The following is a 72,089-nucleotide window of genomic DNA, read 5'->3' as shown; positions in this document are numbered from 1 at the left end:
GTTGGATGGGAGCATCACCCTTGAATCATATACCTATGATGTTCGCATGGGTGTACGTTCCGATAGTGATGTCGTTTCTTCTTCTCTTTACTAGCCTATCCTGCTTCTTTGGTTTGTGATTGTATTTTTGACAGGGGATATTTTTTTTTCTGTAAATCTTCTGCCTGTTTGTTCTTGGTTATTTATAATTTAGCTTATGATATCTTTAGGTTATGATTTTGATTTACATTTGTACTATTTTTGCTAGATTGCTTGTTTTTTTTGCTTCAGCGGTCTCTCATATAACCTCAATTGTGTTGGAAGAGACCTAAAGCAACAAACAAAAAATCAGATGTTTAAATTGATTAACTGATCCTAATAGTTGATTTAAATAATTGTAATTTAGTAGTAAATAAGTGCAACGTGACCCCATAGTATAGAGGGTTATGTTTCATTTGGAGTTTTGCACTTTTGATTTTGATGTTTATGATTTATTTATTTTTTACGATTTTGATACATTTTGCTTTAGTCTGTCAATCAATATATTAATTTGATCTGTATAGATGTTAGTTATTATTATTAAATGGCAGGCTTGCTTAAATGTCAGTGTGAAAACAACACAATTTATCTATGGTATTTGTGCTTTCTTTACCAAACTACAGGAATTTGGAAGGAATGCTTCAACATGAAATGGAAACATCCTCCCTGCTTAGGGCAGAAATAGAGGAATTAAAATTGAAAAACAATGCAGAGCATGAAGCGGATCAGTCCAAGATTCAAGCTTTGCAGAAGTAAGTTTTGTGACTGTGAAACCAAATGTCAATGAAATACATTGATTTATTGACATAATATATACAATATGCCTTGATGACACCTTTGGGACAGTGAAAATATAAATAAAGAGTCTTTCCTTGTAGCTTATGGCCATGATGCGCAACAGGGGTTTGAATTTGGAGATTTGTTTGAAAGGTCAACTTAAGCCAGACTTGTTACTACCACATCTCGGACATCACACAACCAAGAGAGTTTTGTTAGCAATTTTTTAAAAGTTGTCTGCAATGTGGCCATCTGTATACAAGGTCCTGCAATAAGCTCCATTTCTGAAAAAAAGTAAAAGAGATGGATAAAACTGGGCTTTTTATTATGGATTTCCTGTTTTATATTGAGTGTAATCAGTTTGTGAAAATTATTGTTTTAGTATAGGATAAATCACAATGAATCACAATATATGCCATTGAATCAGTCAAGTGTAAACAAATCCTAAAACCATTTTTTTTTTAAAGGATAAGATATATTTGCATATTTGAATTAAAATTAATTTTTTAATTTTTTAAATTTTTTGTTTCCTGCCTTTATTTTCAGGGAAAATGAACTTTTAAAACACCAGCTAAAGAAATATGTGAATGCAGTTCAAATGCTCCGTACTGAAGGAATCAACAAAGGAGGTATTTTCCACGATTTATTTTGTTCTATTCATTTCCAAAAAAATAGGTCTGTATTGAAATATGAAACATAATGATTGTAATTCAAATTAATTTGCAAAGATACAGTGTTTTTATATTGGATAAATTTTTATTCAAGGCAATCTACATCTATTGCATAAAAATTTTCTATCTTGATTTCAAATTTTAGAAAACCTTGGCATCCGCCTTGAGGAACCCCAACCCAGCATCCCTCCACCCAAGCCCATGATTGACTATTGTCATGAAGCATCCGAATACGAAAAGAAGCTTATTCAGGTAAGTAGGATGGAGGCAGATCATGAATGACAGTTTTCTGGTTTAACAATATTTTGAAGTATGAAATGACAAGTTTCAGTTTTTAGGTCACTGCTTGACAATTATCCATAATTGGTAATTTCACAATAAAAGAAAATAATGATGTATTTGTTGTTGAATTTGATATTGTAAATTGCGTGAAATACTTTGAATAATGAGTATCCAATAGTATTGATTTAAGAGTTTGATCAAACGGGAGATTACTTTGATGTAGTAATTTGCAAAGCATGCCATTTTAATTTACTTTTTTGCCCATTTTTTCTTTCAAATGTCACTGTAATTATAACACAGGGTGTCCAGGGAAGTCGGAAAGTTGGAAATTGGTCGGAAATTTCATACTTGGTCGGAAATGTTGGAAATAATGGGATTGAGGGTGAAATTTCCTTTAAAATTAGAAAAATCAGGAATTTCTTGCTTAAAATGTGATATAAAAAATGTACAAAGGACAACTGCTGTGCACACAATTTTATTAGTTTACTACAACTTTCACCACATCATCACCCGTGTCACCATCACTATTACAAACTACTACATCATCATCCCTACCACCAACACCACTCACAAATGCAACCACCACCACATCATCATCCCCATCACCACCACTACCACATCCCATACAATCACTACAACTACTACCACATCATCATACCCACCATGATGGTTGGATGGGAGCATCACCCTTGAATCATATACCTATGATGTTCGCATGGGTGTACGATCCGATAGTGATGTCGTTTCTTCTCTTTACTAGCCTATCCTGCTTCTTTGGTTTGTGATTGTATTTTTGACAGGGGATATTTTTTTCCTGTAAATCCTCTGCCTGTTTGTTCTTGGTTATTTATAATTTAGCTTATGATATCTTTAGGTTATGCTTTTGATTGACATTTGTACTATTTTTGTTGGATTGCTTGTTTTTTTGTTTCAGCGGTCTCTCATATAACCTCAATTGTGTTGGAAGAGACCTAAAGCAACAAACAAACAAAAAAATACCCACCACCACAAGTACTCCAACCACCACTACATCATCATCCTTATCACCACTGCTACTGCAACTACTACCACATCATCATCACTACCACCACTACTGCAACCACTACCACCACATCATCATCACCATCACCACTACTGCAACCACTACCACATCATCATCACTACCACCACTACTGCAACCACTACCACATCATCATCACTACCACCACTATCACATTATCATCACTACCACCACTACTGCAACCACTACATCATCATCACTACCACCACTACTGCAACCACTACATCATCATCACTACCACCACTACTGCAACCACTACATCATCATCACTACCACCACTACTGCAACCACTATCACATCATCATCACTACCACCAGTACTGCAACCACTACATCATCATCACTACCACCACTACATCAGCATCACTACCACCACTACTGCAACCACTACCACATCATCACTACCACCACTACTGCAACCACTACATCATCATCACTACCACCACTACTGCAACCACTACCACCACTACTGCAACCACTACCACATCATCATCACTACCACCACTACTGCAACCACTACCACATCTCACTACCACCACTACTGCAACTACTCCATCATCATCACTACCACCACTACTGCAACCACTACCACATCATCATCACTACCACCACTACTGCAACCACTACCACATCATCATCACTACCACCACTACTGCATCCACTACATCATCATCACTACCACCACTACTGCAACCACTACATCATCATCACCACCACCACTACCGCTGCATTATCATCATCCCTACCACCACCACACCGCCATTGCTACAACTACTACTACATCACCATCTATACCACCCTCATCAATACTACAACCACCACTATATCATCATCCTTATCACCTCCACGACTATAACCACCACCACATTCATCACCATGCCTACCACTACTACAACCACCACATCACTATCCCTAACACCGCCACTATTACTACAACCAACATATCATCATCATCACGACTACAATCGCTGCCACATCATTATCCCTACCATCATTACTACAACCATTATAAACAACTACCACTGCACTATCATCTATACCACTAGTACCAATACTTACTGCCAAATCATACCTGCAAACAAATCATACGAGTATTTTTAAAAGTGAAAATGGGGATGGGTGGTGGCTTTTGACATTGTATAATCACGTGGTACCATTCTCTAAGTAGATAAGATTTTATATGTTGCTATCAGTTTTTAAACTTTTGAATTTCCTCCGAATGTTGTCAAAAATTGCTGCGAGACACATTTTGGGTTGCATCTCAGTAAATTTTAATGAAATTCAAATTTATAGATTATAGTCGCATGGATGGGTCATGATCTGTGCTCTGAGAAATTTCCTCCTTTTTGACCAGTCATTTTCACCTTTGCTCTTACTTTAAAATATGGATTGTGTTGAGTTAAAACCTATTTTAAGTAGGATTGTCTTTTTTAAGCATATAGAACACTGTGGGGATGGCAAGAATTGGTAAAATACCTGGTAGGAAATTTCACTTCTAGGTAGGAAATTTTAAGGCTGAATTTCCCTGGACACCCTATAACAACTTAAAGCCAAATTTCGCATTGTAATTGAAAAACAGTCTACATTTTAAATGTGTAAGAGAGGATAAAATAAATATTAACAAGGTCACAACACAGTCCACACAGAATAAAAATGGGAAAGCATTCCTTTTTATTGCAGTCACTTATTACAGATAACTGATTTATTTTACAAGTGGTTTATCCTTTTAGCAGCCCTGATGTTAAAATAAACATTGATCAACCATTAAGATAAAATAGACAATCCTGAAAGTTAAGTCTCGTTAGTTTTGTCGAAGTGAAGCTTTTTAGTTTCTTTATTAACTTCCTAAACATTCCTGATAAAAGTTTAAAGTCATCTGAGTGGTCAAGAAATTAATATTAATTCATAGATAGGAAGAAGTTAAAAGTAATTGTTATTGTTTGTTTTTTTTGTTTTTTAATTTTCAGGTTGCAGAGATGCACGGAGAGTTAATGGAGTTCAATGAACAGCTCCACAGAGTTGTCTTGGCAAAGGAAAACAGTATACGCCAGCTAAAAGATGAACTTGTTCTCCTTAGGGGGCCTGTAAGTCTGCACTTATTGTTTTACTTATTTTCTGTCGATGTCTGGCAAAATTATGACCAATAAATAAAACTTTGAGGAGAGAGTTTACTTTTGTTTTTTATGTTTTAATAATTTTCTATTGACACGTTATTTTTTTACAGCATGACTTAAATTACTAATCTCCCTGATCTTAGGGTAAATTCTGTAATTTGCTCAAAATTTATCTGATGTGAATGTGTGTGTGGTTTTTTGTTGTTTTTTTGTTGTTTTTTTTTTTGAGGTTCGGCGGTTCGTTTTTGTGTGTGTGTGTGTGGGGGGGGGGGGGGGGGGGGGGGTAATTAATTTTATGTGCATCTTTTCAAATATATTATCGAATAGTTTAATGAAAAGTTAGGAAACCATTTTAATTATTATAGATTTTTAGGTCAAGTTAACTGGTACCAAATACTGAAAGTCATTTTAAGATTTACTACAAGATATGAAGTGAATAGAAAAGTGCCAGAAGACAATAGAGAATAAAAATTTTTCGCGGCGGTGGTGGGGTTTGAACCTGCGACCTTATTGGTACGACAACTCCGCCTGGCAGGTGAGAGCGTGGCTCTACCGTGTGAGCTATCCACGAACACAAAAATATTCGTTTCAAACTCAAAGTCATTACTAGATCCCTCTCTCACCCACTTCTTGAGACCGCCGATTCGTTCGTACACCACCATCGCGAATAATTTTGACCAGCAGTTAAGCTTAATAGCCAATATTCTCAACACAAACATATAACATAGAAACGATTGAGACATTGAGTATGCTCCGGTGTATGGGGTGAATTTTTAATTCAGAAAAGTGAGTGGAGCAGGCACTTATGTTGGTAACAACAAGATATGAAGTGAATAGAAAAGTGCCAGAAGACAATAGAGAATAAAAATTTTTCGCGGCGGTGGTGGGGTTTGAACCTGCGACCTTATTGGTACGACAACTCCGCCTGGCAGGTGAGAGCGTGGCTCTACCGTGTGAGCTATCCACGAACACAAAAATATTCGTTTCAAACTCAAAGTCATTACTAGATCCCTCTCTCACCCACTTCTTGAGACCGCCGATTCGTTCGTACACCACCATCGCGAATAATTTTGACCAGCATTTAAGCTTAATAGCCAATATTCTCAACACAAACATATAACATAGAAACGATTGAGACATTGAGTATGCTCCGGTGTATGGGGTGAATTTTTAATTCAGAAAAGTGAGTGGAGCAGGCACTTATGTTGGTAACAACAAGATATGAAGTGAATAGAAAAGTGCCAGAAGACAATAGAGAATAAAAAATTTTCGCGGCGGTGGTGGGGTTTGAACCTGCGACCTTATTGGTACGACAACTCCGCCTGGCAGGTGAGAGCGTGGCTCTACCGTGTGAGCTACCCACGAACACAAAAATATTCGTTTCAAACTCAAAGTCATTACTAGATCCCTCTCTCACCCACTTCTTGAGACCGCCGATTCGTTCGTACACCACCATCGCGAATAATTTTGACCAGCAGTTAAGCTTAATAGCCAATATTCTCAACACAAACATATAACATAGAAACGATTGAGACATTGAGTATGCTCCGGTGTATGGGGTGAATTTTTAATTCAGAAAAGTGAGTGGAGCAGGCACTTATGTTGGTAACAACAAGATATGAAGTGAATAGAAAAGTGCCAGAAGACAATAGAGAATAAAAATTTTTCGCGGCGGTGGTGGGGTTTGAACCTGCGACCTTATTGGTACGACAACTCCGCCTGGCAGGTGAGAGCGTGGCTCTACCGTGTGAGCTATCCACGAACACAAAAATATTCGTTTCAAACTCAAAGTCATTACTAGATCCCTCTCTCACCCACTTCTTGAGACCGCCGATTCGTTCGTACACCACCATCGCGAATAATTTTGACCAGCAGTTAAGCTTAATAGCCAATATTCTCATCACAAACATATAACATAGAAACGATTGAGACATTGAGTATGCTCCGGTGTATGGGGTGAATTTTTAATTCAGAATTCTTCTGGCACTTTTCTACTCACTTCATATCTTGTTGTTACCAACATAAGTGCCTGCTCCACTCACTTTTCTGAATTAAAAATTCACCCCATGCACCGGAGCATACTCAATGTCTCAATCGTTTCTATGTTATATGTTTGTGTTGAGAATATTGGCTATTAAGCTTAACTGCTGGTCAAAATTATTCGCGATGGTGGTGTACGAACGAATCGGCGGTCTCAAGAAGTGGGTGAGAGAGGGATCTAGTAATGACTTTGAGTTTGAAACGAATATTTTTGTGTTCGTGGATAGCTCACACGGTAGAGCCACGCTCTCACCTGCCAGGCGGAGTTGTCGTACCAATAAGGTCGCAGGTTCAAAGCCCACCACCGCCGCGAAAAATTTTTATTCTCTATTGTCTTCTGGCACTTTTCTATTCACTTCATATCTTGTTGTTACCAACATAAGTGCCTGCTCCACTCACTTTTCTGATTTAAGATTTATTGTAGCTTTCATTGCAACCAGTTTTTTAATGCATGATGTTCCATTATTTTCTCATCATTGATTGCAGCTGCCATACAACTCCCAAGCCTCTCTCGACTCTTCTCAGGAAACTGACTCGTATGTATCAAATAAAGAGATTACGATTATATAGAGCTTTACTTTAAAACCCCAAAGTGCTTAACAAACACATTTGGTCTATCGCAAAACTATTTTCAAGGCCACACGCACTCACAAATCAACTCAATGAAAACCATGTATGGCAACATTTTGTGAACCACAATAAAGCATTACCAAACAGCAATTTGGACATAGTAATTTTAGATCTTAAAATGAGTATTCGATTGTATAAAAATTTGCAGTTGTCCTCACATATTTTTTTCTCTCCACCCTCTGGTTTATTAATCGTCTTGCATTTTTATCATTTATTATTGTTGAAAATCTTACTTTTTTTATTTGGAGAGGTAAAGAAATAGATTTAAACTTTAGAAAAATAATTGGGGTTTTTACAATCAAATTTTAGATATAAAAGATTGCTTTCATGTTAGGAATATAAATTAGGTTATTGTTATTTATTGAGATTCCGTTAGTTTTGCTAAGCTTTTTGTTGGTTTACTTCTATGTCATCATATTTCAATTTCATTATTAATCATATTTAGAAATTCATTAGTATATGATAATACCCAGTGTAAATTTCTAGAAGTGGATAAGTAAAGTTCATCTTATCTTATCTTATTGAACATCAAGAACCATTGACACTTTTACGTCATCTCAATTTTCAGTTTTCTACAACGGCCTCTAATCAATATCTGGATTCCGTCTGCATTTTTGAGAGGATCTTCCAATAATACTCATCATGTATATCAGGTATTGGTCACAGTCAAACAGACGTACACCCACCTATTTCCATGGCAGGAAAATATATTCAATTTTAGTAGATTTGCTTCTGACAAATTTTTAGAGTGTCATACACTTGAGCAATTATTTTTTGTGGAACTATTTTTTATGTATAAGATAATCACAGCAATACATCTCAGTAAATGTATGATAGCTTTTGACAATGTGTTTCTCATCGGTTAATGGCAGATGATATGATAATAATAAGTCTTTCAACCATTTTGAATAGTGCAATACAGTCACAAAACAATTTTTTTTATTATGCTGACTAACTTTACTTCAAATATAGATGGATTCAGATGATCCCTTACTTGACATAATTCTGAAACCTGAAATTTCTAAGATGTTTCTGTAAACGTAAAGATATTGGTTCTTGAAAGGGACATCTGTATCTGTATCTGTGATCGTTCTTTCAATGTTAGACCCAAACTCTAGAATACCCCAGCCCATTAGAGAAGTCGAGATTATCTCAAACTTCAAATCCACTTTTTCAAAATTCATTTTACACCATGCGGATTGTAATGTTTGTATAATATTATTAATGCCAAGCATTGTTGGATACATGGTTTATCTCACATTTTACTTCTTTTTAAAAATCTACAGGTTTTTGTTCGTATTCGCGATGAAGAGTGGAATGTATATCGGAGATACAGTCAGTTTTTGGATGTTCACACCAGATTGAAGAAAGTTTATCCACTTGTTGGAAAATTTGAATTTCCTCCAAAGAAAGCTATCGGCAAAAAGGTTGGACTAATTTTATAAAGAATGGTTGAATTCAGTTTTTAGAGCATTTGGAGGTTTTCTAAAATTTGAAACTCATCAGTTTGTAGGAATTTTCTCTCTTTTCTAGGTCTGAGTTATCAGTCTTACTATCAATATATACACTTCCTCCCAGCAGTAGTCCAGCATCTGCCTTTATAAAGAATGCACTACCTTTCCTTGTCATCAGCTTACCTTTATGATATAAAAGCTTCTAATTCATTTACTGCAAAAACCTATTCTATAGTCCGTTCCACAACCCGTGCACATGCATTGACATGATATCATCACAACCACATGATGGATTTAATGATAATTGGCTCAAACACTAAAATTGTTAGTGACATTAAGCTGATTTTTTTTTTCATTAATTTCAGTACAATACTTGAGATTCTTTTGGGATGAGTGAACTGTTGGATTTTTTACATTAACAAAATTATACACAGTAAATTACGTTGTGATTAGGATCACTGAACTTGCCACAGGCTTGACCAGGGGTTTACTTTTCACGAGATTCATGTGCACTACTCACTATCATTGCCACCCTGAGTTCAAAACGACACATCAAATTGTACACTTTGTACACACTTGATATAAACAATTGTTACAGTTAATAGTTGAAAGCCAGAGGTATAGTTTGCTGTTATGATTACTAGATTCATATTAACTGATAACAATATGGATTAAACTTGCAAATTTGTCGCAATGAGGGAAATTTACAAGTATTTCTCCAGTAAGGCGAAGCATTGAATTCCTTTTCATGGCATGTGGCAAATAGCAATATGGCACACAACAAGGAATTCAGAGGGGAGAGGTCAAATTAATAATTATGCCACTTGTATTTGAAAACTGTGGTTCCTTTGAAAGGTTATACTGTACAACACTTACATGGAATCTGGTGTTAAAGAAGTTTAGATATTTCACATTATTACATTCAAAGCCCCCCCCCCCCCCCCCCCCCTTCCAGTGGACATAATTCAAGAATGGCAAATGGTTTTCATGACATGTCTAGTGTGACCTTTATGAGATTTCTTGCTCAACAGTTGGTCGGGGATTATGTTTTTGTGAGAGGCATTTCTCCTTGTCCTATGGGAGGCAGGTGTAAAAATTTGGAGGATCCCCCTTATTTCATTGTCTTTGTCAAAAAATATATAAGCACTTCACAGGCTGCTTAGGTCGTCCGATATATTACATGTCCGTTGTCCAGGGAAGGATAACAGAAACGCTGTGAGCCTGTTTTCAACGCTGTTAAGTACTATTTAAATAGTATCTATTATTACATTATTTGAAACAACCCAAAATTATTTGCCAAGCACCAAATCAACACACCATTACTGTAAACATTTTAAAGTTTTGAGTCATATTTTATAGCAAATGATGAAAAGATCAAAGGAATTGGGCATTGTGAGAAAACTGTTTGGTCTATCACTATTGGTATTCAAAATTCATAACGCCACTTAAAATACAAGCCCATATGAAAAAAATCACGGCACCAAATTTCGTAACTTTGGAGAAATTTGCAATACGGGACTTGGAATGGACTTTAGAGTCATGACATTGTTAATTCATTCTTTTTTTCTATTGATTAATAAAATGTCATTATATGTCAAATAGTCATAATATTTAAAAATTCATGTAAATTAATCTTTCTTTTTTTTTCTTTTTTTAAAAACCTGTCTGCAGGATGCTAAATTGGTTGAAAGTCGCAGGCACTCATTCCAGAGTTATCTTCGAAATGTCATCAATTTGATGCTTGAGAAAGACCAAGCTTTAGCAGCCAATGCTAGCAAGGAAAAGCTTATCTCCTACCTTCCATTCTTTAAGTAAGTATTAAATCATAATGCTCTGTTCCTTTATAATTATTGGATTGAGAGTGAGTAACCTGGATGGAATGATAATGCAGCAGGACAAAATTATCAAAAGACTGACATATAGAATATGATTTCTTAGACTGTTCACAAATCTGCTTTTATCTTGAGGAATAATAATTAATAGCTATTTACAAGCCACACAGACCAGATAGGCAGAGTTGCCAACTCCCATTTTTTCTTGAGATTATCCCAGTTTGTTTTTTTTCTTTGATTTTATCTCTTCAATGTTTAATGATGTATGTCCAGGTAGATTGACTAATCTGAGTCATTGAATGTTGTTAAAGTCATATTTCAATAGTGATTAAGAGAAAGAGGGGAGGGACGTTTGGGAGAAAAAAAACAAACAAACAAAATCTCAACCTTTTATTTGTCAGGGAAATATATCAGGTTTTTTTTTTTAATTTAGAAAAATATTCTCTCCATTCCAGTGATAAAGCTGAAGAAAGCAAAGGCAACAAAGGGAAGCGTAACTCGACCTCCAATACTGTTCCTGCTCCAGTACCAGAAAGTGTTCCAGAAACTGAAGGATGAGCTACTCAGTAATGAGAATTGAAGTGCCATTTTGGGAAATAACACATAGGCGTGATTGAATTTCATGAAATGTGAATTTATTTTCAATATGGTTTTTATCCTTTATATTATTTTCTTCCTCGTCCTCCTCCTCTTTTTCTTCTTCTTCTTCTTCTTCTTCTTCTTCTTCTTCTTCTTCTTCTTCTTCTTCTTCTTCTTCTTCTTCTTCTTCTTCTTCTTCTTCTTCTTCTATTTCTTCTTATTATTTTTATTATTATTCTCCTTCCTCTTCTCCTTCTTCCTCTTCTCCTTCCCTTCCTTCTCCGCTTCTTCCACTTCTTGTAATAAATTGACTAATTCAGTCAGACTGAGTATTGATGTCGAAATTGCTTATTCAAAAGATGTTGTCATTAATTTTATTTGATATGAAAGGTTGATGCAAGTAGAGAAAATCCAGGGGGGAAAAAGCAGACAATGAATGTAAGCAATTTACAGATGAATATATTTTCATTTATGAATAATTGATGAGATTTATTAAAATGCATAACTACTTTTTTTATTTATAAAAAATTAAAGTTTGCTATTTTACTTTTTATCATCTGTTATTTAATGATGAGAAAGTTCAAAAGCCATTTAGATTCGTCTGTATTTTGTGTGCTGAAAGTTCGTTTGTATTTTTCCTATGACTACATCACCTCAAGATTTCAGTGCTATAAATTGTAAATTGTTTGTCATAGACAAGTGGGGACCATAATGATTCATAGCCCATTTTATGATTTTTAATCTTTATTGCCAGGATTTCATTGTAGCAATTGGAGTTGTGGATTCGATTTTTATGCATTTTAACGGCACTATATCCTAAAACCGGAATAACACAATAAAGGTTACTTGTCATCATAAGACCAGCAATTTTGGGTGCAATGAAAATATTTTCGACATAGGTACCATATTAAAGCTTACTTTTTGCAAGTAAACTTTTATTTCCGTACCTTGATACAATGTAATTTTAAATACTTCCGCTACAGAAAAAATGTTTATCAAGATCTGTTGTACTCGTATGTGGGAATGTTGCAATTTTTTACAGTATGGCTGGACTACCTCTGATCATTTCATAAAATTTTGGCTTAGCATATAAAAAAAAATAGTAAACATGGACCACACCCAAATAAAGATAAAATTGCTTGAAATATACATGAAAATTTTCAGTTTGATTATTTTATTTTATTGTCGACATCTTTTATAAACTTAGTATAAAATGTTTGTAAGCAAAGATCTACTCTCTCTCTCTCTCTCTCTCTCTCTCTCTCTCTCTCTCTCTCTCTCTCTCTCTCTCTCCCTTCTCCCCCCTCCCTCTCTGTATTTATTCTCTTCAATATCTCCCTCCACTTCTTCATATTTTATTCATTTTGTACAGTAACCGAGGCCATTATGAATACACACAATTGAAAGGTAATAAGTAGCCATACTATTTTTTTGTTATCACAGGTCATTCCAGCTTAGCCTAACAAGACGTATTTTTTAAACCTTATTTTGTTAGATCCTAGTTACTTACTCAATGGTACTTTTTTTCTTAACAACCTTTCGCCAAATACCATGTGAATTATTTAGGAGATTAATTGAAATGGAAAGGAAGCAGCTGGAATGATCGGCGGTAAAATATGGAACGACCACCTTTCCTTCCTATTTGTCTGAACTCTCATTGGCCCCATTATGGTACATAATGAATAAAAGAAAGAAGTGGGTGAAGATAAGGAAGAGAATAAGCATAGAGGGGAAGGGGGGGGGGGGGGGAAGAAAGAGAGAGGGGGGGGGGGGAGAATGATAATAGGAGAAAAAGAGAAAGAAAGAGACATGCACTACTGACATAAAATGTGAGTCTTTGTAAAAGATAAGTCACATGATTTAACAGTTTTCATATATTGTTATGTGAATTAAACCCATCTCAGACCTGCCTACTGTTATGAACAGTTTGTGGAATTACGAAATCTTGGCTCCAATTTCAGAACTTCATGAGTATCTCTATGTCATTAAACTTATTAAAAATGAAAGTTGATGCCAGACTACACAATTGTAAGGACTTTGAAGAGTTTTGTAACCCTTGTAAGGGTAAATTTTTGTTTTCCTAAGTTCACTACAGCGACTACAACTTTTACCTCCTAAAATTTACGAATTTTTAAATTTTCCAGTAAGCAGGTCTGCCATTGTGGGATATGAATAGTTTTTATTGTTAGCAAATTTATGGATACTATGATCGATGAAAGGAGCACAGTAATATGATGAAAGTGAAAAAAGAAATGACGAATCTGCTAGCCAAACAATGCTCAACACTAAACGAAAACACTGATCAAAGGGGTAAAATATGCTAAATTATAATACAGCCAAATCAGGTTCAGATTATTATTTTTATTTTAATATTGAGCTGACCAGACAGAGGATAATTCAATTAGATCAAACCCTGATCATATTTTTCAATAGAAATACTTTGTGTTCATTTTGTCTTTTGCTCAACTGTAATTCGATTTTATTGATGAATCATTAAATTTTTTAAACATGGGTGTGGATGATGAGGAATCTTCGTTACACAAAGTCCAGTTAGTTGAAAAAATATACAGGATTCTTAAAAGGTTGCTCGAAGGATTTAGAGGAAATTACCTTTAAAGATTATTTAAATCTTTAGTAGTAGTAGGGATGAAAATTGATGTTTTGGGTTTCCCCTTTTTAAAAAAATCAAAATGTAAACAGTATTTTTATTTCTTCATTTTTGTCTATGTCTTAATGTAAAATTGTTTGTCTTTTGAAAAAGGGAAAACTCAAAACATCAAGTTTTATTTGTGTTTTTTTTTTTTTAGGCTTTTTTATTAGCTTCATTTCTTTCAGTAGCCTAAAGAGCAAACTAGCATGTTGTAAGCATTTGATAATAGATTTTACATACCAAAATAACATGTTTCATTATAATGAATTAAAAAAACAAAATAAAGCTCTTATTTTGTGGTTGTTATAAAAATGGGTTGTAATTGAATTGATTGCTATAATTTCATATATAAGCCATAAATGTTAACATTTTTTTTTTGGATCCATAAAGAAATGTATGACATGTCATGAATACAAATGCATTTGTTATACTTGTAGATATATGATTATGCGTATATGCAGACTTGCCTACCACTACAAAAAATTCGTAGAATTACGAAGTTTTTGATCCCATTTCTAAGCTTCATAAGCATTTCTAAGTCATTAAAACTTATTAGAAATGAAAGGTAATGCCTTACTACTTAATGTATAGGATTTTGTAGTGTAATTAATTCCTTGTTGGGGAAAATTGTTGATTTTAAAGTTAACTACAGGGCGTACAATTCGTTTCTCCTAAAAGTTACGAATTTTTATGTTTTCAAGTAGGCGGGTCTGGTATATACGTCAAGAAAAATGTTTACACCATGAATAGATTTCTTGTTTCATAATAGAACATAAAATTTCATCAATCTGTATGTGATTAAGCAAGAGAGATGTGGCCTTATATTGTTCATATGTGATTGTGATTCATAACTTTAATTATCCATTGAATTGCGAGGTCAAATTCTTACCCCCCTCCCCCTCTCCCCTCTCTAATCTCTCTCTCTCTCTCTCTCTCTCTCTAATATCTCTCTCTCTCTCCCTCCCTCTCTCTCTCTCCCTATCTCTCTCTCTCTCTCTCTCACTCCCTCACTCTTTCTTTCTCCCCTTTCCATATCACCCGTGTTACAAATCCCATTCTTAACACCAACTAAATAAATGACAACTGGTCATGATGGGGATCAGATGAGAGGTTTTTTTTATTACGACAATCAAGTAATATCTTCTTCTGTGATTCCTCTCAAAAGCTGTAGATATTGTAAATGTATCCTTTAGAACAAGATGCACCTCTAACTACATTGCCATAACAGAACATTGCCACTCCCATCCCCTTTCCTTTTTTGATAAACGAAAAATTCGAATGAGAATTCTTTTTTTTTTTGGAGTGAAAACTTATTGAAGCAAGTTTTAAATCATGAGAATTCATGAGTCGTTGTATGAAAGTTAAGCTCTTCTACTAATAATCAGCTTTATCACAGTCAACCTCCATAAATGATATTGAAAACATGAAAGCTGATTATTAGACTTTCGTTTCTGAATTGAGGCAATGCATTTGGTGTCTTTTTTTTAATGGGATTATTTTTTTAAAAAGCAAAAACAAATTGTTTATCACAATCAACTTATAAACATGTCTTTCACAATATAGCACTGGATCTATTCGACAACACAAACTTAAAGACTCTTAGATATCATGATTTCAAAATGATGATGATGATGACCAATGAACACATTGTTTTGGAAGTCTTTCCAATCACAACATTCCCGGTTGAATTTGTAGATTTTGTATTTTGTTTAAAAAAGAAAAGAAAAGATTTCAGAGTACTGAGTGTTCAAAGATTGCATTGGGAAATTATGATTCGTCTATTTCAATTTTGCAAGTGTTGTCGCATAATGAAACAGCGTTATTTTGTTCAATGGATTATAAAATATGATTTTATTATATTGCATGATTTGGAACAGAACAGCTGGTTTTTTGTTTTTTTAAAGTATTTCTTCATTGCATATTGTTTTCGCCCATTTTTCATTTTTAACAAATCTATGGTGATAATATATTGCATTTTTTTAGCGTTTCTACGATTCATTTTATTCTTGTCATTTCTGTTTTACGCAGTTTGTTGCATTGAGTTAATTGAAATGATATTTCTATGAGGCGTTGGATTCACAATTTTAGTCATGAAAAGAATTGTCCTGCTTTTAATGGGTTTTTTATTTTCTTTGTGATTAATTTCTTTAATATTTAATCCAAATATAAAAACCTTTACAATTAATTCAGAGATAGATAATTTGAAGAGAAATCAAAATTTTACATTTTAATCATTGTACCAAAATAAATTCATTATTTTAAAACTTTAAAACAACAAAAACCACTTTAATTTGATTTTATGACTTTTTGTCTTCATTATCTTCTTGATTTTGTCACTATTATCTTCATTATTTTCTTGATTTGTGACTTTGCATCTTCTTTATATTGAACGTTTTCTGACTTTATTTTCAATATTTTCATTTTAAATTTAGTAAATTGCTGGTAGAAGCCATCGCCTTTACCTAGCTATTTCTCCTATTCGGGACAGGGAACATGTCCAGAAAGGCCCTTTCTATATAATCCCTAGTATTTTCAATTTGACTTTCTGTCTTTTTCACATGTGACACTGTATAGCATTGCTCTGGTCCTGGATGGGATCCCTCTACAAATGAGAGACAGTGAAATGAATACAATTTTCTCTCTGTTAAGATGATTTATGTTTCTTGTAAATCAACTTGTAGTTACTATGTGTTAGCATTCTTCTGAATGACTCCCTCTCAGGAATCTTGTCATTGACGAGTGATGGAAGTGGTGATTGACCCTAACTATCTGGGTGGGGTTCCCTACCTCCCATAGTAGGCAGGGAGGTACATACCGTGTCTTCTAACCCCCATATATCTGTTTTCCAACTTGCTTTCTGTCTTTATCTTGGAATGAGATTATTTGGTTTTGTCCTTTTCCTGGCCGGATACCCTGGCTGGGAGGGAAACAGTCAAAATTATTAGTTAGTTTTGGGAGATGATATATTTTTTCCCTTGTAAAACATCTCTCCATTACGCACTGTATTATATGTTTACATACTATATATGATTTGTAAACATTTGATTGTGTTCCTCTTAGTGGGAACCTGTGCTTGTGTCTGGATGAGACTTTTAGGTATCTCAAACTAAGTTGATCTCAAACTATGTACTTTGATAGTGTGTTCTTGGAATTTACATCTGTTTCCTATTTGAACCAATTCCCCTTTGTAATTCTAGAAGATTTTACTATCCCATTTTCTTTCTTTTTACTGGCACTGATATGACCTTATTGTGTTGCAAGCGCCGTAAAACAATTAAAAACAAAAAACAGACCCTAACTATAAACATACTTTAATTGTCTTACTGTCATCTTTCATTTCCTTGGCACTGACTGTACCTAAACTAAACATTTCTTATTATTTTATTTAAGAGCATCTAAACTTTGCAACTATAATCTTTTGACTATTCTCCATTTTACTGGCACTGACTTGTTTAAAAGTGTACATGCGGGTGGTTGGATGGGAGCATCACCCTTGAATCATATACCTATGATGTTCGCATGGGTGTACGATCCGATAGTGATGTCGTTTCTTCTTCTCTTTACTAGCCTATCCTGCTTCTTTGGTTTGTGATTGTATTTTTGACAGGGGATATTTTTTTTCCTGTAAATCCTCTGCCTGTTTGTTCTTGGTTATTTATAATTTAGCTTATGATATCTTTAGGTTATGATTTTGATTGACATTTGTACTATTTTTGTTAGATTGCTTGTTTTTTTGTTTCAGCGGTCTCTCATATAACCTCAATTGTGTTGGAAGAGACCTAAAGCAACAAACAAACAAAAAAAAAAAAAAGTGTACATAGTAAGAAGAGCCAAAAGACCATATAAACAGACTACAAAACAAAGACTATGCTCTACAAAGACTATACTCTGTTTCAATAGTCTAGGTAATATGTGCTATAGAATTAAGCAAATTGGGTTGTTTGTTTTGTTTTCAATTTGCAGCAAACATTTTTTAATATTTAACTTCAAATAAGGTGAATGGAGAATAAATGAAATTGTCAAAATCTCTGAATCACATTTTGCTGAATTAAAATGATATCAAAGATACATTTTTCTACTATCGTCAACTCTTTCTTTGGTTTGATATTTGATGACATTCTAATATATTAATTTATTCTCGCATAAAGAGACGCAATTTTATATTTTATCAAACAAAATAAGGGAAAACTGAAGACACGCTCCTTGTGATTTAGTTTGGGTTATAAAAATTGATACACATTACATTCAAACACTGTGTATGGGTTAGTTTATGTTCAGGTCTTGTGACCTATGATGGATATATTTTTGTGTTTCAATTTTTTTATTTAAAAGATTTTTACATTCAATGTCTTTGTTATTTGTTATGAAACACCAAGCTTCATGACTACACTTTCAGATGCTGTCAATAATGTAATATTTTTAAAAAATATTTTACCCAATATCATTTCTACAGAGACACCTCATTATTTACTCATTCTTTGCCCAAATGTTTTTATACATTGCTGCCATTATAACTATAATATTGGATTGTTTGAAGATTTAAGATCACACATCTCATTTCTACATTTATCATATGATGTAAGTGAGGACATAGTTGCAAAAGAAAGTTCACAGGTCATGTCTCCATCATTTTTTTTCAACCAATCAGGATGAGACAAAAGCTAAAGTTTACTCAACAATTATTTTAGAAATAAAAATAAATCAATCTTTCTATCAATGTTCGCATTCTTTTTAAAGCTGAATGTGCGCTTAAACGTTAGGTGTTTTTACGAAATTGACCTAAGTACTTTCAGCTCAAGGATGTTTGATTGCTATTCATGCCTTATCGTTTACATTGTCATTTACAAAAGACTCATACTTATATTTGAGTCAAAGACTTTTGAGTATTTGAAATACCATCCCACTGGGTGGGGTTCCTGACCTCCCTTAGTGGGCAGGGAGGTACTTGCTATGCCTTCTATCCCCTTGTATCTGTTTTCCAATTGCTTCTGTCTTTGTCTTGGAATGAGATTACTTGGTTTTGTCCTGACCCTGGCCGGAGTCCTTGGCTGTGAGAGAAACAGTCGAATGTATAGTTATAGTTTTGGGAGATGATATTTTTTTTCCTTGTAAATCATCTCTCTGTTATGTACTGTTATTTTTTTTATTCTTAACATATAATTTGTAAACATTTGAGTGTATTCCTCTTAGTGGGGACTTGTGCTGGTGTCTGGATGAGACTTTAGGTGATCTCAAACTAAGTACACTGATAGTGTGCTCTTAGAATCTACATCTGTTCCCTATTTGAATAATTTCCCCTTGTCTTACTTTTTTTTCAAGTCCTTTTAATTTGTATATCTAGAATGTTTTTTACTGTCCAATTTTCTTCCTTTTTACTGGCGCTGATATGACCTTAATGTGTTGCAAGCGCCGTAAAACCCTTAAAAACAAACAAACAATTAACATCCCATAAGAGTTCGGAGACTCCAGTATAACAATTTATATTCTAATGACATAGTCTGAATGTTTGCTTCATGACCTTCCTATGTATGTAGCTCTACCTATTTGATAATATTGATATTATGTTGTTAAACTCAATTGACATAAAATACTTATCAGTCTGACTTTTGTCTCCTAAATGCGGCCTGTTTTTCTTTTTTCTATTTTTTTTTTTGTGTGTGGTTTTTTTTTTTTTTTGTCTTGTGTTTTAAATGACAACAGATTTGGCATGTATGTCTAATTTTGCAGGCTGCTGTAATGTATACAATATTCTCATTTGCTTTTATTAACGTATAGCATTTTTTGTTTCCATCGATAACAATCTGTTTTTCATCATCACAAATCACAAAATTCGTACAATTTTTTCGTATCTTAAATCAATTGACCCATTGATTGATGTTTGAAGTTTAGTGTTGAGTGTAATGATATTGAGTTCTATTCCATTTTTGTTATAATGTTTGAAATGCTTGGCAAAAATATTATTATTCATATTCTAATCCTTTCTATTCAACCATTCATATGTTATGTTAAGTTTGGTTTGAGATTTCTATTTTGTTTTCACATTACTCCGTTGTGTCATCAACTCAGGAGGAAATGGATTAGAGAGACACCGAAGTGCAATAGCTATTTTCAACTATTTTTATCATTATGTTTGTAACTCTTGATGTGAAATGGTACCAATGTGCTATTCTTGCCTCAGTCCTTGTGTACAATGAAATGGGTTTCAAATTGTGTTAAATTTTGATGTCATCAGTTTTGTTGTTTATAATTGTTTTTCTGGTTTTCCTCCCTCTTTCCTGCTTACACCTGCCAAAGCATTCACTGTTTTTGTCACTTCAGCTGACACACCAGATAGTCTATAAATTTCGAAATGCTGGGTGAGGTTCCTGACCTCCCGTAGTGGGAAGGGAGGTACTTACGGTGTCTTCTATCCTCTATATCTGTGTTCCAACATGCTTTCTGTCTTTGTCTTGGGAAAAGATTACTTGGTTTTGTCCTGGCCCTGACCGGATACCATAGCTGGGAGGGAAACAGTCAAATGCATAGTTAGAGTTTTGGGAGATGATATTTTTTGTCTTGTAAATCATCTCTCTGTTATGCACTGTATTGTTTTGTTAAAATATTATATATAATGTGTAAACATTTGGGCGTAGGTATTCCTCTAAATGGGGACCTGTGCTTGCGTCTGGATGAGACTTTTAGGTGATCTCAAACTAAGTACTTTGATAGTGTGCTCTAGGAATCTACATCTGTTTTCTATTTGAACCAATTCCCCTTTGTCTTACCTTTCCTTGGGTGCTTTAATTGTAATTCTAGAACTTTTTACAATCCCATTTTCTTCCTTTTTACTTGCGCTGATATGACCTTAATGTGTTGCACGTGCCTAAAACCCTTAAAAACAAAACAAAACAAATTTGAAAATTATTTATGATACACAGATAGATGTTTCTCCTCTTGCGAAAAAGCTAATTTCATTGCAGCTTAAAGGGAAAGTTTCATTTGATAATTTAATTCAATTCAATGAGCATTTTATTAAATTGATATTAAGAGGTGAACTGTGCAATTCGATATTTGTCAATCAACTGGCAAAACAGACCCCAAATATTTTTTCTTTCTCCTTCATTGTTGGAGGCCCCTTTACTTATTATATACTATTTCTTCAAGGACTTTATGACTTTCTATCTTTGGCTTCAGATGTTAACTCTGGCTGTTTCTTTTATTTCCCCATGACTTTAGTCCTTGTAGCTTTGGCTTTGTCCTTGACTGAGACAATGTCCTTTTACATCTGTCTTCTGCTCCTGAAGACAATCATAGACAGATGAATTCTAGTGGAATTAAAATAACTACATATTCCCCTATCTTTTCTTTCCCTATTGCTGAAATGATTTAAAAGTGTTGCTCTATGTACTCCTAAAAATAAAATCAATGTACCCAAAAACAAAACGTTCTTGATTTGTAGAGAGTTAAGCTTGACTGTCTTTCAATATTGCTCTTATGTCAAAATTGAGCGTCAGGGTCCTTCAATATTCCGTGATGGGCTGGAAGGTCTCACTGTGCATGTTTTCCCTTTCCATGTAACTTTCTTTCCTTGTTCCGGAATGAAATCAGTTTGTTTGTTTTTTGTTTTTGTTTTTGTTTTTTTGTTGTTTTTTTTTGGGGGGGGGGGGGGGTTGGTTCAAGTGATCTAATTCTAGAACAAAGAGTATTAAAAATACAGAGTGTATGTCATCCTTTGGATAGGATAAGCATTTTAAGATACTGTCTACCAGGCCTTTCAGACCCAGTTTTGGAAATCGTTGCTTGGACAGTTGGGTCAGAGAAAACCAAACGGCACCGAGACTAATATCTGTCTCTTTGTTTGAGTTTTCCATCTTCTGAGTCATTAAGACTCCTGCAAACACCACAAAATCAAACAAAACAAAAATGTTAATGATGCTGTGGTAATCGTGATGTTCTGATGATGCCATGATGATCTTTGACCAAAAGAAATTAAAATTAGGGTGCAAAGGCTCTTTGAAGGACGTGTTGTCCTTGAGTAAGGCTCTTCACAACCAGGAAGCTCAACTCTCGCTGTCTATTTTATCCCTTCATATGTGGTTTCTTTTTTTCATATTACTTTGTGGCCTTGTTTTGGAATTGTTGAATTGAACAGAATTGATTGACACTTATACAGATTTAATCATTTTAGGGGCCAAACGTGGCCAAATTCGGGTTTTTTTTCCTTCTAAATTACATTTTTTTGGGAAGCAAAATTTGTGAGGAAAATCAGTGATTCTGATTCAGTGATGATATTGTTTTCTTTTAAAATACAATGTGTGAATATGAATAAAACATGTTTTTAAAGGAAGACAATCTGTCTACATGATCACAGAAGCAACAAAAAATTGAAAAAGAAATGAAAATTGCTTCCCTGAAGTAATGGTTGATTGTGGGAGGGGTTTCATGCCAGTGGGAATTTTAAATATTCTTAGATCACACATACAGATTACCGCTCTTTGATCTATTTTTCTTCTCTATTCGATCAAGTCCTGTTACTCTTAACTTTTTACTTGAGTGCATGACTCTGGGTGGGGATCCTGACCTCCCATAGTGGGCAGGGAGGTACATGCTGTGTCTTCTATCCCCCCATACCCGTTTTCCAATTGTTTCCTATCGTTGTCTTGGAATGAGATTACTTAGTTTTGTCCTGACTCTGACCAGAGTTCCTTGGCTGGGAGGGAAACAGTCGAATGTATAGTTACAGTTTTGGGAGATATTTTTTTTCCTTGTAAATCATCTCTATTTTATGCATTGTATTATGTTAAGTTTACATGTTATATTATATGATTTGGAAACATTTGAGTGTATTCCTCTTAGTTGGGACCTGTGCTTGTGTCTGAATGAGACTTTTAGGTGATCTCAAACTAAGTACTTTGACGGTGTGCTCTTGGAATCTACATCTGTTCCCTATTTGAACCAATTCCCCTTTGTCTCACCTTTTCTTTTGTGCTTTAATTGTAATTCTAGAACTTTTTACTATCCCATTTTCTTCCTTTTTACTGGCGCTTATATGACCTTAATGTGTTGCAAGCGCCGTAAAACCCTTGAAAACAAAAAAAACAAGTGCATGACTAAGGAGATTAACCAGGTCTGAAATATTTTGATCTAGTAATTATCCCATCATCTTCCTTTTCCCAGGTGCTGTTATATCTTATAGGTGTTGCAAGTAGTGTAAAATTCCTATAAATATAAACCTACGCACTTTTATCTTTTGTGTCTAATTTCACAATGTGCTTAAGAATGTTATTGCATTTATATTGAAACTTATGTCATCAATGATATTTTGTGAATTGACTTTGTTCCAACAACAAGTGAAATATATGTCTAAAATATTTTGTGCCTCCAAAAAAAGGAAGAAAAACACAAATGAATTTAAAATAGAGTGCTGCCAGTAAATGACTATTTCATTGGTGTCTTTTTTTTTTTCTCTTTTCGATATATTCAATTACAATGATCTCTTGATTATTATGCATGGACTCCAGGACTCTAGCAGGGCGACTGGGTGGGGTTCCTGATCTCCCATAGTGGACAGGGAGGTACATACTGTGTCTTCTATCCCCCTATATCTATTTTCCAATATGTTTTCTGTCTTTGTCTTAGAATGAGATTACTTGATTTTGTCCTGGTCCTGGCCTGATACCCGGACTGGGAGGGAAACAGTCGAATGTATAGTTAGTTTTGTGAGATGATATTTTTTTTCCTTGTAAATCATCTCTCTGTTATGTACTGTATTGTTTTGTTTACATATTTTGTATGATTTGTAAACATTTGAGTGTATCCCTCTTAGATGGGACCTGTGCTTGTGTCTGGATGAGACTTTTAGGTGATCTCAAACTAAGTAAGTATGCTCTTGGAATCTACATCTGTTTCCTATTTGAACCAATTCCCCTTTCAGGTGCTTTAATTGTAATTCTAGAACTTTTTACTATCCCATTTTCTTCCTTTTTACTGGCGCTGATATTACCTTAATGTGTTGCAAGCGCCGTAAAACCCCTAAAAACAAAACAAAACAAAACTAGCAGGGCGTGCTAAAAAGTATATTCAGTTTTTTCTTTTCTTTTTTATTGCCTGAGCCAATGGTGCAATGTTCGTATTACTATAAGTTATACAAAAGTAATTTATGCACGTGCTCACAGGCTTGGAATTCTAACTGACCCATTAAAAAGTCATTTGATTTTTGTTTTTTATTCTAGGGCGGGGGAGAGGGGTAGGCTAATTTGTACTTAATTACAGTTACAAGTCTTGTAATTTAAAATGTAATGGTGTCATTGTTGTGATGGAAATATTCTGAACACAAATTATTTTTCCATTATACTGGATGGGGACCTCCCATGGTGGGCAGGAGGTCACTTGCTGTGCCCTTTATCCCCATCTGTTTTCCTAGTTGCTTCTTGTCGGAGTCCTAGGCTGAGAGGGAAACTGTCAAATGTATAGTGTTAGTTTTGGGAGGTAAGGAACTAAGAGGATAAGTAAATAAATAAGTAAGTTTTTGAGAGGTGATACAGTTGACTCCGGATAAGTCCTGTCCAGGGTACCAAGAAAAACAAAATCGACTTAAGTGGAGTTCACCAAAATGACTGTGTTTATTCTTGGCATTGATAACTAGTCTCATAGGGATGAGAAAGGTTAATACAAGGTCAATGACCTCGTATGGAATACACGATCTGTGATAGACGACGTCATGTAGTTGGTGATGATGAATGATAGTACTACACTACATACGGGTGACACAGCATTAGTACCATGTACGTAAACATTGATTTTTTTTTTTTATTGTGCCTATCCATGGTATCTAAGCCCTTTACAATATTTATTTTCTCCTGGTGGACAACATACATTCAACACATAGGATAAGACATTCAGTCTGTAAGGCAATTTAATGTTTATTTTGTGACCATGTGGGTGTATTCCTTTTTGCAGAGATCCTGACAGTATCAGTTTTAGGTAATTTTAGACTAGACACGATGATAAATAATTGCCCCTGGATCAATTTCTAATTAATTTCTGTTGAGTTCGTCTCCTAGGTCTTCCATTTTTCTTACTTGCAATTTTTTTCCTAATATTAATATGTTGGAAAAAATTATTGTGATGTTGAGCAGGGGTGAATTTATAAAGAAAAAATTCTTCTTCATGCACCAAGCCACATTGTGCTTAAAAACGGAGTGCTTTATAAATACTAACGTATTAGAGATACTCATACAGTTGAAGTGACTTTGTCAGTTCAGCTCTCCAGATTTTATAAATGATTGATATGATTTATACTGCAAACCAATGCCTGCTTCAACCTGTATTTTTTAAAAAGGATTTACTGCATTTGCAACACATTTAGGTCATATTAGCGCATGTAAAAAGGAAGAAAATTGGATATTTAAAAAATTCTAGAATTGAAAGCAAGAAAGCAAGACAAAGGGATTGGTTCAAATAGCGAATAGAAATAGATTCCATGAGCATGCCATAAGTGTACTTAGTTTGAGATCACCTTAAAGTCTCATCCTTACACAAGCACAGGATCACACTATGAGGAATGCTCTTAAATGATTACAAAACACATTCAAAGCAAAAACTTTAACAGTACACAACAAAGAGATAAAAAAAAACATCATCCCCCAAATCTAATACATACATTTGACCATTTCCTCCACCAGAATTAGGACAAAACTAAGTAATCTTATTCGAAGACAAAGACGGAAAGTAACCTGGAAAAGTGACCGCTCCGTGACAATTATTAAAAAGCCAACATTAACGTAACCAACATATGATGGACATTTACATTTAAAATGTTTCTCTCACAAAAAGATAAATCCATACCAACAACTATTTCCCTCTCAGTAAATGACTTTAAACAGAACCCAGTTGAAGCAAAAATGTTATCTTAGAGCAAGGACACAAAGTCACTTGGAAAAGAAAAATGGGGATAGAATAATAGCAGAGTTGTGACACAATGAAGAATACACTGACCCAGGGACAGTCAATGTTTCCATCCCAGGGGGAATGCAATCCACTATGTGAGGGTTGTTTTTTTTTTTTGGTTTTTTAAGGGATTTTACGGCGTTTGTCACGCGTTAAGGTCATTTCAATGCCAGTAAGAAGGAAGATGATGAGGAAAAAGTTGAAGATTTGAAGTTAAAATTACCAAATAAAAAGCAAGACAAAGAGGACTGATTCAAATAGGGATCAGAAGATTCCACGAGCTATCCATCAATGTGCCAGTTTTAACATTACATATAAATCTTATTTAGGCACAAGGAAAGGATCCCACTATGAAGGATACACTCAACTGCTCAATGAATAACTATTGTAGTAAATAAAAGAGAGATTATTTACAAGAAAAAAATATAATCTGTGAAAAAAAAACAAAAAAACTATATATTTGGCAGCTTCCCTTCCGACCCTCTGCCATCCATGTGAGGTCAGACTAGAGGTTGTTTGAAGAAGAGTGAATTGAGCATATTGACAATAAGTGCTTGAGTATGTTACATTAAAAAAATTATTTCAATAAAATTTTCTTTTTCATCATTTTTTCTTTAATATTCATTTTCATCTGAGCCTATTGAAATTGATTCAACCAACTTGACTGTCAATGTCAATAGTTTTTTATTTTTTTTAAGTGGTGCAGTTAAATGTCTGTAGGCATCCAATAGATAATCTGCACGGCATTAAATTTGATTCAGTATTCTATAGCCTGCTGAGAAATTTAATGAAGCGTTCTAAAGTTCATTGATAGTTGTGAAAATGAGCTATATAAATGAACTATATTCTTCAAAAAAATATTAATAAATAAAATATGTTAGTAGAGTAGACAAATTTTATCATGTTCTCTCTTCAACCCCCCCCCCCCCCCCCCCCCCCCCTTAAAAAAATTCAGAATCAATGCAACGATGGATGTCAATTATTCAAGCTTTATTCATATTAAGTATAAATTAAATGGACCTTTCAAAAAAAAAGACCTGAGTAAGTCGCTACACAGGTGGTAGGAATTCAAAAGCAGAAACTGTAAAATTATTTTTTTAAAATCAATATAAGTGTAAGGAATCTCAATTGCTGCCTTAAACAAATTAAATATTAAAAAAAAAAAAATTACCATCGAGCCAATAAATTCACTGAGCATTCAATTTCTAACTTAAATAATAAGAAAATAAATTAATTAACGGAATCAAGTACCAAAGTCTGTGTAATTAAATCACTCAATATAACTGTTTCATTCATTTTTGTTAAATCAGAATATTATATTGCAAGTTGTTTCCCTCCGACTTAAGCTGTGTACAGTCCAGCTATTTGGTTTTACTTTTACAGATTTAAGAGCACATGTAACATTTTTAGCAGCATCTATAAAAAAGTACACTGAGTTATCAGCGAGCACTACCATCTTGGTTCACAGGCACTTAAGGAAATAAAGAAGGTACTAGTTTGTTTTTTTTAAAGGGTAAATGTCTGCAGTAATCTACCCAAGTGCCAAGCCTCTAAGGTCATCCAGGGTTTGTTTTTGTTTGTTTTTAAGGGTTTTACGGCGCTTGCAACACATTAAGGTCATATCAGCGCCAGTAAAAAGGAAGAAAATGGGATAGTCAAAAGTTCTAGAATTACAATTAAAGCACCCAAGAAAAGGTAAGACAAAGGGGAATGTGTTCAAATAGGAAACAGATGTAGATTCCAAGAGCACACTTTTAAAGTACTTAGTTTGAGATCACCTAAAAGTCTCATCCACACACAAGCCCAGGTCCCAACTAAGAAGAGGGATACACTCAAATGTTTAAAAATCATATATAATATTTAAACAAAACAATACAGTGCATAACAGGGAGATGATTTACAAGGAAAAAAATATCATCTCCCAAAACTCTTAACTATACATTTGACTGTTTCCCTCCCAGCTAGGGTATCCAGCCAGGGCCAGGACAAAACCAAGTAATCTCATTCCAAGACAAAGACAGAAAGCATGTTGGAAAACAGACATAGGGGGATAGAAGACACAGTATGTACCTCCCTGCCCACTATGGGAGGTCAGGAACCCCACCCAGTCATCCAGGGTTTCACAACAATCCCAGATTACCAGTGACTTCCACCAACTGCTCGCTATGCTCAATTTATGAGGGGCTAAATTAGTTTGCTTTGGAAGATTAATGGCCATTGACTTTAAACACTTTTGGGTAATATCTGCGCATAGAAAAAAAGAGATGTATCACACAGGACAGATCAATTTTGGGTTCTGGAACTACGCCACTCCTAAGAGAAGAGTTAAATATTTCATGGTCTACTTCTCAATGAAAGCCAAATGTCCTATGTTTCAGGGTGTTACGCAACCAGTCTTCTTTTCCATTTTCAACTCGTACCACTGTAGGTAATCATTTCTTATTATTTTCCTATTTTAAGTCTAATCCTTATTTTATTTTCAATGATCAATGTTTAAAAAAAAAAGGAAACTGTACAACCAAGACTAAGTAATTCAATTCACACATACACAAAACACATGCACACACACAAACACCCATGCGCACATACACATACACCTGGGCGCACATGAACGCACACACCACGCAAACTAGGAATTATGAGTAATCAAGTATGTAAAGTGAGTTTATCAAAGCACCATTTTCCATTTTTTTAAAAACTAAATTATAATTTAACATTTTAAAGCAGAGAAACTGTATGGATTTAATCTTAATAACACACACACACAAAAATCACAATTTTACAATAACAGTATAGTGAAATACATTTTTTAAAAATTAGAGCATGATGTAAACTCCAGTTTTTAATTGTCTGGGAAGAAGTAAAATGAAATAAAATTGCTTTTCATGTCTTCTTTTGTTCAATAATTTCCAAATGCATATCACAGGTCATTAAACAAAATGCTAAATGCACAAAGAAATTTTAAATGAAGAATCTTGTTGTACATTAACATTTTATGTAAATGACGACACTCATCATTTTAACTTTTTTGAGAAAGAGAAGTTAACAGTGCTTGTTAGACTTCTGAATATGTAGTTATAATACTGGAAAAGGCAAAACAACAGGATTAGACAAAACGGACAACAGAAGTATGCAGTGGAAGAAATGTATGTCTTAGAGACAAAAAGCACTGCCTTACATGCACTGCATACAGTGACAATAATTTATACATACAAAATAATATGACACATATAGCGGAGATATAAAAATACAAGAGGAAAATAATCACCCCTCGTGTAACAAAGAAAGGGGCCCTCATAACGCAGTGGTAGAGCACTAGCCAAACAAGCAAAGGAACTGATATCGATTCCAAAAGCAGTTAACATGTTTTCCTGACTCCCATGATCACACAGCAGTGATTGGGTGACTTGCTTTATTATTAAGATCTGACTTAAAGTACTGTGTGATAGGCTAATGTTCAATCAAAATGGTAGCAAGCAACTGCTATTATCTATTTAACCCTCTATGAACCTTTTGGTTTTGAAGAACTGCCTATTTTCTTACTTTTTTTTTACAACAATAGCCACAATCCAATGTCATGCTGTGATTCCCAAACCAAACCAAGATATTCTACTATTACCAGTAATTGTGAAATACAAGAGTATTCAGTCCATCTAGACAAGGGATTTGTCCCACAATACACTTCCGCTGAAGCTGATGGCCACACCCATCTTAAAGTTAAGGGAATAAAAAAAAATTGAAACAAACAAAAATGAAATCTGGACTGTTTTATCTCAGCAAGGAACGTTTCAGAGAGTTGGATTATACATTGGGACCTCGGAATCAGGAATCTCTCCAATCAGGAAACCTGCAAATCTGAATAGAATTTTCCTTATGAAATTTATCCCTCCCATTTGGTACAGGGTCCCAGTCTAATCAGGAAAAAATCGCCTGAGCCTCGTATTGAAAAATTTGTTGCAAGTTTCATTAATTCTCTTTAGGAACATTTAACCAAAAGTTACGCAGATGGCTAAACCAACAAAAAGTCTGCTTGCATTACCGTCTCTTGCCTCTTCAGATATGAAACCAGCCTCACAGGTAAAGGTGTATGGGCGGAGCTAATGTCTCATTTGAGCAATTGGTGGTGGTTTCTTTTGTTAAAGGTGTTGACAACTGCACATACCCAGTTGACATCAAAACTTTGGATGTCTCTCATCTCGAATAAATTAAGTCTTCCATTGTTAGACCAGCTCTTTGAAGTCCATATTTCTTAACCAGTTTGTTTCACAGCTACACATCTAGAGAGATTGTGATGACATGGCAGCAGGGCTTTTATTACTTAAAAGATTAGTTTTTAAAAAATTATGCCCTTCCGCCATGAACGACATCATAAGATATCGTCGCCTAGCATTCCATGAAGGAATATAGATATTTTATCAAACAAGGTGTCTGATGTCAACAGGAATCACCCATATTGTACAAAGTGAGCAAATTGGGGGTTAATAATCTTGCCCAAGGAAAAAAACGAAAGTGCCTGAAGTGGGGTTTGAACTCGGGATCTGCCGGGTCACAGTGCAATGCCTTAACCACTCGGCCATTTTGCCCCCCAAAAGATTAGTAGGACAACTGAAATTTCCACTTCCCCTACAAATCAGAAAATTAGGCTAATTGGGACAATTTTGGCAGTGACAGACATTTCCTGATTAGAGAGATCCTGTTGTAAATAATACAATGTAAGTTTATCAGAGCTTATGAATGATGCAAACCAACTCTCAAACATAACAATTTATACATAGAACCAAGATTAATTCACTTGTAGTAAATATTTTCATGGAATGAAAGAAGAGAAATTTGAGTTAAAATATATTCCCATTGTCATTGACTCATCATATTATACATCTAATTCATGGAAAAAATATTTCAATTTCAGCATGTATTTCTTTATGACTAGAAAAGAAAATCACACATAAATTACATTCATCAACAGTTTCAAACATTTTTAAAAGTTTGTTTTTAAGAGTTTAATATGGCTTTTGAAACGTACAGATCATATCACGACATGAAGGAAAAAGATAACAAGATAGTCAGTAATACTAAGTCTGACTGAGCCGATCAGTTGGTTTGAAGAAATCCATAAGTGCCTAAAACAATGGAGATTTATTCAAGAAAAGAGGTAGCTCCCAGAATGAAGAGAGACAATATAGAGAAATAGAGATTATTTAGTTCCATTCATGCTACGACAAAGGAAACAATGTGAGAACAATAAATGTCTAGAGCACATGACATATTACATGAAATGACTGATAGCACAGAGAAAATTAATTATGTAGGTTTATTTTGAGAGTGTGAGAAAGTGTTCGGATCAAACACAACACATATATGTGCACACTCACACAAAACACACACATCCGTCCACATAAAAAAATAGAGAGAGATTAGGATGATGAGCACCAGTCAAAGCAATTAAGTTATACTTACTTTTTTAAAATTTAATCCAAATTAAGCAAAACATCAAGTTGTTTTTTTTTACTGTTGATCAGACTCCATGTCAGGTCAGGTTGGATTGGATCAGGTCGAAATTGACACTGGCCAATAGGCCTTATGCCAAACACCACCTTCACTTTCTTTAAATTTTCCAACAACTGCCATATGTTTACAAGGAAAGCAACAAACTTGCATCAGGTGGTTAAATTTGAATAAAAGATTGATTTAAGCAATAAAACATTAATAGATGAAGGTTTTAAAATATTAAATTTGAATTTTAACACAATTTTTTTTTTTTTTATATGAAATATATTCATTGTAGAGCAAATACACTTGTAGACATAAACCTTGAAACACATATTTCCAAACTGACATACTTCTGCCATTTCCACAAAAGAAATTTAAAAAACAAACAAAAAAGAAAACAATGCCAGTAAAATTGAATTCATTTCCAGTACCTTATTCAAAACATAACAAGGATCATAATATACAATGTAACATATTTTTAATGCAAAAAATTAAAGTCCATCAGGCATTTAGTAAAGACTAGGCTTGACAGAAAAAAAAGTTGATCTTAAACAAATATAATTAGATGAGTCCAAAGCATGATCAAATATCTAGCATAGAGCAAAATTACAAATTGACGATCATCCATGGTGCAATAAAATACTAATTTGAAATTCTTATCTATATTTGCCATCAAAACAGCAATAGAGTTAGTTATTTCAGATTGTTTAAATTCTACCAAAATATTCATCTGGTCTATTCTATTAGTTATAAAATAAGTGACAGAAAACGAAGAATTATGAATGGTGGAAGGGACCATCTCTTCCATTGCACACCCAGTCATGAATTGACAGCAAGCAAGCTTCCATTACCAACCAAGCACCAAGCTTCAGCCCGACGTCGATTGTTTATAAATATGACTAAATAGTTATTTGGGTGAAAAAGAACTTACCCACATGAAATAAATTAGGTATATCACTTACATTTTCCCACATTAAAAAAACAATAACAAAAAAAACAAAACAAAACAATTGAAACATGGTGATACTCATTAAATAAATATGGCTATTACAAACATTTTGGGCAAATAACAAGAAAAATAAAATCACATTGTTATATACATTCCACAATTTGAAGGAGGCACTTAACCTATAAAAATGGCGCCATTATTCTTAAAGTTCGAGATCATTTTTCCAAATGGAGACTCAGACTTTTTATTGGATTTTAGGAGATTGGCAAATACTTGCAACAACATCTAAGTATCAATGAAAAAGAGGAGGATGAAAAAGTCATTGATCTAAAAGTCTAACAATTGCCAGAGCAAAAAAAAAAAAAAACTAATAAATTTTAAAAATCAAAGAGACAAGTAATTTAAACAAAGAATAAAGGTAGATACCAAGATCAGTCTATCAATATTCTTGTCCGAAACTACTAAAAAGCCATCTCCCAGAATTAATATTATTCATTTGACTGTTTTCCTCTCAGCCAATGATCAGGATAGAACCAAGTTATCTCATTTCAAGACAAAAATAGAAAGCAAACTCGAAAAGGAATCTGTTGTTTGTTTTTGTCCTTTTAAGGGTTTTACGGCGCTTGCAACACATTTAGGTTATATCAGCGCCAGTAAAAAGGAAGAAAATGCGATAGTAAAAAGTTCTAGAATTACATATAAAGCACCCAAGAAAAGGTAAGACATAGGGGAACTGGGAACAAATAGGGATCAGATGTAGATTCCAAGAGCACACGATCAAAGTACTTAGTTTGAGACCACCTATAAGTCCCATCCGAACACAAGCACAAAATCCAACAAAGAGGAACAGACTCAAATGCTTACATTATAAATTCAAAATAACATATAATAATACATAACAGAGATATGATTTACAAGGAAAAAAATATCACCTCCCAAAACAATAACTATATATTTGACTGTTTCCCTCCCAGCTAGGACTCCGGCCAGGGTCAGGACAAAACCAAGTAATCTCATTCCAAGACAAAGACAGAAAGCATGTTGGAAAACAGATATAAGGGGATAGAAGACACAGTATGTACCCCCCTGCCCACTATGGGAGGTCAGGAACCCCACCCAGGAAAAGGAATCTGGATATAGGGGCATAGAAGATACAGCAAGAGTGACCTCCTCGCCAACCATGGGAGGCTCAAAAGACCCCATCCCCGTGGTTAACAAGAACTGATTGACAAAATTAATTAATTTATTTATTTATTAAATATTTTTAAAATGTAACAAATTCTATCATCAGACTGACTGGCTCCTTCAAAAAAGGATCCCAACCAGAGCCTAGGGACATGAACAAAAAGTACAAGGAATAGGAACATAAGAAATTTGGGACCTTCAAAAATAATAGAAAGCAAAATTCCACCATCAACAGAGAACATCAAAAGAATGTTATGCATGGGAAAAGAAAACTGAACATAAATTGTTCAGAGTAACCATCATAAATGTTGTGACAATATTCGTCAAATATTTGCTGTTTAAAAAAATGAGCTTTAATGTAGCGCAATATCCACTAAATGTGCTCAAAGCACTTTACAAGGGGTCCTTGGCCAACAGCAACACTGAACATGTAGGACGGGACATGACGCCTGTGAGGCGATATTACAATTGTTTTCGGACAGAGGTAACACTGTTAAGGCCAGGTACTCATTTTACATCCGAGTGCGGTGACAGAATGTGAGTAAAGAGCCTTTTCCATGGACTCAACTGTGCTCCAAGCAAGGCTCGAACCCAGGACCTTCCGATCCAAATGCCAATGTCATACCACTAGACCACACATAGCCACACAAATACTTGCTGTTCAATAAAGTGGCCAATTAGTATCTTCATAACATTGAATTATAAAGGAGTTCAATACATAACCAATCACAAATCTTTTACAGTGGTAAATTCTAATAAAACCGTTATCAGTGCTTCCAACGCCCATATCCAAAAGGTAAGTAAAGTTTGCAAGGGACTGTTAAAGACCCCCCAGTAAGGTCCAGGAACAAAGTCCCTGTGGGGATTAGGAGGACAAAGACCCAGAAGAATTTTGAAAATAACGTTTCTAGAGGATCAAAAATGGTATGTCCTAAGAGTATGTTTCAAGAACTTGCACACAATAACTATGACCTGTCTTTTTAAAATAAACTTCATTTACACCAAAAAACATTATATTTACAAAGTTTTAAAGAGAAATGAAGGGATTGAGAAAAAGGTCTTGACAATAGAGTGGTTGGGATAGATATAGACATCAGAGGAACCAACTAAAACACATAATGGAATCAGTGCACTTAACAGGTCAAAGAGCCTGAATTTTTTTGGCATCCCCCCGAGGATGTGGAAAGTCCAGATATTACTGTGAAAATACGAATGATTGGAAGTACTGATTACCAGACTGGTACATATAAAATCCAAATGTCATATGCTGAAAGACGCCATGATATTGATAATTATCATTTGTTGAAATTACAAAACAAAAGAGGGACAATACTGTAAGAAATGATGGGAACGTACAAAGTAATTTGTGATAAGGCAATCAGATTATGAAAATAGAACTATTTTTTAAAAATTTATGAAAGCGTTACATGAATCCATGAGGATAATATTAGATTTTAAAAAGAGAAATAAAGAATATCTGCATGTAAATTTCAAATGTTCATGTCAGATTAACATTGGCTGAGTTGAAGAATGAATCTAACATTGTTTGTTTTGAGTAAATTAACAAAATTTGTGTCACTCTTAAGTTATATCAGCACCAATGGGAAAGATAGATATAGGATTAGGATCTGGTTGTGTTTGAACAGCCAGATTTATAAATCATAATTTTATGTTACATGGAATAAGTAGCAAAAAATAAATAAATAAATAAATAAATAAATATATATATATATATATATATATATATATATATATATATATATATATATATATATATATATATATATATATATATATATATATAATATATATATTATATACCTCACTTAAGTATGTAAAAAATACAATGTCAAGTTAAGGCTGTTTAGCCTCAAGATCAACGCACACTGCTTACATTCAATATAAAAATAAAGCAGTCCCTTGATTGACAATGTTCAAACTATGACCATTCATGCTTGCAAATCAAGTATTCAAAGTAGAGGGTTTTCACAAGGATCCAAAGTTTGTGCAAAGGTGGAAATTGATGAATTTTGATTGATTTCTTTATCACCAATAGGAGATGCTTTTAAATTGTTTTTATTTTTGAGCCCTTCATATTCATTTGTAGTTGCTGAGCCCACAGTATCTGAGCTTGTAGCATCAGCAGTAGACCTCATCCACAAAGCTTTATCACTGACTTCTTGGGTAATCACTAAAAACAGCTGCCTATCATTGTCTTTCATTTCTTCTCGTAAAAAACTGATAAGGCTGTCTAAGTCTCCATTTCCAACAGGCTTTGGCTTTGCTAATTTGGAATCTAAATTCATAAACTGACCGTGTAAATACTTGATGGCAATCCAGTGTTTCCGATGAATTGGCAGGGTAACAAATCCAATTTTATAGTCTGAAGGTACATTTAGAATCAGGCCCATAATATGTTCCATAGCCAAAATGTCAACATCCCTTTGGAGAGGAAAAGAACCAAAAATAAATTATTCATTAAAAAAAATAATAATTGAGTAATAACATGATAATAAAAAAAGGCAACAGTCAAATGAACCAGAACATATTGTATATTATTCACATACTCTTAAACCAAATTGGTTTTCAAACTTTTCGAAAAGTAACAAAAAGCAACTATTTCAAATCATTGTCAGTAAATCTTAATCCAATATGAATGGACAAAACTTTACTCATTAATGATACTGATACTTAAAAATTCAATTCCCTCCCTCGCCACTGCAGTGTCTTTTTAATAATCCATTTCAGCCAATAACCTGGTAAAGTTGTCATCCAATAGGCTGGTTACCAAACAGTGATTACAATTAACAATTCATCTATTGGGGGGAAAAAAAGCCATTTAAAAAATCCAGCAACTAGAGAGCGAGAGGGTGATTCTTACTTTCTTTTATCCCACCACTTTACATCATAGCCTTTTTTCTTGAGAGCAGCCATTAAGACGTTAACATCATAATTGCCTAGTCCTAACATACTCCTATGGGGATTAAAAAACCTGTCTGGACACAACCTGAAAAGAACATAAATATAAACGGCATCAATGCATTGTGTAAATTTATTTCCAAGCCTGCCTTTCAATAGGACAGCAAAAAGCACAATCTTTCATCAAATTTCAGTAAAAGAATAGACATATATGACGTTACCGTAAAATAAAGTCATAAAAACTGTAATATATGACAACCAAATCAAGCAAATGGCAATGATACTGAAACCATTTAAGACAGACCTATATATAATGGAGCTTTGTCTAATAAAAAATAATTATCTTGACAGGGTTTACAAAACTTAATAAATTTGTGCTATCATAAATTGTCAATACCGAAAGAGGATCAGAAAGGGTTGGTTAATGACGTTATGTAAATGATGAAAGAAAGTACAGTAGAATTACTTTAAACCGAAATTTTGGGGACCTTCTAAACCATTTCGATTTAAAGACATTTTGGTTTAAAGCAAGTTCCCGTTTTGCAATGTTTTTCAAGGGTAGTAGCTATTTAAGGAATTTGCTCATTTAATCGTATCATGGGTTTCCCGTTAAATGGAGTTGTTGAATAAATGCCGTCTTCGTAACCATTAAAAAAAATTATTGTTTTTTTGTGTGTGTTTTAAAAATATTTTTGGGGGTTTTCGTTTTCAATTCAAAATTGTTGAAAGAGTTGAGTTCGGGATGCCGTGTATTTTACATATCTCCGTCTTGATCAACAATTTTTTTTCTTCGACTTCACATAGTATTTTGATTTTAAACTCCAACGTGTAAGTACAGTGCTTTCTTTTAGACATCTTTTAGTAAAATGCAAAGCTAAAATAAGATCGAAAGTTCTTGTGCGATAATTGATAATGAATGATGCGCAGCTACCCAGAGGTGAATTGAAATGGAAATGAAAAGGCGTGTCAATGCTAAGCTGTCTACTACACATCTCTCTTTTGTTGAAAAGCCGTTAGGTTCAAGGGCCTCATTACATAGAACCTCCCCCCCCCCCCTCACACACATTTAAACAAAGTGGAAATGAAATGGCATGTCAATGGTAAGTTGTCTACCACCCCCCTCCTTATTGTCATGTTGAAAATCCAGTCAGTTCCAAAGCATCAACACACGTGATTCTACACCCCAACTCCCCTCTTTCCTCATTTTTTTTTGCCTGTCAGTCACCCGCTGGTCTTCCTTTTCCAGTCTCTGCGATTGTGGTGTTGGCCAAGACCAAGTGCAGTGATTGAAGTGTTTGCCTACCCCCCACCCCAACCATCACCCTCATCTTATACTTACACTCTTTGTTTAATATCGCCGGGCATTTTTACGTGTGGCCTCCTTCCCGAATTTTTGAAGAAAAATAGAGAGAGAAAAAGGGAAGGTGCTCTCAAGTTGTTTCAGTTTAAAGAAAGTCCTGCTTAGAAGTATTTCGGTTCATCGTAAGAATTAGTACAAAGATAATGAAGAAACGAGTACAATTTATTAAATTCTTTGCGGTTTAAGGTATTTTTCGGTTTAAAGTAATTTTACTGTAAATTATTGCTTTGGTCATCAGCTCAATAAAGTAACTTATATCCCATTCTATAGGCAGATCTTGGAACTAGTAAACCATATAAAAATTCGTGAGTAGCTTTCTTGTGATTTTTTTTTTAATATAAAAGGTTGCTAAAATCTTATACCTGATGCAAATATCATCAAGATCTTTCTTTGTAAATGCTTGTTTGTCCTGAAATAAATTGTTCAGAACATGAAGAGCACAGAGTTCTTTAGACTGTCGTTCATGGTACAGTGGAGTATCTGAGATTTGATGAACCTCATCCATGACTGTCAAATAGGAAAATTAAGAGAGAATAAAAAAAATAATTTTTTTAATATTTTTGGAAATGTAGATTCAAAAAATAGTCTGTGTTGGTGTTAGAAGTAAAAGGCATTATGAACATATGTATGTAGTATTAGGTATCTTGAAAACGACATTATTATCGTCTTTTTTTCTGATTTTTTAAATTTTTAGTTTGGATTGCTTTGCAAGTTTGGGTCTTCAGTTCTGCATTGATGTTTTTGTGGAATGCTTGACTTACAACTTACTGTTCACTGCCAACATTTGGAACTTATTCAGTGTCAGGAGTAGAAGTAGAAGAGTAGATGACAACTTGCTGATAATATAAAGTTTAGACTTTAGATTTTGTCTGAAGTGACGATAGCTTTGTTAGTTTTAGGCATGACAGAGAACATGTGTTTTTTACACAGTTGGTCGAGCTGTTGGAAAACTTTATCATCAATCTCTCCTTAACTGAACTTAATTATCTCGTCTCTTCTTGATTATTACACTTACTTTACTTTTACGGCACGGCCTTGGCCTGGTGGCGGTGGACTCTCGATTGATTTTGATGTGATTGTGATACGCTGGGCTTTGAAAAATATTTTTATGATTTTTCTTTAATAGAAATTTTATAGGGACTTGATCCCGTGTTTAGGTCTCCCGTTCTATGAGTATTGGTGTAGTGAGTGAAAAAAAAACAAAAAAACTGGAGTAAGTATAAGTAAGGAGTAAGAGTGAGAGGGTAGTGTGAGTGTGATGAGTATTCAGTTCAAAGTGAGCTCGAGAATATACAGACATGATCTCTGTCTGTCAAAAAAAAATATCATACAATGAAGAAGCAAAAGCTAAAAAAAAAATGCAACCAAAATAACCTAGACTTCAGATTGTATATTCAAATAATAACTCCCTGTAACCTGATATTGTTGTTATTGACAGTCAATCGAACACAACTAAATAGATAGATAGTTGGGAATAGGTGGAGTGGAGATACCCGGAAGTAAACAAAGATTTACCTCGAGAGTGAAAGTGAAGTGAGATAATTACACAAAATTGTTCTCGATTCAAGATGTATTAAAGCTTGGATTCTAAAGGCGCTTTATAATTTCATATCATCCTACTATTTTTATCTGCGATATTAAGATCGCTTCTCTTCATTTTATGAAGTTCAATATTTTCTCCGGAGCTATATTGTTGATATCTGTATCAACTTCCTGTTAGGATGATGACACGAAGTTGCAAAACAAAACATTGATAAAACTTCCAGATTTAATTATAGATTGCAGTAATACGGATGTTTCTGATAGTTGCATCAGGTTTGACTATATATAATGATTTGACTCTTGTGGTGCTATAAAAATACAACCATTGCACTTTAAGTCTTAAATGCAGTCATCATATTACTTTCCTTTAATTTTAATAATTTAAAATCTGATTGTGTCTTGAACTTGATTTTGTTTTAATGTTTGCAAGCGGAAAATCTGATCTTAAGATAATATTAATAGATGATGTGACTTGATTATTTTCAAAACATCTGTCTTAGGACAGTCACGAAATGGCGTAGATTAACAGAGGTAGGCCCTTCTATATTATAAATATTTAAAATGTCGCGAAAATAAGTCAATATTGAAGTAATAATTGATTAATATAGTCTGCAGAAGTGTAGTTATAGTAATAGTTGTAGTGTATATATATATTATATATATATATATATATATATATATATATATATATATTTATGTGTGTGTGTGGTGTTGTATTATTATTATTATTATTATTATTATTATATTTATAATGTACTAGCAGGTATTCCCCTTCTACCTACGGAGATGGGAAGGGCTAAGCTACCTGATTTGCAAAACAATAACATGTATTGACTATTTTTTTTAACGTGAACCGAGACAGAAACATATTCTACTTATTATAGATCTATAAGTTTGGAATCTTTGACTTCATAAGAATAATGTCTTTGGCCTCCTTTCTTACCTCTTTTATGCTTTCTGATTTCTTTAGATATTTGTGCGTTCAACTGTGGTGCAGCTGAGTGAAGGGAAGTGGAGGAAGTCTATCAATTTTTCGTCATTTTTATTTTATAGTTTAGTTCTTTTATTTGAATTGTGAAGAAACCAAACATTATTTCTCCCAGCTCTGTATTGTTCCCAATCAACAAGCCAAATTTGACTGTTATTGATTTCTAATTTTTTATCTATAGAGCTACAGCGTTTGGGGCTTAGCTCCATTATAATAAGATTACGGTGTGGGTGCCATTAATCTATTGTGTAAGTAAAACTGAAATTAAATAATGATCCCTTTTGAATAAAAAAAAAAATATTGCAGTGATATTCTTTTTCAAAGCATTTGAATGTTTTCGACATCATTTAGATGACCTGAAACCAATTTTGTGTATGCATTTCACTTACAAACCTCTTGTTTATTCAGAATTTAAAAAGAGATTTTAGTGGCATATTGTTTTTCACTTTATCAGATTAGAATTAGGTTAATCTGCTGATTTTCTTAACCCAATAAGCAGTTGGTGACAGGCCAGGCGGGATAAGTTGGTAAATTTTGAAAATATCAATCGATGAAAAGAAGCAAGAGCTATACTATAGCCTATAGTTATGACAATGTTGGAAAATATTTCAACGTGTAACATAAGATTTATTATGTTCATATTCTCATGACAACCCTTTGTTGTTTTTCTTTAGCTGTTAAAAAGTCATTATTTAAACATTTGAGGACTTGCCAATTTTAAGTCATTGCAGAATCTTGAGACTTTCACAGTATTCAAGTTCTTCTCTTGACATTTTAGGGGCATTTCCTTATTCAATTGAAAAAGTCTAGAAAAGCTATAATTGCACTTTAAATGGTTGGTGGGTTGGTGTATTTTTAGGTTGTTATAGGATCTTGATTATGATCTAATTGGGGCATTTCTTTTTTTTTTTTTTTTTTGGAGGGGGCGGGGGGGGGGGGGGCATTCGTTGATGATGGTGGGATTTGCATATTGTGGTAATATGTCCTTTTTAGCACCCATAATGCAACTTTCTGATCTCCTATATATATATACACTACCTTTCTTTCTTGATTCCATCACTTCACCTTCCCTCAATCCGCCGTGCACAACTGACCAACGCCCCTCCCATACTAAAAAATTGTTGACACATTTGAGTCAGTCAGGTGTGATAACGAACTGTGGTGGTGACTCACAACATTACGGAAATCCCGCTGCTAGATGTTGACCAGGCATTGAGAAATGAGTCGTGAGAACAACGATTCATGGAATGCATGGTCATCTATATCCTATAGTTGTCACTGATGGAATGGCACAACGGTGCTAGGATTCAAAGTCCAGTTTTCAAAGAGATCTGATTGATGCCTGCGAAGAACAGGCTGTCTCTCTCTCTCTCTCTCTCTCTCTCTCTCTCTCTCTCTCTCTCTCTCTCTCTCTCTCCTCTCTCTCTCATCTCTCTCTCTCTCTCCTCTCTCTCTCTCTCTCTCTCTCTCTCTCTCTCTCCTCTCTCTCTCTCTCTCTCTCTCTCTCTCCTCTCTCTCTCCTCTCTCTCTCTCTCTCTCTCTCTCTCTCTCTCTCTCTCTCTCTCTCTCTCCTCTCTCTCTCTCTCTCTCTCTCTCTCTCTCTCTCTCTCTCTCTCTCTCTCTCTCTCTCTCTCTCTCTCTCTCTCTCTCTCTCTCTCTCCTCCCCTTCTTCTCTCTCTCTCTCTCTCTCTCTCTCTCTCTCTCTCTCTCTCTCTCCTCTCTCTCTCTCTCTCCTCTCTCTCTCTCCTCTCTCTCTCTCTCTCTCTCTCTCTCTCTCTCTCTCTCTCTCTCTCTCTCTCTCTCTCTCTCTCTCTCTCTCTCTCTCTCTCTCCTCTCTCTCTCTCTCTCTCTCTCTCTCTCTCTCTCTCTCTCTCTCTCTCTCTCTCTCTCTCTCTCTCCTCTCTCCTCTCTCTCTCCTCTCTCTCTCTCTCTCTCTCCTCTCTCTCTCTCTCTCTCTCTTCTCTCTCTCTCTCTCTCTCTCTCTCTCTCTCTCTCTCTCTCTCTCTCTCTCTCTCTCTCTCTCTCTCTCTCTCTCTCTCTCTCTCTCTCTCTCTCTCTCTCTCTCTCTCTCTCTCTCTCTCTCTCTGTGTGTGTGTGTACATACTACGTTAACCTATCACATGGCCTGGGGAAATGTCAAGAGTAAAATTCTTTTCTGTAAAACTTCATTCTTCTTCTGACCACACCATTAGCAACACCATGTCTGCAATAATGTCGAAGCTGGCAAATGATTTAGACAAAAATCTACAAATCTTGACAGAAGTAGAATTGTTCATAGGAAAGGCCAATCTCACAGAAATTGGAAAGAAATTTTCAGTCGATAGAAGAATCCAGAAGCGTCGTCCAGTAATTACCTTTATCTCAGTATTGAAAAGGGAAATACAGAACGTTAAAAAAATGTAAAGTTGGAAGGATAATAATCAAGCAAAATAAATAATGAATAAATAAGATAATAAAATCTTTCAAACCGGCCATGAGTGACATCCAAATAATCAGGAAAGATCACTGATTATCTCCGATAGTAATACTCTTATCAAGTTCATTATTTTTATCTCCTTTGACCAATTTCATCTAATTGCCCGCTTCGCCTAAATGCCTGTTTTTTCTGCTTCCCTGCATTTAGGCGATCACTACCGAATTATTATTATTATTATTATTATTATTATTATTATTATTATTATTATTATTATTATTATTATTATTATTATTATTTGCAAGGAAATGCCTTTGTGTTTTACGGCGCTGTAGGGAAATACCTTTGGTTTGCATGACTCAAGACATCCAACCTTATCTTGATTTATTTCTTTTGTCACTCTGAAACGTGAGGCTGTAGTATTTCCGTCAATTTAATCCCTGATGTTATCAGAGCTGCAAATGGCCATTGTCTCCATAGACCATGGTTGACTTTGTGACGATCCATCCATCGTCCGCGCTTTGTATTCATTTAGGGCTAAACATGTTTAGGGGGAGAAGAACATTAAATTACAACACCCACCCCCATTTCGCCTCAAGTTTTTTCCATGAGTAATGCGAATAGGGATGGTAAAGATAGTGACTTTTAATTTCATCTTCAGTTCTGCTGTAAGTCCGTGGTGGAGAAGGACGTTTTGTATTTTCTGTTGTGAAAGTCCATAGTAACGTTCTATCACGGCTTCTAACTCCTGTCTCTGTTGTGAGACAGTATTACTGAACAGAAATTAATGTTGTTTAATTTCTTTTTGAGTGGTGCTCTGTTGGTGAGATTTCAGTGTTATTTGTAATCTATTGAAATATTGTGTTCTGTTGTGATTATCGGCATTTCTGATTTAACTGATTGTTAATGATAATAATGATACCCGAGTTTCCAGTGCTACTGTGCGGTGTGTCATTTATCCGGTTATATACTGAGTTTTAAATTGGTAGTGTCGATATTTATAAAATTGATTTTCATTGTTTTCTTTTTCTTTCCCAAATCTAGAGATATGGCCTTTCTTTAACCTTTTTTGTGACTTTACCTGACCATAAAGTAATCTTTAGTAACAAGAACTGAAACATATTACCTAATGAACATAAACAAGAATTGAAACCTATTACCTAATGAACATAAACAAGAACTGAAACCTATTACCTAATGAACATAAACAAGAACTGAAACCTATTACCTAATGAACATAAACAAGAACTGAAACCTATTACCAAATGAACATAAACAAGAATTGAAACCTGTTACAAAATAAACATATTAACTTACTGTGACCTTTACATGATTTTGAGGAACAATCCATTGTTTGATTACTGCATTAGACATTGTCGTCTGGAACCTAATAAATTGGTACTGTGTGTCATTCATCTGGACATTTATCTCATCAATATCCTACACATTGGAATAACACACAGGCAACTACAGTACATAGAATACCGAAATCACACAGGCGGAAATAAGTTGGGGACCCAGAGGTCATACAAACTAAATGATCATATTTTTTTTATCATTATTCATATATCATTTAGCTTTATATTCACATAATTCACTTCTATCACCAACTCATCATATCTATCAATCATCAGTTTCATCAATATTAATTTTGACATTCATCCTTTTGTCACCAACATCAACATGTTATCAACATCATAGTTTTACCTAGAAGCGTCATCTTGAACATTCATCACACCATCATCATTATCATCCCCCCTACATTCTTAATTCATTTGCCATATTCCTTCATATACATTTCATTTATAACCAGCTCATTACATTAATTAATAAACACTTCATATCATTTACACTTAAATCTCGGACTTGTGTTCATAATTTGTGAATCTTTGGCAGTCAGCCTCACCCCCCCCCCCCCCCTTTTGGTTATTTTTTTTATATATAAGTGTCGCCATCTGGGTCCGAACTGTGCACATTCGTGCTCAGACCGTGTGACATTATTATTATTATTATTATTATTATTATTATTATTATTATTATTATTATTATTATTATTATTATTATTATTATTATTATTATTATTTAATGATTTATGAAAAAAAATGTCTAAATGTAATTTTTTTTTTTTTGGTCTTTCAGATATCCTTTCATGGAATGAAAGGAGACCATTGTAATTGAAGTCAAGACTGACCATTTTAAAGCCTTAAAAAGGCTACATTGCCTCAAAGGGATTCATAAATACTTATAATTAAGTATATTAAGTATACTCTGAAGCAGGTGAAATTAGGTTCACCATCCTCTTCACCGCAATGGCAGGCGTGGTTGACTTGTCAAAGGTGAAAACACCAGATGTGGAAAATGGTGGAGACTTGTTTAGTTCTGAAGTTGAGGACATTGAGATGTCCCCCCTAGCTTCAAAGGTGATTTTTCATGATTTTTTTAAACCCATGGCTCAAGTTTCTTTAATAATGTTTTCATGTTCAGATCAATACAATTTTCATCATCCTTTTTGTGCATATGAATAAATAGATCTATATCATGACATACAAGTATAGATAAACCCGTTGACCTGGACTCATATGTATGGCTGATAACTGTTTATGAAGGATACTCTGCAGTACGATAGTCACTTTTTCTTTATATTTATTATGTCATCATCATCATCATGGCTTATCCCTCCTGGACGTGGCCTTCCACTTTCAGTCACTGTACAATCTGATATTTTCTAATGCAAGCAGTTGACACCGCATCAGAGTTGGCAGACACCATCAGGTGATTTACCAACCATTGTTGCTTTCCCTATTTTACCTGTTCTAAACTCTGTCAGTAGATCCAAACCCTTTGTTCTTTGGCCCGTTAGACTTTCACAGATGGAAGGGTAATTAGCATGTCTGGCAAACTCAAAATCAGACTTTGATGACGATGCTTCTCATATCATCCGATCATTTGTTTTCCTGTGTTCGTGTGTCATGATCACCTAATAATCTCATCAACTACCATTTGAGTTCAGCTTTTTTAAAAATAATGTACTGATTAGTACTGGATCTTGTTTAATTCTTATCATAGAGTGAGGTTTGATTCGAAGAAGTGTCAGTTTGTTGTCTAATGTATCTACGAACTCTGATACTGATGGTATTATTATTGTGCTTCAACTCTCTGATAATGTGTTGTGATACGTACATGATTACTTTATTTTTTTAATGTCAAAATATTGATGATGGTTTTCTGTGGAACAAGGACACTTAGCTCAGGAGCTGACGGTATCCATATTGCACATGTTTGAGTGCACTTTTAACTTATTTCAGTATTCTATTTTATTCAATAGTACTATACCATATCCCATGTTTCAAGTTGTATCTGACTATAAATGGGTTTTATCACTTGTATTAATCTAATATTCATATTTTTGCCAGTTGCCTCACTTGAAGCATCTAAATTCAATGGTTTTATTATTGTAAAAGATTATTCAAGAAATATCATCTTTCCTTATCGGTAGACCTATTGTTTGCTTACTTTTTTAGATGGCACTCGTGAGTCCAAGTTCCGCAGAATTTGAATTGATTCAGGATGATATCAAGGCACGAATTATGGAAACACAAGGAGAAACAATTTATGAAATTGGCACTGGAGGTAGGCAATGCTATTATCTTTTAATTTTTATCATTTTTTGCAACATAGTTTAGGTCATTGTTAGTCAATTTGACTTACTTGACTTGACTTAGATGCCTTTCGCGTCAATTTGTAAACCACAATTTATAATCACGGCATTGTATCGCAATTTCAATTCAAGTTGTGCTCCAGAATTCTTAGATTAAAAAATAAATCAACTGGAATTATCTTCTGACCTTTTTTTTTGTCAAAAGATGATCTAATTATAAAAACGTTCTTTCTTTTTTTTTTTTAAGGTATCTTTTTTAAAAAAGGATATGGTGACCGAGCCATGTATTTAAGATTGTTTTATGTATATTGTATTGTATAACATGATATTTTGATTGTTTTATGTATATTGTATTTTATGTATATTGTATGGTATAACATGATATTTTGATTGTTTTATGGATATTGTATTGCATAACATGATAATTTGACAAGTAGATAGCACAAGGCATGTGTATTATGTGGGAGCTAGGTCTAACACCCTTGTTTTTAAGGTGTTTCATATCTCAACCATATGTTTCTTCTCAAATGTTTTTCTTCCTGCAAGAGGGGGGAAACCCTGGTCTAAAAGAGCAGGATCTGCAAGCATCTGTAGCAACTCTACAAAGTATTGCTGAGACCTTGGACCTTGAATGTGTAAAATTAAGAGAGAGGACTGTTGAGGACGGGAAAGTTGCCGAATTCTTGCTTAGGAAGAAATTGAGGATCGAAGAATTTATGGAAGTTAGGTAAGTAATCAGGTGTATACAGCCACATTCTGACCATCAGTATATACTCTTTAAAATGTATGAGGAGAAATATAAGTAGCAAATGTAACACCAAACCTGTTCATTACAGTCATTCAAAATACTAGAGAAAAATAGTGGTTATGAAGAAGTTATGCATTGAAAGGAAAAAAAAAATCTGCCCTTCCAGCAGCATCCTAAGATAGGTTTTAGAAGGAAATGTAATTTGGCAAAAGGAAATCATGTCCTTCAGAGCCATGAGGCCCATTGGAGCTGGAGTTTATCCCGTTTTTTTTATTTATTCATGAAACGGACAGTAGCATTTGCTTGCTAACCTTTGGATAAGATGCTAGTCTATCACAAAGTACTCTCTGCCAGATCGAACAGACCCAGCTTACCAATCACTGCTTGGTGGACAGGAGGATCTGAAAAAATCTCGACTTCACCTGGAATCTCGGTCCCTTTGCATTTGAAGCAAGTGCTCTATCAACTGAGCTATCGGAATCCCAGAGAAATCATGACTAGGACCTAAAACATCAAAGTAAACAGCCGAGCAAATTTACTTTGAATCTTACCATTTTTCTGACATTCAAATTAGTATTATATAACTCAACCCTTAGAATAGATCTAAAATATTTTAAGTCGCTTAATCGGCACACAAGGGACTTCATGATAATTTAAATTTCTCAAAACTTTGAAAGACGTAAATTGATATTGTTTTACTGGGCTTTTTATCACATGTGTCAACAGAAACCATTTATTTTATACAAGTGAGAAAATTTGGTATTTGGTTAATTATCTCGTTTAAGTAAAATAAATATAAGTGCCTTTAGTGAGACTTGAACTTTGGTCACCCAGTTTTGCAGTTCAATGTCATAAACACCCTGCTTCCTCCTCCTCCTCCTCCTCCTCCTCCTCCTCCTCCTCCTCCTCCTCCTCCTCCTCCTACCCTCCCCCCCCCCCCCCCCAGTTTAATTAAGTAAAAATTAAAAATTAAGTAAAGATGTCAGAAGATAGAATAATATTGTCAGAACATGCGGTTGTTCTGAAGTAATAATTAGCTTGGCAGGTTGGATCACATGTTCTTCGTTGACTTCTATTTCTTGGGGTTGTGTTTTTTGGAGGTATTTTTTGGGGGGTTTGTTCATAATCAGAAACACAAATGTTTTCACAGAGTGGCTGTGGTAGGCAATGTGGATGCAGGTAAAAGTACTTTACTTGGCGTTTTGACTCATGGTGAGCTTGACAATGGCCGAGGTATGGCCAGACAAAAGCTGTTTCGACACAAACATGAAATGGAATCTGGAAGGACAAGCAGTGTTGGCAATGACATATTGGGATTTGATTCATCGGGAAAAGTTGTAAATCGACCTGATCATGGACACCTTGATTGGGTCAAAATTTGTGAAGATTCTGCAAAGGTTTGTGCATCGTTTTTCTTGTTTATAATTATGTCAAGGGCTTCCTTAATTTCTCATTTTAATTACTTTTGAGTTACTACTATTATACATTTATTTCATTTTTTTTTCTTTATTATTATTTTTGATCGGTGAAAAATGGGTCACCAATGAGGGATAGTGACAAGGGAATTTTTACAAGCAGAGTATTTAAGCCTTGAATTCAAATGTTAAGGATATATTTATATGTTTGTTTTTATTTTTTTCAAACAGGTTATCACATTCATTGACCTGGCTGGACATGAACGTTATTTGAAGACAACAGTGTTTGGTATGACTGGGCATGCACCCGATTTTGCCATGTTGATGGTGAGATCATTATTTAAATCTAGGGCCAGAATAGCACGATCATTTTCTTAATACCTATCTCTTTCTTTTTTTTTCTACTTTAGGCATTTGCATGATACCTATTCATTTCTTTGGAGATAATAAGGCTCAATCCTGTTTTGTTTTAGTTTGGCTTGGTTTGAATCTTTTTCATTGTTTTTTTTTTAATTTTGTTTGTTTTTTAATTTTAAGCTACTGTAGTGAAACCTATCTATTCACTTGTAGAAAATGTGAACAATTCTTGTTGACGTCAAGCATCAGTAAAACGAATTATTTATTCTTTTAGAGGCATTTAACTGTCACATTATGTTTGTTTTTTTCATGGATAAAATGATTCAGTTTTTTCTTTGAGGGAACATATTATGTTATCAAATTTCCCCCTTTCAGATTGGTGCCAATGCTGGAATCATTGGAATGACAAAAGAGCACTTGGGTTTGGCCCTTGCACTTAACGTACCTGTTTTTGTTGTGGTTACCAAAATTGATATGTGTCCTCCCAATGTTTTACAAGAAACGATAAAATTGCTGACAAGAATACTGAAGTCTCCTGGTTGTCGTAAAATTCCAGTCCTAGTCCAAAATTCTGATGATGTAATTGTTAGTGCGACAAATTTTACATCAGAAAGGTAAGGATAGGGATTGGTATTTTGGTCGGCACTGTTAACAATGGTAATGTTGAAACTACTCAAATTAATATGTTATTAATAAAATGAATTTCTTTAACTATTTCCATAAGAATATATTACAACGTTTACTATGCGTGGTTTAAGGCATGTGTCAGTTGAATTATTCAATGTCTTAATCTAAAAGCATTAGTTTGTGTTGGTTATATAACCTAACGGTAGTGAAAAGAAGAGGGTCTTGTTTTTACAGAAATGGAAGAAGTTAAGTAATCAGATATAGTTTATCTGTTATTCTCCATTTGACACTCAGAGATCAGGATAATCCCCAGTTTCTGGGATCTTGTGGCTCCTTGTTTTCCTCGAAATAAAGTTTATCTTTTTTAAGCCAACAATTTTTTATGGTCCCAATATATTGATTTTAAATTGATTGCACTACATTAGTATTGTTAACCATTATTTCAGTTTGTTTTTTTTTGTTTTTTTTTGTAATTTGTCACCATTTACAAATGGCCGTTTATAGAGAGACATGATAGGGTCCAAAAAAAAATTCTGTCTGTTCATAAAGCTTTCCTGTTTCACATATTGACTGAGTTAAGTTGGAAAGATTCAAGATTTACTATTATGCATTTAAATTGATGTAAACTTGGATTTGAACTAAACGGTGGTGATGATGTCAAAATATTTTGTTGTTTATAAATGTAAATGCATTTATCATTATTTGATTTGCTTTTCTTGGTTTTTTTTTTCTTTCCTTTTTATTTTCGAATCAGAATGTGTCCAGTTTTTCAAGTATCAAATGTGACTGGTGATAATTTGAATTTGTTAAAAATGTTCCTCAACCTCCTCTCAACACGAGTAAAAGCAGATGACTCAGAACCTCCAGAATTCCAAATTGATGATACTTTCTCAGTACCGGTAAGTCCTACTCATATTTAATATACCAATTTGAAAAAAAAATTTGAAGGAGATGACTGATAAATCAGCAAATTATATTTTGTGAGTATGGTTCAAAAATAATCCTGCTTTTTTTTAGGGGTATTTTTTGGTTTTTCTTAAATCAGTTCTTTATTTAGGGATGCCCTTTGCCAAAAACAAAAAAGCCTGAAATTTTTTCACGTGAGGTTTATATTATGAAAATATTTCACACAAAGCTTTTCTTCATCAAATAGTATTACTCTTAAATCATAGAAAAGGGTAAATATTCATCTAGCATCCCTTTAACCATTGCCTTTAAAGAACTGACATTTTCATCTTAATAAACAAACAAAAAATTATAGCAGAAAGATTTCATAAAGCCGCGGCAGGCAGAAAAGGGCATCCCTGATTCTTGTTTGTTTGTGAGTATCTCTGTTTGTTTTTTTTCATTTATTGGAGTTTAGAAATTTGGTTTATTTATTGCTTCTACTTTGAGAAATCGTGACCAGTGACTATATTTTTAAATGTTTGAAACAAATGATTATTGTGATTCTTTGACCTTTGAAGTTGCCTGGTACACAATTGTCAGTTGTCAGTGCTCAACTTTTTTTTTTTCTTTCTTATCCCTAGGGTGTTGGAACAGTTGTGTCGGGCACATTACTACAGGGTCACATAAGGCTGAACGATACACTATTACTTGGTCCTGATGCATTGGGACAGTTTCAGCCAGTTCCTATCAAAAGCATACATCGTAAAAGAATGCCAGTGCGGGAGGTCAGGGGTGGTCAAACTGCTTCTTTTTCTTTGAAAAAGGTGAGAATCAATAGATTAGATCTCAGGTCCAAACCTCTTTTTAAATTTGTTTCTTGACTATCACAGAAAAGAAATAATTGATAGCTACTGATCCCTAGTATGATTTCGTACTCAATACATGATAAAACTAGCCAGATATATCTGAAAAGAACAATATTTTTCTGCTAAAAATTACTCTAAAGTCAATTCCCGCATTTTACTTTCATAGATATCGTAATAATAATAAGTTGAAAGTTCAAGGAACTATTATCATTATTATTATTATTAATATATTATTATTATTATTATTATTATTATTATTATTATTATTATTATTATTATTATTATTATTATTATTATTATTATTATTATTATTATTATTTTTATTATTATTATTATTATTATTATTATCATCATCATCATCATCATTGTTGTTATGGTTATTATTAAGTATTATCTTTGTTTTCAATTATCCTTTTTTTCAACTTCAAATTCAACTTAAGATTGATCAAAATTTTTTTTATATTTCTCACTCTTGAATCAAGTCATATTTTCCTGTTATCTACCAGATCAAACGAGCATCAATACGAAAAGGAATGGTTTTGCTATCCCCACGTATAGAACCCCAGGCATGCTGGGAATTTGAAGGGGAGATTCTAGTTCTTCATCACCCCACAACAATTAGTGTGAGATACCAAGCCATGGGTAAGGACAAAGATTAATGAGTTTGTTGTTTGTTTTTGTTTTTAAAGATTAAAGAAAAATCTTGATGAGAAAGTGAAGTATTTTTTTAAAAAACGAATGAATATAGGCCTGATTCCTGAAAGCAATTCAAAAAGACAGAACGCATGATATTTTAATTGAATAAATGTAGAATATTCATCATATAAAATCTTTGTTACGCAAAGAATTGGCTAGATTTATTAAAAAGCCTTTTTATCGAATTTATTTTTGTTCCATTTGTATTCAACCCTGAAAATTAATTTTGCTTTATTCATTTTTTTATAATTTGATTAATAGTTCGTCAGAACCATAATGCTCATGGAGCAAGAGATTATCCAGGTGTACACAGAGTTAAACAGACATAAACAATTGCTCAGACACAAACAATTGCTCTGTGTCTTTTAAATACAATGCATGTCTATTGCAAAGCACATTCTATCAGGGCTATCAGACCCAGAGACCCAGTCACAGTTGAATTGACTCATGGATCTGAACAACTTTGATGAAACCTGAGAATTAATTCGTCCCTTTGATTTTGAGTCAAGCGCTGTACTTATTGAACCATTCAGATCCTGAATTCATTAATGACTCTTTCAATGTTTCATACTAAGCTCAGTCATTTTTCATTTTGTAATTCTTCTCTTTTTACTCTTTTGTGATTGTTGCCTTGTATCATTATATTTTTTCTTCTACAGTTCATGTGGGCAGTGTGAGACAGACAGCAACTATCTTGAATATGACAGAGGAGCATTTGCGAACAGGAGACAAGGCCATTGTTCGTTTCCGCTTTATTAAGAACCCTGAGTACCTCAAAACCAATATGAGAATGGTTTTCCGTGAGGGACGCACAAAAGCAGTGGGTAATATTACAAAGCTTTTTCCTCATGTCAGTGCTGTTGCACAAAACACACGTCACCAACGAGCAGGAAAGAAAGCACATCATGACAGCAAGCATACTGTCAATCCAGAGAATGAACCACAAAAGGCAAGTAAGAGAAACAGACGAATGCGGAAAGATTTTGAGGAAAAAGAAGGAAAAGAGAATGTGGATGTACTGAAAAATGGCCAAGCATCTCATGGAGAATCATCATGCTCTTCTGCCACTTCATTACCTTCTTCGTCATCATCAAATTTTAATGTTGCATCAACATCAACAGCCAAGTAAACAAATGAAATTAGTCGGTGGTGGTTAAGTAGTTTTAATGTCATTTGAACTTCCAAATGATTAATCTCTTTAGAGAGAAGAACAGGGAGAATGGGCATATCAGCATCTATTTTGAAAATGATGCTCAGTTGTGATTATTTTCTCTAACTGCTTTTATGATTTGTCCTCTCCATGAGAACTTAGATTATGATTTCCAATTGTTATTCTATCGTCTTCAAGGCTGATTTTTTTTTTTTTAAAAGGGAAGCAGACGATCAACAGGCGAGAATATAGATGTCTCTTAGAGATGCTCAATAAATGAGCATAAAAGTTAGACATAGTTCAAACTAGATTTGAATGTATGTATATGCATGTGACAGACTGAAGTTGATGTAAACTTTGAACCTTTACAAGTGAATGGCAATCATGAAGACTCGCTATTAGATGCATTACAGATTTTACTCACATTCCCTACACTTAAAGAACAAAGGTATCTGAACGAACTGCTTATTTACTTTTTAGTAAGTCATGCAAATTAATAAAATAGGATCACCAAAAAAAAAAAAAAAAGAGAGAGAGAGAGAGAGAAAAAGCGTGGGAATCGACTGAGACTTTCAAGTAGGGAATTGACTCAAAATTGAATGTGTGTGGAGTATGAGCTGGTACTAATTTTAGATAATGTTATTGTTAATGGTATCAAGTATTTAAAACCAATAATACAAGGAAACCAAAAAAGAAGTGTTTTATTTCTATCTGTCATTTTTTTTTTTCAAATAGATGCAACTTTATTTGGTTGAACATCTTTACATTACATTTCATTTCACCCTTCCCTTTCTTCACAATACCTTCTTCCTTTTCCTAAATGCTGAGATATGGCCTATCATGGTTTCAATAATTTTTTTAATGACCTTGATAACAATAAACAAACAACAAAAAAAGACAAACAGAACCAAATTCTGCCGGGTCTCTTTGTTTTTTTTAATGCTGACTTTCCTACTTTCCTAGTTGATTTCCCTACATTTCATCACCCATTAATAATTCCTAATGTACGTTTTATAAATTGAGTATGAGACAGATATTCATTTAGTTAATGTTTCATTTCCAATTCAATTCAATATCACCGCTGTCTCAAGACATTACGACAAATCAAAATCAGCGTGTGCGGCATGAATCTCATATTTCCTTTAACAGTAATAAAGCAGCAGAGCAAACACAAGAGATTATATTTGATCTCATTGTTTTTTTATCTTCATCCATGCTCTCAAACGTTTTATTCACATCTATCTGGGTGGGGATCCTGACCTCCCATAGTGGGCAGGGAGGTACATGCTGTGTCTTCTATCCCCCCCATACCCGTTTTCCAATTGTTTCCTGTCGTCTTGGAATGAGATTGCTTAGTTTTGTCCTGACCCAGGCGGAGTTCCTTGGCTGGGAGGGAAACAGTCGAATGTATAGTTATAGTTTTGGGAGATGATATTTTTTTCCTTGTAAATCATCTCTCTGTTATGCATTGTATTATGTTTAGTTTACATATTATATTATTTGATTTGTATGCATTTGAGTGTATTCCTCTTAGTTGGGACCTGTGCTTGTGTCTGGATGAGACTTTTAGATGATCTCAAACTAAGTACTTTGACAGTGTGCTCTTGGAATCTACATCTGTTCCCTATTTGAACCAATTCCAATGCTTTAATTGTAATTCTAGAACTTTTTACCCCCATTTTCTTCCTTTATACTGGCGCTGATATGACCTTAATGTGTTGCAAGCGCCGTAAAACCCTTTAAAAAACAAACAAAAAAAAAACAAAAATTCCCATCTATAGGAACAAGCCAGCATTATCTATTTAGATCGGGAATCATTGCTATCTTTTGTGGAAAAAAAATAATTACTGAAACATTAATTTCAAGAAACCAGTACTGTAACAAAAGGGAATATTTTTATTAAGGCATTCAGTTTGGTAATGACATAAAACCGTTGTATCAAATTTATGGAAGATTGTTATTTTTTTTATTTTTAAGGCTCATCAATACAGGGTATTACCTATTTTCTTAATCCCTCCTGTTTTCGCAATTTTGAATTTTGCTTTCTAATTGATCTGAAGAGTAAAACCATTGTGTCTGTAGTCCTGCCATTTCTACCTACTTCTAGTCACATGGGCATTATATTTTTAATGAAGTATACTATCAAGTATTTGGTTGTTGAAAAGAAAATATAATTCATGTGACATATTGATTATGTCAGTAGTTTATTTCAAGCTTATAGGCAATAAGGGGTCCTGATAGATCAATTGTTAGGGCACTCACTTTTCAAATTGATTATGCCAGTAATTTATTTCAATCTTATATGCAATAAGAGGTCCCGATAGATCAGTTGTTAGGGCACTCACTTTTCACGCACATGGACCAAGATTGGTCCTTTCCACCCAGCAGTGATTGGGTACCTCAGTCTGTTAACTGTTCGATCTTGCATAAAGTAATTTGCAATTGACTACCATCCTATCCAAAGTTAGCAAGTAATTGCTGTTGTATTGTCCGTTTCATCCTATAGAAACCGGGATAAACTCTGGCTCCATTGGCCTAACAGCTGTGAAGGACTTTTTAAAAACTTGCAATGAGTATAGATACTGAATGTAGTTGTTAACAATAGTGTGGTGGAAAATATATATATAGGCCTGAGAATGATAGAGACCCATAAATAACAGATTTTATAAAATCCTCATGGATTCTTCCTATATATTGTTAGTCAACTTTAATCAGCAACAGTGGGTGTCCATCAAAACCCAATGTCTTATAACACAAGGATTTAACTCTCATATGATAATGTTTTTGTCTTTCAAAATATTCATTACGAATTGTTAAGCTGCATTACTACCACTATTATAACTGGTAGTGGTAGTCGTAGTAGTAGTATAGTACAGCTCGCATACAATGGCCTCGGATGCATCAGGAGCTTGGCTACAACGGTAGTAGTGGTACTATATATTACTACTTACTTCTATTACTGCTGCTGTTAATGATGATAATTCACGTTGAATATTTGATTTCACAAAATTTTCCATCCTGATCCTTCATGCCTACATATCAATTTTCCACTGTACTCTGATACTACCTATTCATGCTATAATTTATTTGATAATTTGTTTTTCACATGATATAATCCCAGCACAGATTATTTTTACCATTTGATTCCCAATGCAAGAGCTAGGACACTTTTCTGTAATCAGCTATGCTAAAGATTTATCTAAAAAGCTTACAATATTATTTTTTGGATCCCATATTTTTAACCAACTATTATTTAATTGCTTTGATGAGAGCCCAAATAGTCCATATTTTATGGGATTTCAGGAATGCATTTTGCTCTTTTTTTTAATTTATAAATTTACTTTAATTTATCAAAACAGATCAATTTTCATAGTCACCTCCCATTTTATCTTTATAAGTTTTATGCACTAATTACAGTACTGGATCAAACAAATTGCACTCTATGATGAACTGAGAATGGGGCAGCATGCCTCAGCGGTGTGGCCTTCGCTTCGTACCTGAAAGGTACTGATTTCGAATTTCTGCCACATTTTGAGTAAGTCACCTCACCCTAGCTCAGTTCGCGGTGCTGCACTGAGGCTGATGCCTGGGTTATTCCAGTCTTCCCTTAGAATAGACCCTAGAGACAAAAATTCCCTATGGGATGAATAAAGGGAATTATATTTTTTATTTTTTAAATTTTTATTAGAATCTGGAGGGGGAAAAATTAATCGTTTCCCTCCCCCCCCCCATATTTTATTATACATTCTATACTTTTTTTTTACAGCAGGCCAACCCATGTAAAGAAAAAATGAATCCCTCTGGTTTGTGTCCAAACCTCCAATTTTCCTTGTTTTTATAAATTCATTTTCACCCTCATTGGAATGTGAATACGGCATGACTTGTTAAAAATTCTTTAACTTCCATGTGTGAGAAACCTTTCAGAGTATCAGGTAATCGGTGTGCTTTTTAAATATTTTTAATACAATTTTTATGGAGCATGGATGTCATAAAGCGTGTGTAGAGAATATATATATAGATAAATTTTTTATCATCTCCATTTAAAAAAAAATTGAAATGATAATTTAGTAAACAAATAAACATGTGTCTGGCTTTGTTAAAAGTGTTTTCCTATTTACTTTAGCCATTGTAGATGATGATGATGATGATGCGGTGGTTGTGATGATGTGATGCTGATGGTTGTAGTTGTAGTGGAGTTGATGATTATAATGATGTGGTGGAAGATGTAGAAGTGGTAGTTATGATATGGTAGTGGTGGCTGTAATAGTCATTATAGCTAGGATGTGGATTTGGTAGTAATGACTTTGTAGTCCAGTCGACTCCGTTTCACCGCACATGGGTTAAATGCAGTTATACGCTACACATTCCCGAAAAAAAAATTAAATTTTTCCATATTCCGGTTAATTGCACACCTCTGCTTAATCGCAACACCATTATTCCCTCTTGATTGGAGAAAAACTTCTAATTGATTAATGTTAAAAGAGCAACAATAAAAGACGTGTGCTCATGTTTTAGCGAGATCGCGCGTGTGTGTGTGTGTGTATGTGAGAGTGAAGATGATAGCACCCCTGTTTTTGTTGTTTTTAAGGGTTTTACGGCGCTTGCAACACATTTAGATCATATCAGCGCCAGTAAAAAGGAAAAAACAGGATAGTCAAAAGATTCTAGATATACAGTTAAAAGGACTTGAGGAAAAAGTAAGACAAAGGGGAATGGTTCAAATAGGGATCAGATGTAAATTCTAAGAGCACACTATCAATGCACTTAGTTTGAGATCACCTAAATGTCTCGCCCAGACACCAGCACAAGATACCATCAAGAGGAATACACTCAAATGCTTACATTATACATTCAAAATAACAAACATAAAAAGAGATGATTTACAAGGTAAAAAATATCATCTCCCAAAACAATAACTGCATTTGACTGTTTCCCCCTAAGCCAAGCACTATGGCCAGGGCCATAGCAAAACCAAGTAATCTCATTCCAAGACAAAGACAGAAAGCAAATTGGAAAACAGATATAAGGGGATAGAATACACATGAAGTGTCACCCTGCCCACTATGGGAGGCCAGGAACCCCACCCAGGATAGCACCCCTGACAAACACTGGAAAAACATGGTGGACAAACACACCGCCTCACCCAAGAAGAATGCTTGACAGATGATCCACGCACATTGGCAAGATTGGATGCAAGGGGTTTCTAAACAGTTTGCACAAAATAGAAAGCAACCAACACTTCACGATTACCATTCTTACAAACGGTCACATTTTGTTGTCGATAAAACATAAAAAGAAATTAAGAAACAACCTCCCCCCTCTAATGAGGCCATGTCATGAACAAGACAGTCCCAAGCCTGCAGAAAACTAAGAGACAGAACCTATATGAATGGCACATGAAAACTTGCTTAGATGCTATACACACTCTGCTTCATCGACACACTAACCCAAATTCCCGAGGGTGTGCGATTATGCAGAGTCAACTGTAGTAGCTATTGAGACTGAAGATAATGACTAGGATGCCACTTGAGCCAGCGGGAATTATCTGAGTTTGCCTCGAACTTTGCATGGAGAGAGGTAAAATAGTCCTTCAGAGCCATTAGCCATTAGGCCCATGGAGCCAGAGTTTATCCCAGTCTCTTTAGCATGAAATGGACAATAACAATTAATAGCTACCCTTTGGATAGGACACTAGTTTATCGCAAAGTACTTTCCACCAGATCTAACAGACCCAGCTACCCAATCACTACTGGGTGGACAGGGGGCAGGGTCAGAAAAAAAATTTGTTTGCACTTTTACTTTTTCATAATTTTACTTTCCACCAGGTAAATGTGGTCAATTTTGACTTAGACGAAACAGTGAAATTTATCGCTCGGCTGCTCAATAAAAATTGGCTACCTTAGGGACCATGAAAGGTTTGGAGAGCGAAAAAGTAATTTCCCTAATGGGTGTGTTCAGATACGGCAATTCTAAAAAGCATTGCTTACCTAAGCAACAATATCCACCGTTAATATAAACGACCCATGAACTATACATAGCCCTGTGGAACATTCCCAATTACAGGGTTCAATCGACTACGTTTCATGAATTCTTTCTTCCCATTCTTTTTGTTTGTTGTTTGTTTTTAAGGGTTTTACGGCGCTTGCCACACATTTAGGTTTTATCAGTGCCAGTAAAAAGGAAGAATTGGGATAGTAAAAAGCTCTAGAATTACAATTATAGCATCTAAGAAAAAGTAAGACATAGGGGAACTGGGAATAAATAGGTATCAGATGTAGATTCCAAGAGCATACCACCAATGTACTTAGTTTGAGATCACCTATAAGTCTCATCCAGACACAAGCACAAAATCCAACAAAGATGAATACACTCAAATGCTTACATTCTATATTCAAAATAACAAATATAATAATACATAACAGAGAGATGATTTACAAGGAAAAAAATATATCATCTCCCAAAACAATAACTATGCATTTGACTGTTTCCCTCCCAGCCAGGACTCCGGCTAGGGCCAGGACAAAACCAAGTAAAGACAGAAAGACATGACAAAGACAGAAAGCATGTTGGAAAAAGGGGGACAGAAGACACAGTATGTACCCCCTGCCCACTATGGGAGGTCAGGAACCCCACCCAGCCATTCTTTTTAATATTTGAATTTGAGGAATTGGCTGATTTCAGTTAATATTAATTGACTGAGAATTTACAGGTCTACAATCAACGAGGTGGAAAGTCATAAATTAAATGAGCTCTATAAAAATTGCCTGAAACTCTTCGACAAAAGGAAAATTCAAATTAGAGAAGAAAAAATACATTAATATGGTGGGTGTTATTATTTACTGGAAGTATGACTACCATTGATTTCATGTAGAAGGAATGCGAAATAAGTATGACATTCATATAATATTGTAAATAATGATGACTTCATCAAAGTCAAACAATGCTCCAAACAAAGTTTCTACTGATGAGGCAATTAAAACTAGTCTTTCCAAACAAGAATCTGATGGTCAAAATCAAGTATAAGCACTACAAAAAGCCGCCTCAGAAACTACAATTGAGAAAAAATCTAAAATCAAACAATTCAGATATAATAAAGAACAACAAGCTTTTATTCACATTACCACTGTTGAATGACCCGTCCAATTTAAGTATTTAAGGCCATACTTCAAACGTTGGCAACAATACAAACGAAAACCAATTCCTGCCTCTGGAATTTTTCTGACATAGAAAAATAATCACCATTATCATCTTTATCTTTTATCGATTCTCAACAAATCTTGTGATCCACGAACAGCAAAAAGTAATTAATCAAACTTGATTTTCAATCAATTAATGACAGAAAAATCAAAACTTGAATAAATATGATTTCATGTCATTTCATTAACTAAGGAGAAGTGAATCATAATTACAATGAAGAAATTTCAGCAGACAGTGCGAACAACTCCAAAGAGAAAAAAAAAAGTAAATACAGAGTCAACATGAACCGGGAACAGCAAGCACGCTTGAGCAAAACAATGGCAGAGAACTAATTTGCGCAGGAATTAATCACTTACCACTATTGTTCTTATAATTAGGTACCCAATCATTAAAGAAACGGTCAACCAGTTTATTTACAATGTGAGGCAGTCGAGATGTAGCCCTACTCAGTGGCATTCATTGAACATGTATGTTAATGAAAATGGTTGCAATTTTTAATAAACAATCACTCACTAAGAAAAATGGCACCCCTCACAGTACAGGAAAATGCACATATACTCCACTGCCTCACTCATGAAAAAGAACCAAAGGTCTAGACAAAATGGGAAAAAGCCATCTCGTGCAAGAGAAGTGCGAAAAGCCAGTAGAAAAGGTTAAGTATTCCAACCTCGACCTGTAAATGAGCTCTATAATAATTGCCTGAGACTGAAACTGAACCTCACTGAAACTCTCCGTATCGTATCAGAAAAATCCAAAGAATCGAGATGAATAGTAAACAGCAAACTCACTTGAGCAAAACAAAGGCAGAAAACTTACAATTGTTTCTTATAATTAGGTACCCACATCAGTGAAGAAACGGTCAACCAGTTTGTTTACAACGCGAGACAATCGAGATGTGCTTGTAGCAATGATATAACTTTTGATTTGAAGGTGTCTTCATAATGCACTTCCGGCTTTCGCATTAAACTTTTTCATACTTTTAGGTTCTACAAAGTGAATGTGGTCAATTTTGGCTTAGACGAAACAGTGAAATTTATCGCCCGGCGGCTCAGTTAAAATTGGCTACCATTGGGATCACGACAGGTTTGGAAAGTGAAAAGATAATTTCACGAAGGCTGTGTGAAAATACACTGGGGTGTGTTCAGATACAACAATTCTAAGAAGCGTCGCTTGCCTTGGCAATATATCCATCGTAAATATAAACCGCCCTTGAGCTATGCGTAGCGCTGTGGAACATTCCTAATTACTTCACGGTCATTCGACTACGATTCATGAATTCTTTTTTTCTTCTTCATTTCTTTCTTTCCTTTTTAAAAATATTTGAATTTGACGAATTGACTGATTTCAGTTAATTGACTGAGAATTTACAGGTCTTTCAACCATTGCTATGGTTGGGGCATGTTTGTTGCAGACCTGACGAAACACTGACAAGGAAGGTTTTACAAAGGACACCCCATGTAAAGAGGAAGCAAAGTCGCCCGAAGGAGACCTGAAGACGTACCATGGAGAAGGACCTAAAGCAGAGGTCTATCAGTCTATCCCCCCCGAGGTAGCCCCAAGAATAGCTGCTGAGAAGACCAGGTGGAGATCCCTTGCATCGCCTCCAGTGCCAACAGGCCTGAAGAGTGAGAAAGGTTAAGTATTGGAGAATAAAGGAAATGGATGAGCCTACATAAGCCTCATACAACAATTTCCTCAAAAAATTATTGGTCATACCAAACAAAAAACAAAATACAAAACCCAATGAGTTAATAAAAACATTTATTCAGATGACCATATTCAGAACCAATTTATATTGTACAGCTGATATTGACAATAAAATAATAAAAACACTTATGTATTCAATACTTAACAGTGACATTATAAAAACAATGAGGATGGATGACTGATGAAAACAGTGAGTTCCTTTTTACAATTAGGGAAACCATTCCTGAAATGATGAATAATCTCTCCTAGCTTGTTGTATCCATCTGTATGAAAGGTAAAAAATAAATATATAAATAAATTAGAGGCAAAGTGTTAAAATGTAAAGCGTTGAATGAATTTAACAAATAATGAACTTTTATATCACATAAGAATCTTCTTCCCAAGAATTAGAAGTGAATGGCCAGGTCATCAAAATTCTTCAATTGACCATTCATCCTAAAATGTCCAAATTACATGTTTATCCTTTGTAATTGTAATGACAAATTGCAACCATTTGCATCTAAATGATTCAAAATCACATTAATGCTTTATAGCATCAACACTTCATTGGTTACTTCCATCTGCCTGAACTGTTTAATTGGTTTTGTTTGAGAGAGGATGCCCCCAAAGAAAAAAAAAGAGCACAAGACTTTTTATACACCAATAAAAAAAAATAAATAAATAAATAAAAAAGAACAGAAATAAGAAAATTCGTCAAAAATTATTTGAACAAAATGTTTTTATATTTTGAAATAATCACACCATAATTTAATATCAATCAGGATTTTAAAAACTATCAATCCAATAGTCTCATATGAGAATCCTAAGACTACAAAGATTAAAGGGGGATAAAGATAGATATTCCTCATGTTGTACTTTATTGCTCCTAATGACAATTGATTAAAATAGGAAAGAAGCATTATTTAATGTTAATGGATAACATTCTGAGATTCATTCAATTAAACGAACCTTTGCGTTGTAAGCATCAAGCTGAGCATCCAAGTCCTCTACTGTTGGAGTTTCTCTCTTTTCCCTGCCACCCCCTCTGCCCCGACCTCCGCGACCCTGACCACGTCCACCTCTACCCTGGCCCCGTCCACCTCTGCTGAACCTGCAAAGTGTAAAAGATCAAAGTTTAAAGTCCTTGAGAGGAAGTCTGATATAAACAAATTTCTGATGACTTCAAATAGACTGAAATTAAACGGTGCTTCATTCAACCAAACAAAGAGCATTTTCCTTTTACAAACAAATTCTAAATATGAAAATATCAGAACCTGGTCAATGTAAGTATCAATGGACACCCCATGTAATAAAGTGTGTGTGGAGAGAAAGAGAGAAAGAGAGAAAGAGAGAGAGAGAGAGAGAGAGAGAGAGAGAGAGAGAGAGAGAGAGAGAGAGAGAGAGAGAGAGAGAAGAGAGAGAGAGAGAGAGAGAGAGAGAGAGAGGAGAGAGAGAGAGAGAGAGAGAGAGAGAGAGAGAGAGGAGAGAGAGAGAGAGAGAGAGAGAGAGAGAGAGAGAGAGAGAGAGAGAGAGAGAGAGAGAGAGAGAGAGAGAGAGAGAGAGAGAGAGAGAGAGAGAGAGAGAGAGAGAGAGAGAGAGAGAGAGAGAGAGAGAGAGAGGAGAGAGAGAGAGAGAGAGAGAGAGAGAGAGAGAGAGAGAGAGAGAGAGAGAGAGAGAGAGAGAGAGAGAGAGAGAGAGAGAGAGAGAGAGAGAGAGAGAGAGAGAGAGAGAGAGAGGAGAGAGAGAGAGAGAGAGAGAGAGAGAGAGAGAGAGAGAGAGAGAGAGAGAGAGAGAGAGAGAAATAGGGTGTATGAAACAAGTGAGGTTGGGTAAAATTTGCCAGTGGCAGGTGGTGGGAAGTAGACAGTAAAAACCATTTATGTTAAACCCAATTTTGAGAATGACCTATAAGTGAGGGTAAGAAATTTGTGTATGGGTAGAGGAATTATATGACAAACATGCAATGAAAATACAGCCATCAAGTTGGGATGTTGAGATTGATATATGGATAATTGAGGACAAAGTACATATATGCATTGCACTGTAATCTCAATAGTAGCTTAACAACAACAGGAAACATGCTTTGCATGTCATGACCCACACAAGTATGAAATCATGTGAGAAAATAAATAAACAAATAAATACAGATTGATTTCCACATCCACTCTAGAGTCTTGTTATAGTTCAAATACAAGACAACCCTATTTGGAAATAACTAGCAGAGTTGACAGTAATCTGGTTTGTTTTTTTTAGAACTGAACTTACCCGCCTCCTTGTCTGTTTCCCACAGGTCTTGAGCCTAATCTGGAATTACCATTTAAGGAGGTAGGAGCACCGACCAACTGGATTGACATTGGACGACCTGATGACAAAACAAACAAAAAAATACATTTTTTAAATCATCAACAGGATGTTATAACTATTAAAATTTAAGACAAGTTACTATATTATACTGAGATTACAATATAAGCTGATCTTTTAAAATATCCTACCGAAACTTAATGAAGATTGAGGAAAAACAATCTGACTGTAAAGTAAGAGTTTGTAATTCCTTAAACAAGGCTGGTGATTCATTAGTCATCAGACGTCATAAACAGTATGAAAATTTTTTTTCTCTCTCCAGACAGTTTTGGAGGAAGGGGAGAAAAAAAGATATCAAATTAGTTTACACTTGTTTTCTCTTGGTAATGTTTCAGCAGCAGATATCAATTTACTTCAAGGACAACATATTAATCAAATCAACTGGAACTGCAATTATTAACACCATAATCTTACCATCAAGTGGAACATTGTTGTACTGTTTCATAGCTTTCATGGCATCTGCGCGTCTTTGGTAAATGACTTCCGCTGTACCTAATGACCGCCCTGATCTGTCATAGTGAATTGCTGCCTTCTGTATTGATCCAAATTCTGAAAAGAGTTCCTGAATGAAGAGAGATAAAGGATATTTGTAAAATAAGACATTGCCCTCATTTGCATTTCCCTAAAGAGAAAAATGAAAATATATTTTGTCACAAGCTTTCCGCATACAGTAAGCCAAGAATAGCATGTTTCTCATCAATTTAGTAAAGTTATTTGGTGTTTAATCACTTAATGATACACAAACATCCAAATAAAATTTTTCATTTTTTAAAAAAAAAGATAATTTTTAACATACATCAGTAGGAAAGGAAGATGACTGCATAATATTTGTAATTGTGAGTAGAAAGTCGAAAAAAAAAAGAAAGGAAGAAAGAAAAATCACAGAAAGATGCAGCACAATTTACACCAGTCTGGCTTATAGTTCCAAAATCATTCTACCTTGGTTAATGAGTTCAAAAGTAGTGGCATAAACTCTTTGGCACAATTTTTCTGTGTCTTCATATTGTATGCAAGGAAAACATGACACATTTCTCAACTAAAAAAAAATTAAATCTACTTTCATTCAATATGGGGGTCAAGAGCAGGGCAGAGTGGTAAACCTGCACTAAGAAATAACAATCAGTCTTTCATTAAAAATGTAGAAAAAGAAATTTAAGCACTTCTTTTAAAAAAAAAAAAACTAATTAAAAGTCCAATATGTGTTGTCTATCCATGAAGACAGAAAAAAAACCCCAGAAAAACTTGATACACCACTTAACTTTCATTACCAGCCAACCCAGAAGAGTATAAAACCATAGTGAATATAAAATATATAGACCCGTAGTGATAGTATATATCTAACTAAAACTCAAAATTTAGCATTATGCTTTGAAAAAACATGGGAGTGATGAGCATCTCTGTGTTTTGTAGTGAGGAAAGCAAACTTAAACAATAATTATTGATTGATTTTTTGTTTGTTTGTTTGTTTGTTGCTTTAGGTCTCTTCCAACACAATTGAGGTTATATGAGAGACCGCTGAAACAAAAAAAACAAGCAATCTAACAAAAATAGTACAAATGTAAATCAAAATCATAACCTAAAGATATCATAAGCTAAATTATAAATAACCAAGAACAAACAGGCAGAAGATTTACAGAAAAAAAAATATCCCCTGTCAAAAATACAATCACAAACCAAAGAAGAAGGATAGGCTAGTAAAGAGAAGAAGAAACGACATCACTATCGGATCGTACACCCATGCGAACATCATAGGTATATGATTCAAGGGTGATGCTCCCATCCAACCACCCGCAATTATTGATTGAAAACAACAACTTGAAATATATGTCAAATGATTTATTCCTTACCTGAATATCTGAGTCATTAACACCAAAGTCTAAATTGGATACGAGTAGCTTTCCTGATCCACCTCCTCCTGTCATAAGTCCACTGGGTCTTCCTCTTCTGGGCATAGAGTTAGAGTCCCCATCATACATGTCATGTTTCCATACATCAGGTACGTCTCGACTCTAAAAAAAAAAAAAAAAAACATGTTCAAGTTCAAGTTCAAATCATAGTCATAGTCATAGACTATCATAGCTAATAAAATCAGTTGACAGTTGACATATCAGGCAACATTAATGCTTCATAGAAGGTGAAAATTTTCAAAAATTCAAATTCATGAGTGACAATAGACAGGAATAACTCAATATAGAATAGAGACTATTGCCCCTATTAATTACACTAAATTACACCCATCAGGCCATCAATCATCAATATCGTAGTTTAGCGCAGTCGGAAATGAAAAAAAAACACATAATTACAACTAAGTGAATTATTTCAGCTTTCCTGAAAGGCTGCCTCTATTCTCACCCCCGGGATGAGAATAGAAAAGCGATCGAGCTCTCACCCCCGGGATGAGAATAGAGGTAGTTGCCCCTTTTCGCTATTCTCACCCCTGTAACCAACAGGTAGGTAGGGTAGCCTAGCCTAGCCGCCATCCCTTCTCACTATTCTCACCCCTGTGTAGGGTCAGCTTAACACCCCCCCCCCCTTCCTCACTACTCTCACCTGATCATCATCATCTCTCTCGTGACTACTTTTAGTGGTCCTTCTCGCTATTCTCATCCCTGTGTAAGGTCAGCTTAGCAACCCCCCCCCCCCCCTTCCTCACTACTCTCATCTGATCATCAAATCTCTCATGGTACTGGACGTAAGGAGGGTGAACTTATATGTCGTGCATTTAAAATGTAGACTGGCTGGCTTGAGATATGGGAATCATTGTTGAAAATCTGTCTACGGGATTCTCTCTCTCTCTCTCTTTAACTGGAACTGGATTCGCCCAATTTCTAAGAATTGGACTTTTCCTTTTATGGGCATATTATCATTTTGTGTTGACTTAGCTGTCTCAATTTCTCCCTACGTTAGGTATTTTAACTTGTTTATATTTTCTCGCTTTCTCCCTCCCTGTAGTGTATTGTAGATTGCTAATGATAATTTGTTAAGTAGAAAACGTCAACAATAGTCAGCCATTTTGGAATGGAAGTGATTCTTTTTATTCTTGAAATAACGTAATCGAATACTGCTATTTGGGTACTCAGGTATCCCACAATCTCCCCCTTAAAAAAAATTAGATGATTAAAAAAAAAAAATGAGCTATTATACTTTCGCTCGTTTTGGTTTACATAATGGTTCATTCATTCTTACATTTGTTTTATACAGCTTAAATGATTAATTAAGAGTTAATGAGAAAGAAAAAAAAAGAAAAATTATCTCATATATCAATGATGAGTAAGAAAAAGTGTTTCTTCTGTGTAGAACTAAACTAGTTGAAGTGGTCAACAGTTCATAATGATAAAAGAAAACACAGTAATGGACTCTAATAGTCTTAACTAGTGTCAACTTCATGCGGCTGTGTTGATGCAAAGTGTTTTTGTGTTTGTGGTCGTAACGTCACGAATATTTCTTCCAATATTATAGTCAAGCTTAAGGCTTATAAATGGCCATGCCTACAGTGTGAATTTGTTAGGTTTTCTCACGTTGCGACCACTTCTCGTAGTGTAAGGTGCACTTGTAGTGTTGTGATTGTTTTGAGATTGCGTTCTCTGTGACATGTTGTCAGAGAGAGTTAGAGAATTTGGGAATTCTCTATGTGGTGAGGGCGGGACCTCGACCTGTGACCGCGTAGAATTTGGATCTCGGTCATTCGCTGGGGTTGTTTGAACCATGGTTGGTATCTCTGTCGTTCTGAAGTTTGGGACGATGTCCAATAGTGGTGCTGGTGCTGGTTTGCTTGTGATTGCAGGGGTGTTTGTGTGAACAATTTGGTCGGAGTGTCGTCTCCATATGGCTCCGGGAGCTGTTTTGACTTCAAAGGTGCGTGTTCCCGTTTGGGCATGTATTACACCGTGTTGCCATCGTTGGTGTCCGCGGTAGTCTCGGACCAGGACGTTGTCTCCGTTGTCGAAGTTCCTGGTGTTGGCAGAAGAGTGAGTACGAAGCTGACGGTCTTGACATGAAGATACTCTTGTATGAATGCTTGGTCGAATGATGTCTAGGTGAGTTCGCAGATGTCTGCCAAACATAAGTGATGCTGGGCTCTCGTTTGTTGTGGTGTGCGGTGCATTCCTATAAGCAAACAGGAATCTTGCCAGTTTTGTATGGATGGTACCCTTCTCATCTTTTGAAGCTTTCATTGCTTGTTTGAAAGTTTGGACCATTCGCTCAGCCAGCCCGTTGGTTGCTGGGTGGTAGGGTGTGCTAAGGGTGTGCTTGATTCCATTGACCTTTGTGAAGGATTTGAATTCATGGGATGTGAACTGCACACCGTTGTCAGATACGAGCTGTTCAGGTAAACCAAATCTTGCAAAAAGATTGCTCAATATATTGATTGTTGAAATGGATGTGGCATTGGATGTCGGTATTATTTCGGCCCATTTGGAATGGGCGTCGACGACCACTAGAAACATTAATCCCATGAATGGTCCCGCGAAGTCTATTTGAATTCTTTGCCATGGCTTGTCAGGCCAGTGCCATGGGTGAAGAGGAGCTTTCGGTGGATCAGGTTGAACTGAAGCACAACCAGGGCACCCTTTTGTAGTTGCCTCGATTTGTTTGTCAATAGCAGGCCACCAGAAGTATCCCCTAGCCAAGTTTTTCATTTTGACTATACCAATGTGTCCTTCATGAAGAACACTTAAGATTTTTGCATGCAGTTTTTGTGGAGGGATGAGTCTGTATCCCCAAAAGAGACAGTTTTGTTGCACTGACAGTTCGTTTTGTTTGTTGAAGTAAGGTTTCAGTTCTTCGTTGACTGTGTTTGGCCATCTGTCAGTTTGGACGTAATGTATGACTTGTGACAGTGTTTTGTCGTGGCGTGATTCTTTGGCAACGTTTGCTGCGTTGACTGGTAAGGACTCTATTACTTCTGTATAGAATAGTTCATCTGCTGAATCGGCCTCTTGACTTGAGTTTGTGGTGGGTAAAGGCAATCGTGAAAATCCGTCTGCATTAGCGTATGACTTGGAGTTCCTGTATTCGATTGAGTAGTCGAAGGCTGAAAGGAAAATTGCATATCTCTGTTGTCTGGCTGCAGACATTGCAGGGACTGGTTTTGTGGGCGAGAAGATGTATTTGAGTGGCTGATGGTCAGTGATTAGTGTAAAGTGCCTGCCACATACATAATTGAAGAACTTTTTAACACCCCATGTGATAGCTAGGGCTTCTCTGTCTAGTTGGGAGTAATTCTGTTCTGCCTTATTGAGGGTTCTTGAGGCGTATGCAATAGGTCTTTCGTCGCCTTCTGGTGTGATGTGCGAGAGAACGCAGCCGATGCCGTATGGTGAAGCGTCACAGGCGAGTCGCAATGGTCGATCGGGGTCGTAGCGCATGAGGACTTTGTCCGAAGCGATCATTGTTTTTATTTGAATGAAAGCGTGATCAGCTTCAGTTGACCATTCAAATTTTGTGTTATCCTGTAGAAGATTGTACAGTGGCTTCGCAATTTGAGCTACATTTTCCAGCCACTTGTGGTAATAATTTACAAGCCCGAGGAATGATCTGAGTTGTGTTTTGTTTGTTGGCTGTGGTGCGTCGATGATGGCCTTGACCTTGTTTTCGGTTTTGTGCAAGCCATTTTTGGTTATTTTGACACCGCAAAAGATAACTTCGTCTTGGAAGAATTGGCATTTTTCAAGATTGACCTTCAGTCCATACTCTTGAAGTCTAGCTAGGACTAGTAGCAGATTTTGCCAGTGTTCATCGTTTGTTTTCCCTGTGACTATCATGTCATCTTGGTTGCATTGAACTCCGGGTGTTCCCTGGAGGATTGTGTCTATTGTCTTTTGCCAAATTGCTGGTGACGAAGAAATACCAAACGCTAAACGGTTGAAGGAATACAGTCCTTTTGACGTGTTGATTGTTGTTACTTTTTGTGACGCACTGTCTAAAGGGAGCTGAAGGTATGCTTGTCTCAGATCAATTTTAGAGAATGTTTGACCTTGTTCCAAAGTAGCTAACATGTCTTCCATTTTTGGCATTGTGTATTGCTCTGTGTTAAGTGCTGGGTTGACTGTTACCTTGAAGTCACCACATATTCTCACTGTTCCATTGCTTTTCAATACGGGTACGATGGGTGTGGCCCAATCCGAGGTTGCAATTTTTGTGATTATCCCTTGTTCTTCTAAGTTGTCTAGTTCTTTCTCAACTTTTTGTTTTAAGGCGTACGGCACTGGCCTGGCTTTGTGGAATTTGGGAACGGATCCCTCTTTTAGATGAAGTGTTGCCTCTATTCCTTTTATTTTTCCAATTACCATCTGAAAATATATCTTGAAACTGAGCTTTCAATTTTTCTGTATTGAATCTATCTTTAGGTGTCGTCATCTGATGTATGCTCTGCCAGTTCAGTTTTATAGCGGCCAACCAGTTTCTTCCCAAAATAGGATTGCTGCCTTTGTCAAGTATAAGGAGTGGAAGTATTTTCTTCTGATTGTTGAGTTCTACATGAACTGAAATTTTTCCCAGTGGAATAATGGTTTCACCTGTGTATGTTTTCAGACGAACAGCTGTCTTTTCCAAATTTGGGAAGGTTTTGAATGTTTTTGTGAAGTCCCTCTTCGTCATCACTGAAACAGCAGATCCTGTGTCAACTTCCATTTTTGTAGGAATATTATTGATTTGCAAGTCTACCTTTATTTTTGGTGTGTTTCCTTCCATGTGAAACATTTCCAGTGTAAAATTATCTTCGGAAACATTGTCTTCATCTAGCTCGTGAACTTGTCGGGATTGTGAGGTTCTGTCTCCTCCTCTCCTCTGTTGTTGGCTGCCCTTCCTGGCCTGACACACTCTCTGAATGTGTCCTTGTTTGTTGCATGACTTACACACTGCATCACGGAGGTAGCAGTCGGCTCTCCTGTGGTTATTTTTCCCACATGATTGGCATGGTGGATATGTTTGTGAGTTATGTCTTCTGTTAGTAGGTAAAGGCTGATTTGTTTGTTAATGTTGAGATCAGCTGTTGATTTGCCGGATGTTGTTGTGTGGATTTCCGCTGCATCTCGCTGGGCAGTTTCCATTGCAAGTGCCAAAGCTGTTGCAGATTCTAAAGTGAGATTTGGCTCTTGCAAGAGTCTCTTTTGTATGGTTTCATCGCGTATTCCGCAAACAAATCTGTCACGCAGAGACATTTTTAAATTGTCTCCGAATTTGCAGTGTTCAGCCAACCGTTTTATGGATGCTAAAAAATCCGGAAGCGATTCGTCCATCGCTTGACTGCGTTTATGAAACTTGAATCTTTCAACTATCTCAAGTGGAGGGGGGCAGTAATGGTTGGACAGCAGTTTGCAAAGTTCTTCATAACTTTTACTAAAGGGAAGGTCGGGTGACGTCAAACATCGTAGTGTGTTGTACGTTTTAGCCCCGATGGATGATAGCAGAGTTGCTGTTTGTTTCTGTTCGGCAATGTCGTTTGCAACAAAAAACGCATCCAGTCTTTCTTTATAGTTTGTGAAGGACTCTAGTCCTTCGTTGAAGGTGTCGGGTCTTGGCATGTTGGTATGTACACGTACAAGACTGGAGAATGCA

The 72,089-nt window shown here is 35.1% G+C and overlaps 4 protein-coding genes across 6 annotated transcripts in view; 2 read left to right on the top strand and 2 right to left on the bottom strand.

Annotated features, from left to right (window-relative positions):
* LOC144973318 (sorting nexin-29-like) overlaps positions 1-13,709 on the top strand; it is a 31,447-nt gene extending 17,738 nt beyond the window's left edge. Inside the window, exons 14-22 of the mRNA XM_078915604.1 lie at positions 642-770; positions 1,342-1,424; positions 1,612-1,718; positions 4,775-4,891; positions 7,448-7,497; positions 8,160-8,244; positions 8,878-9,018; positions 10,717-10,856; positions 11,333-13,709. Of these exons, the coding sequence (XP_078771730.1) occupies positions 642-770; positions 1,342-1,424; positions 1,612-1,718; positions 4,775-4,891; positions 7,448-7,497; positions 8,160-8,244; positions 8,878-9,018; positions 10,717-10,856; positions 11,333-11,435 (955 nt within the window). The 3' untranslated portion in view covers positions 11,436-13,709. The remainder of the gene's footprint in view (positions 1-641; positions 771-1,341; positions 1,425-1,611; positions 1,719-4,774; positions 4,892-7,447; positions 7,498-8,159; positions 8,245-8,877; positions 9,019-10,716; positions 10,857-11,332) is intronic.
* Positions 13,710-35,429: 21,720 nt separating this feature from the next.
* LOC144974177 (josephin-2-like) lies at positions 35,430-39,432 on the bottom strand. Of its 2 annotated transcripts, none has more exons than XM_078917093.1 (4): positions 39,354-39,432; positions 38,300-38,444; positions 36,540-36,665; positions 35,430-36,100 (listed from the first exon to the last, which is right to left on the bottom strand). In XM_078917093.1, exons 2-4 carry the CDS (start codon positions 38,440-38,442, stop codon positions 35,629-35,631), a joined length of 741 nt encoding a protein of 246 aa, XP_078773219.1. In that variant the 5' UTR covers positions 38,443-38,444; positions 39,354-39,432; the 3' UTR covers positions 35,430-35,628. The 2 variants fall into 2 exon arrangements, with proteins under 2 accessions (XP_078773219.1, XP_078773220.1); XM_078917094.1 differs by having other exon boundaries at positions 38,953-39,420.
* Positions 39,433-39,626: 194 nt separating this feature from the next.
* Positions 39,627-57,387, top strand: LOC144973317 (GTP-binding protein 1-like). Of its 2 annotated transcripts, none has more exons than XM_078915603.1 (11): positions 39,627-39,752; positions 45,020-45,300; positions 46,402-46,510; positions 47,085-47,265; positions 48,437-48,683; positions 48,933-49,028; positions 49,434-49,672; positions 50,440-50,584; positions 51,215-51,397; positions 51,946-52,081; positions 52,795-57,387. In XM_078915603.1, the coding sequence occupies exons 2-11, from the start codon at positions 45,190-45,192 to the stop codon at positions 53,262-53,264; spliced, it is 1,917 nt and encodes a 638-aa protein (XP_078771729.1). In that variant the 5' UTR covers positions 39,627-39,752; positions 45,020-45,189; the 3' UTR covers positions 53,265-57,387. The 2 variants fall into 2 exon arrangements, with proteins under 2 accessions (XP_078771729.1, XP_078771728.1); XM_078915602.1 differs by having other exon boundaries at positions 39,675-40,010.
* Positions 57,388-62,226: 4,839 nt separating this feature from the next.
* The window catches only part of LOC144973316 (THO complex subunit 4-like), a 10,937-nt gene continuing 1,074 nt past the window's right edge, over positions 62,227-72,089 (bottom strand). The window contains exons 2-6 of the mRNA XM_078915601.1: positions 66,377-66,538; positions 64,944-65,091; positions 64,434-64,530; positions 63,138-63,279; positions 62,227-62,452 (exon numbers count right to left, since the gene is read on the bottom strand). Coding sequence (XP_078771727.1) covers positions 62,435-62,452; positions 63,138-63,279; positions 64,434-64,530; positions 64,944-65,091; positions 66,377-66,538 — 567 coding nt within the window. The 3' untranslated portion in view covers positions 62,227-62,434. The remainder of the gene's footprint in view (positions 62,453-63,137; positions 63,280-64,433; positions 64,531-64,943; positions 65,092-66,376; positions 66,539-72,089) is intronic.

The sequence above is a fragment of the Berghia stephanieae genome, chromosome 5, assembly GCF_034508935.2.
Source record: "Berghia stephanieae isolate SIO BIC M18660-M18661 chromosome 5, UCSD_Bste_1.3, whole genome shotgun sequence".
NCBI classification, from domain to species: domain Eukaryota; kingdom Metazoa; phylum Mollusca; class Gastropoda; order Nudibranchia; family Aeolidiidae; genus Berghia; species Berghia stephanieae.
Note: the sequence above shows the minus strand (reverse complement) of the source record. Positions and strands in the feature narration are given on the sequence as shown.

Excerpts from the sequence above, each read along its gene's own strand:
- LOC144973317 (XM_078915603.1), top strand. The coding sequence starts at position 45,190 with ATGGCAGGCGTGGTTGACTTGTCAAAGGTGAAAACACCAGATGTGGAA. Across the intron at positions 46,511-47,084 it reads TTATGAAATTGGCACTGGAG|AGGGGGGAAACCCTGGTCTA; the intron begins GTAGGCAATGCT and ends TCTTCCTGCAAG. Across the intron at positions 50,585-51,214 it reads ATGATACTTTCTCAGTACCG|GGTGTTGGAACAGTTGTGTC; the intron begins GTAAGTCCTACT and ends TCTTATCCCTAG.
- LOC144974177 (XM_078917093.1), bottom strand. The coding sequence starts at position 38,442 with ATGGATGAGGTTCATCAAATCTCAGATACTCCACTGTACCATGAACGA. Across the intron at positions 36,666-38,299 it reads CTTGATGATATTTGCATCAG|GTTGTGTCCAGACAGGTTTT; the intron begins GTATAAGATTTT and ends TGTTCTTTTCAG. Across the intron at positions 36,101-36,539 it reads AAGTGGTGGGATAAAAGAAA|GGATGTTGACATTTTGGCTA; the intron begins GTAAGAATCACC and ends TCCTCTCCAAAG.